At 54.3% G+C, this 69873-nt stretch overlaps 3 protein-coding genes and 1 pseudogene across 3 annotated transcripts; 2 read left to right on the top strand and 2 right to left on the bottom strand.

Annotated features, from left to right (window-relative positions):
• The first annotated feature begins 17796 nt into the window (after positions 1 to 17796).
• Positions 17797 to 19654, top strand: Ttll2 (tubulin tyrosine ligase like 2). The gene is made up of 2 exons (XM_047557949.1): positions 17797 to 17862; positions 17972 to 19654. Exons 1-2 carry the CDS (start codon positions 17797 to 17799, stop codon positions 19652 to 19654), a joined length of 1749 nt encoding a protein of 582 aa, XP_047413905.1.
• A 5907-nt stretch (positions 19655 to 25561) lies between these two features.
• LOC124988465 (centromere protein J-like) lies at positions 25562 to 48945 on the bottom strand. Its single transcript, XM_047557950.1, has 8 exons — positions 48877 to 48945; positions 41440 to 41658; positions 37056 to 37157; positions 34963 to 35103; positions 32581 to 32665; positions 27345 to 27462; positions 26160 to 26371; positions 25562 to 25627 (listed from the first exon to the last, which is right to left on the bottom strand). Coding segments are annotated over exons 1-8 (948 nt in total). The 3' UTR covers positions 25562 to 25625.
• Positions 48946 to 57906: 8961 nt separating this feature from the next.
• Positions 57907 to 59505, top strand: Gpr31 (G protein-coupled receptor 31). The gene is given in 11 exon segments (XM_053743423.1): positions 57907 to 57912; positions 58272 to 58368; positions 58371 to 58579; positions 58582 to 58648; positions 58651 to 58686; positions 58689 to 58724; positions 58727 to 58813; positions 58816 to 58870; positions 58872 to 59096; positions 59098 to 59274; positions 59451 to 59505. Coding segments are annotated over 11 exon segments (1050 nt in total).
• A 15-nt stretch (positions 59506 to 59520) lies between these two features.
• LOC124989723 (protein prenyltransferase alpha subunit repeat-containing protein 1-like) lies at positions 59521 to 60321 on the bottom strand (annotated as a pseudogene).
• Between the last annotated feature and the right edge of the window lie 9552 nt (positions 60322 to 69873).

Consider the following 69873-nt stretch of genomic DNA (forward strand, 5'->3'; position numbering starts at 1 on the left):
CTGTGTGCTCGTCCTGAGGATTTTGAAGTATTATTGCTGAGCTGTATGATGTGTATTTCTACTATCCCAAAGCTAGGGCTTTTCTCTTTCTTCTTTTGCCAGGTAGCACTGGTCAAACCATTTTCCAAGTAAGTATTTGAGCCTTCAAAAAGAAAAAAGCATGAAATGACACGGATGGAAAATTCAGCCCATTTCATTTTGTTCACTATTGTGTTAGATGTATTTTTAGGACATATCAACCTGGACAATTTCCCTAATATTCTTTTCAATTGGCCTGTTGTGTAGCAATGAATAGTCTCACTCTGATGTGACCATGATTTTAAAATTCCTTTCCAAACAAAAACCAACCTTTCAAGAACACGTGCCTAGGTTTCAGAAATGCACACACTCCCTCTCGGGCTCTTCAAAGAAATAACCCACAGCACCTTTTCCTCCACCGATCTTAAGTCTTCAGTGTTATTAGAACAGTATTCATGTTCTTGGGGATGGAGGATTTTTACGTGACACCCCAAGCCCACAGCACTCATAAAACATTTGTATGGTTTGGCAATCAGAAGCTTATTGAAAGGAAGTTCAGAGCAAGATCGTGGTTCATTCAAGAAGGTTAATAAGCCCTGGACTGGATTTAGACCTGGAGACCAGCACACATACTAGTAAAAGGATGATCTTAAAATGACGCACTTTCGCACACTGTGTGCCAGGTACTGCCCCGAGGGATTCTCTTGGGATAACTATACCCTCATCATCTCAGGGACAGGTGCTGCTGTACTGCCCATTCTGCACATAGGAGAGAATGAAGGGCAGAGAAGTTAAGCAGCTTCACTGTCCATGGACACATCAGTCACAGACAGTGGTCGCAGGCTTAGAGCCCAGGGTCTAGGGCCAGAATCAGGGTTGAAATGCAGTCATTTGCTCTGAGGTCCCGAGGTGGTGCCGGCAGAATTGGGGATCCTCCTCTTGTCCCATGTCTGTCCTCTGGCGGAAGCTTTAGAGAAGCACAGGCATCTGCTTGGACCTGTCTCTTCCTGAATCATCCGTGGGCTGCCCACTGGGGGAGTTCTCGAAGGCTCCTGATTCTGCACACGGGTGCCTTCCCCACTGCTGGAGGGTGACGTGCTGAGGGGCCCTGAGCTGTCCTATTCATCTTCAGGTGCCTGCAGAGGTGCACTTAGCTGGGCCTCAGTGGAGCTCAGGAGGGCCCACCTCCCAGTGCTTGGCCAGGCCTGTCGGGAGCACACCTGGACTTCCCTTAGGCCTCCTCCCACCCCACCTTCCCCAGTGAGTCACGGCAGAGCCAGGGCCACCTGACTGGGAACCTCTGTCTGTCCTCCAGCATCCATTGTTCAGTGCTGTCCTCCCTGAGGGGGAACAAGGCAGCGCACACAGAGCCCGTCTTTCTGGGGTTCCTGAGGCATCCTCTCCAGGTTGACCTAGTGCAAAGCCCTCTAATTGACCGGCCAGACTTACCCTCCTTCTGTTTGAATACCATCCAGGTGGAGCACAGCCTGCCTCCTGGCTGTCCGTCTTCCTCTTGTCTGACTTCAATGCAAGGAACCACTCAGCCTTTGAGAGTTTCGTCACAGGGAACGAAAGCTGTCCAGACCAGGGTAGGCACAGCAACGGGGCAGTATGCAGACCTCCCATGGCCACAGGGACGTGGGACACGCACAGAGCTGTGAGTGGTTTCACACGTGGCATTGGGGCTGTGTAGGACTTCAGCAGAGCATGGGCACTTTGCCATTTGGACCTCTTTCCCTATAAAAATACTGAAAACTAGTTTTTGACTGTTAAAGACAATATAGGCCAGGATCATATTTGTGTTTTTCTCTTTGATCTTAGAAGTTAAAGCATTTCCATGTGTCCCTTTGGAATCATGGACCCTGAGTACCGGGCTTCCTGTACCTAATGGGAAAGTCAGTCCTGTGAGGCTCAAATCAAATCTTCAGAGTGGAGCTCAGGAATCTTTACATATGAAGGTTCCTGTGCAGCCAAGACTCAGTTGAAAGTGAGTGACAGGTTCAGCATGCACACGGCCCCTCCCTCCACCCAGTCGGCCCTGCCTCCACTCACCAGGGTTGCCTATTTGAGACTTTCTTACGTGGAATCACAGTGTGTGCTGCTTCATCTGGCTTATGTTGCCCAGTGTGACATCTGAGAGCCTTTCCCACGTTGCACCCAGCACAAGCTCTGTTTGGAAAGCCTTTCTGGGCCACCTTTCATTGTGTGAACACCTCAGACTCTGTGCATCCCTTCTTCTGCCAACAGACATTTGAGTTGTTTGCAGTTTGAGTCGACTGTAACCAAGTCTGCAGTGAAGGTACTTGAATGTGAGTTTGGTGGGCAAACATGCTCACTTCTCTTGGACATATACACAGAAGTACATAAAATAGGTATTTTCAATATGTATTTTCAGAGTTGGAGTTAAGATTCTTTCCAATGCAAGGTTGAAGATTATTTAAAATCCCTTTACCTGAGATTTGAATTTTTAGGATTTGTTCTAACAGTGGTAGTAATGGTTACTGAGCCAGACTTTGTTTTATCTTAGAGAACTTCACTGTTCTCCAAGTGTGGTTCTAGGACTAGTGGTGTTATGGACAATATGGAAAAATACAGAAATTTATGGCACTGGAAAGAGACAAGTAGCATTGGAGATGTCAAAATGCAAGATTAATTCAGCACTGGTGCAGGCTCAGGGGAGTCATTTCCAAAGACAGAGCACCGCCCTCTGTTCTTAATATCTTTATACAGTACAGACTTTCTCATGCAGGTAGCTGTGATTAATGTCTCCCCCTTTCCCAAGGCAACTCTGGTTCCTGCCAGAGCTGCTTGGCAAGCTTGATCACAGAAGCAGAAATAAGCAGAATGCAGCTGTTAACAGAGATAGAAAGAAGCATCTTAGGAAGGAGTTGCTGCCTTATTTTCCCCTCCTGGTGCTCAGCGTGCATCTGCAGCAGGTGGAGAGCATGGTTTTTACCGCTGCTGGTGTCCTCTCATGAGTCATAGATGAGAGGCCATCTCTTCTGTGACAACCTTTTAAAACCTTCTTGTAATGTTGATTGGGAGGTGCAGGGTGAGTAGGCACCTGGCAGCACAGCCTCAGTCACCACAATTGATCTTAATTCCTCTCACCCAGAGAACCACCCTCCAGAAGGTCGTTGGTGTCCCATGCTTTCCAAGTCCACACAGGCACGTGGGCAACGTTCACCACACGACCTCTGACCGTTTCCATAGCTCTCCCTGGGTCACTTACCAGGAAGCAGTAGTTACTCAAGCTCCATGTAGTTTCCTGCTCTGATCCAGTTGCCTGCCTCATGGGTCACTGAGGAGGTGGCGTCTGGTCGGGCTGTGGGGCCGAGATCAATAGCAGCAACAGTGAGCACAAGTGCCAAGGAAAGGAAGAGTGTGGAACAGGAAGGCAACGTCTGCAGGGAGCAGAACCACTTTGCTTCACCGGGCGCTCAGATCCTCAGGATTCAGCCGTGCGCTGGTGGACCAGCTCCCGGAGTGGCCAGAGCAGGGCTGTGAGACTGTAGTCTCCTGCTTGGATCACCAGGCACAGGGCTGTCTCTGGACGAAGGACCGTCCTCCATCCCCCGATCCTCAGTTGGGCCACAGGTTTGGCTCCGGAATGGTGGATCCAGGCTTTTCTGTTGCTTAGGAGCAGGAGGGGTCCTGAAGGTTGCAGTGTGGGCCCTTCCACACTGTTTTTTTTAAATTATTTTATTTAATTTGTTCTAATTGTTGTACATGACAGTAGAATGCATTTATACATTTTGATAGGTCATACATAGATTGAATGTAATCTCTCATTTTTCTGATTATACATATTGTATGTTCACATCAGTCATGTTTTAAGGGCTCCTGTCTTAGTCTTTCTATCCAACTGTGGCTTCCTGAGCTGCCGTCCTGTTAGGAGAGATGGGTAAGAGTAAGCAGGGTTGTGCTGATACCTCATCTTGATGGAGTCATATGAAGTCATGGGTCACAAGTTGAGAGGCTCCAGTCCACAAAAGGGAGCAGATCAACACAAGCAAGAGTAAAGACATCTTGTCCCAGAGGAAAAGACTGCTGATGGGAGCTGTTGAGCCCAATGCCAACTGCTGGAGCAGCTGCTGTGAATCCTGCAGCGAAAACTCAGGCCGACACTGTGGCAGTCGAGAGGGGTCAAGGAGGCAGGGCCAAAGCGTCACAGCCACGGGCCAACACAGGGGGTAAGAGCAGCCCACGTGCCCAGAAGCGGAGACCTTCAACTTCTGCCCTGCCCAGACCAGTCTGCAAGATTCCCCAGGGGACCCTCCTGGGGACTAGTCGGGAGCCTCTCAGCTGCTTTAGATTCTTCTACCATTTGTAGAGGAGGGTCAGGGTCATGATGACCACCTGTGGCTTCCCTGAAAGTGTCAGGGACATTTTTCTTTTTATTTACCAATTTATAAAAACACATATAATACTAAAGTATATATTATCTTGTGGGATTTAAGAAACACAAGTACTTGAATTATATGTAGCAATTGAAGTTTTAACTTTATAAATTAAATGTCTTTTGTAACAATCACATTTATGAAAACTAATCTCATTCATATTTAATTTACTCAATTTTGTTAACTTTAGGTTACCCATAAAAACCAAGATAACAAGTGCAGTTAACAGTACAAGCCTCTGTTCTGCCAAAGAAAATTCTAGAAGTAGTGGATATTACACTTCAAACATTTTATAGAAACCAACACTCAGATTGTTTGACCACCTAGAAAAATGTGTGGGTTAGTAATTCTAAAGACATTTTTATTCTCCTCTGTTTTTAACCAATTTAATTTGAACCTTGTTAAAAAAAAAAAAAGTTTAAGTTATGTGGACCAAATGGCATTTGGATCAACATATTAAATTTATGAGTACTCATTTATATATAAGCCAATTTTGGTACTATGTACCTGATACATAATACAACATAAAATATACAGATGCACACAAATATATAAAAACCATCAGGAAACAGATTCACAGCTTTTTCTTGAGTAACTGACCTCTGAACAAAGACAGCAGGAAAAGCAGAGGACTGAGAACTCCAGCTGGACAGAACCAGACTCATGGACCCAAATGTCCTGATTTGGGCTCCAGGACCAAGTGTGAACTCACCACGGAAACCCTAAGCTTCCTCAAGACAGCTTTCGAATGAGAAATGACAAGGCCACAGTTATTCCCATGCTGTTATCGCTGTCTTTCAAATCATTCCTTGTTCTTCCCCCAAAATGGAACTGAACCTTCCTCTGGCCCCGCTCTGATTCCTTCCGTGGCGTGGATGGTGAAAGATCAGGGCAGCGGGACTGGGAGCCTCTGCAGTGGCTCAGAGACTCCATCCTCTTGTTCTTGGATCAGCTGGAGGCAGAAGTCAGGGAGTTTGGCTTTAAAGAGGCATAAAGATTGAATCAGGACACCAAAGGCTTTTGGAGAGTTTCTTGAGTCCAAGTAAAACAATGGTATTTTATCATCTTTCTTATTTTCTTTTATTCTAGGACTTTTAAGAGATATTTTAAGATAAGGCACAAAAGGCAATCTGGGGGACTTTCAGTTTCTCTTCCCACACCAGCATCTTCTTTCTGCAGACTGGAGATTTTGAAGCTGAGCTGCTATTATGTGAGAGTTCCTGCCCTGAGACAGTATTGCACAGCAAGGGGGAATACATCCTCCTGGCTGCTCTCTTCACAGAGATGTAGGTACCTCATGGCACCAATGGCAGGCCACTATAAACCCATGACCTTGACCAACCCCACAGGGAGGAAATTTTGATCCCTAGGGTTGGGGCTGCCTGAAGCCCCCTGAGGTCACCATGGAACCACAGGTGAGGACTCACTCAGGCTCCAAGTCCAAAGATGGTGGATCATGGACTCCCGGTCACTCCAGTCAAAATCATACGCACAACAGAATTAAGACAGACCTCCCAAGAAAGCAGTCCCAGACTGAGTGACACTCTGGTCACTGGGAAGTGATTGCTTTCCACTTCCACCTTAGGGGGGGACCTGACTTGTGCAGATGTCCCTGGGGCACTTACCAGTTTGATGTTCTGTCCTGAAACCTGCTTCATTCTTCTCTGAGTCCATCGAGGAAGTAGTGAGAGCTGGAGCCAGGACAGCTCCAGTGAGAGTCAGTGACCTCCAGTGAGAGCCAACTGTCTGCCACCAGGCTGGCGGCTGTGGCTTTCTCCAGTTCCCTGATGACAGAGGCACAAAAGACCAGCTCAGTTGTTGGGTTTCCACCAATGCACCAAAATATGTTATGAAAAAATACCAAAATATATGGCACTGGAGGAAACAGCGGCATGTGGAGATGCAGAAGAGCAGGTCTATTCAGTGCTGGTGGGGGCTCCGTACAGTCCTCTCCAAGGCCGAGCACTGCCCTCTGCCTCAGTATCTCTCACACAGCATGGACTTCCGGTTGCAAGACTTTCTCATGCCATAGCCTTGATGTTGCCAGGTTTCTCCAGGCAACTCTGGTCCCTGCTGTAGCTGAGCAAGATTGGTTCCAGAAACGAGCAGGTTGCAGCTCCTAACGGAGATAAAAAGGAGTTGCTGCGTCAGTGACAAAGCATAACTGGAAACTAGTTAGAAACTGCAGAGCCTCAGTCCTTCCCCCAGATTCTCTGGGTCCACCTGTTGTCTCTCTAGAGACCCTTAATGCACAAATGTCAGTCTGTCATACCTACATCTATGTATCTGTCTATCATCAATCAGTTATCATCTCTTTAGAATGTTAGGCTTCCATAACAAAGTGTCACAAGGTGGCTTAAACAACAAAATCCTGTTCTCTCACAGTTCTGGAGGCTGGAAGCCCATGATCAAGGTGTCAGCAGTGTTGGTTTCTCCTGAGGCCTCTCCAGATGGCCAAAGGCCACTTTGCTGTGTCTCTCCTATGTCTGAACTACTCTGCTTTTGAGAATGTCTGTCAGTGGAGTTGTGCACACTGTAATGACTTCATTTTACCTTAAATAGCTCTGTAAGTGTCCTGTGTCCACATTCAGTCCTTTCCCAGGGTCTGCAGGCTCCAGGGCAGAATCACCCTTGCTTCCAGCTTCTGGTGGGACCAGCAGCCCTGGTGTTCCTGGGCAGGTAGGTGCCTCTCTCAGGCTCCTGCCCATCTTCACATGCACCTTCCTGCACTTCTATCCTCACAGGTCACCTCCTCTCTGGGTCTGTGTGTCCACTCTTGTAAGGACAGCAGCCTGTGGACCAAGGGCTTGCTGCTCCAGCGTGAGCTCCTGTGAACTCACTGTGAGGACGCAGCACTATTCCCAAAGCAGCCACGTTTCCAGGCTTGGAAAGGACACGCCCACCCTGTGCAGAGCCCCTGGAGGCCTCTCTTCAGAGGTGCCAGGAGCAGGCGTCTTTCCAGAAGGACCTCCCAGGCTGTGGGTGTTCATTCTGATCTGTCATGAGACATGCAGTCCTGGCCGTTCTCAAGGATAACTTGGGTAACCTGAGCGGGGACAGTCTTCATTCCCCTCCCTTTCTGACCCTGGACATTGCCTCTGCAGTCTCCCTTGAACTGCAGCAGGCTCCAGCCGCTGGGTGGTGCTCACTCCACTCCCAGCGGTCCAGAGTGTCCACGTAACTCACCAACGTCCCCCTCGTGTATGTGCCCTGCTCCCAGCTGTGCCAGCCTGGTGTCTCCGGGACACTGACCACAAAAGCCAAGGCTCCGTCACCTGGTCGGAGCAAGAGGACATTCCAGTTCTGGCGAGTCATGTTCCAAGCCCTTCTCCCCTGGGCCTGGTGGGTGGCAGTGACTCTTTGCTCTCGAGGGCCCGGGTGCGAGTCTGTGATCACCTGGGGGCAGGATGGAGGCTCAGGAAGCGGGGAGGATTCCAGTCACTGGCCCAGCGTTTCCTTGGACTTCGCCCAACTTCTGGAGCTCAAGCGCCACAATGCGTGGACCTTCTGACCCGTCAGGAGGCCAGTGAAGTGAGTGTCCTGAGCAGACCGGGAGCCGGGCCGGACTCAGGCCATCGTGGTGGCTGCTCGTTAGGTCCACACACCTGAACGTGGAGAGCCCTGGGGTGTGTCACGTGCTTCAGAGTGAAGCAGAGGCTCAGGTGACCCTGGGCCACGGGGTCACCAGTGCTTCTCGGGGCCAGCCCATCAGCCACCAACCCCAGGCTCCATGTGGTCCCTCACTAGAAGCTTCAGCCACCCTCTGCCTTTCACGGTTGAGACACGGGGAGCTGAGCCAGCAGAACCAGGGTGTGTGGAGAGGAGGCGGAGCAGGGGCAAGGGTCCTGGGCTGTGTGCTCTCACCTGGGGAAGCACACGCATGGCCACGTGCCTCAGCCAGGGCTGCAGGCTGGACGGCTCGCTTCCCCTCTCAGCCCAGACTCCCAGCCACAGGGCGAGCGTGGACCCAAATGATGGAAGAATTACAAACTGCTGAGTAAATTCAGGATGGATTAAGCCACTTAACTGGGCAGTCTGGGCCCAGGCAGTGCTTGAGCCTGGTCACCTTCCCTGGCTTAGAATAACTGCCAGACCCACCCTTGGTTTATGCTTTTCAGACTTGACTTTTTAAAAACGTGAACGGCACCCGGGCTGGAAGATGGCCGTGAACTACTCAGAGGAGGGAGGTGTCAGCTGAAGGAGGACCCTGCCTGGAGCCACACGTCTGTCGCTTCGCTCCGGCCATGTCAATTAAGAATCCACAGAGCTGCCCTTTGCCGAGGGACTCGGCCAACTGTGTCCTGCTGTCTTCACGGTTCCGTGAGCCTGCAAAGGTTGTCAGCTCCTGGGAGGTGGCAAAGCAGCCCGTGGTCACAGGGACCGTAAGGGAGCCTCAACAAGCTGCGTGGAGGGTTCTCGGGTCCAGGAGTGACAGAGGAGCACTAGTTGGCCGGAGCTGGATCATTCCCCTTGGGGCAGTCCCCCGGCACTGATCATGAACGAGGACAACCCACCTTAGCAGAGGGAGAGGAGTCACTGGTGTCTGCGCAGCAAACTTTCCTTAAACACATGGCGATTATTTATTGTTGAAACTCAACTGCTCTCGTGTGGGAATGACTATTTTAAGATTCCACTAAGGCAACGCAAAAGGAGAACACAGGGAGAACAGGCCCTGGTTCCCGGGGAGCCCACAGGGGTCCCTGCCCATGGCCTGAGGCCTTTGCTGGGGCCGTCAGGCTGTGCAGAGGGGAGAGGCAGCCGCCCTGTGGCCTGCCTGCAGGCACTGCGGTCAGCCTCTCTGAGGCGGTGCCCTCCCTTTGTGAGGAAGTGGCCTGCTGGCTTTGTGAGGACAGTGAGCAGGCTTGTGCGTCCTGCACACTTCAGCCTGGCTGCCCGGCAGGTGCACAGAGACCCTCGACACAGCCCCTGGAGTCAGTGCCTGGGGGTCCTTCCTGTACCTCCACACCAGGTGGGCGCAGCCTGAACCAGGCACGGCGGAGCGCACCTCCAGCCCAGCCCAGATCACACAGCCAGGAATGGTGAGTGGGCCCCACAGCGCCTCCTGCAGGCAGAGGCAGCGTGTTCCTACGTCAGCTGCCTGGGGAGCGAGGCAGATGGCCAGGCCAGCCTCCTGCTTGGGGCCACCCTTCTCCACAGCTGGCTCCCGGCCTGGAGTAGTCACCCGCAGCTACCGCTCATTCCTATTTATCGAAGATGGAAGATTGCGGGTGCTTGGAGAACTCACGGATAGGTTGAGAACTGATCGTGCTGTGCAGTGTAAACGCAGAGTCTTGTGGACGGGGCTACATTCACAGCAAGGTGGCCTGTGGCCTTTTCCAGATCTGTGTCCTGACTGGCATGGAGGCTATTCATAGAAAGAAAGCAAGGAACCCTGGGTCCTCAGAGACATGGAGACGTACGCTGTGGCCAGCAAATCCAGGAATTACAAATGAAGGCCGGGGAGGTTGGGGACTCCTCTTGAAACCCTGGAGGTGGGAGTCTGTAGGGATCACTTGTTTTCACTTTGGCGCATGCTGGGTGTAAGCCCGGCATTGCTCGGATTTGTTCCTGAGGTTCTCCTAGGGAAATTGGTTCTCCACCTTGGTGAGCACAGCTCTTACAGCAGCTGACTCCAGGGTTACCTAGAAGGCTTCTCTCCCTGTCCCCAGAGCATCTCCTGTGTCAGCACATAGCTTTTAATTGCACAGCTTTTAATGTTTAATATAAACAAAATGAGGGGCCTCCCAGCATCCCTGGAGGGGAGAGTGTGGGAACCAGAGGCTGCTTGGTCACTGAGGGCCCAGCCCTTCCCCGTGGCCTACGTTCCCACACATTTCCAGGAAAACCCATGAGCCGGTTGGCGTGTCCTGGGATCAGGACTCCCCAGGTGAGGGAACCCCTTGCTTTCCCAAAAAGAAGGGCCCTTCCCCTTCCTCACCAAGGAGGGTTCGGGCCAGGCCAAACCAGACTCAAAGAGTTGGTGAGACCCACAGTCACAAAATGACCTAACCATACATTTGACGGTGGCTCCTGAAGAGCCAGGGGCTGCCACTTGCTGGGCACACCCATGCCCTCAGTAAATCCACCGGGGAAAGCCGGGGAGGACTCAGTCAGCAGTGGCCTGGTGGGGCACCCCGAGGGCGGCAGGCTGCCACGCGCTCTGGTCTGTCTGTGCTGGACGAAACGGCCGTCTATACCTAAGTGGGGGTTGCTACTTTCCTTGAGATGAGCATCTGGCCTGACTGATTTCCCTGGGTGACCTTTGGAGTAGAGTCCCACGCGCACAGCAGGGCACGCCACAGTGTCTGCCACCAGGAGTCGCAGGCCACTGCTCTGCCAGGTCCCCAGGGTCTGACTGACATCTTGGTGCTTGGTGCTGCGACCTCGCAGGCTGAATGAGGGTCCTGGGGCCTTCCCTGGGGGAGCACTGTGCGTGCCCATCCCCCTCTGGCGCTGGTTTGGGGATGGTTTCCTTGGTGATCATAAGAGGAAGTGATGCCACCCCTCAGCAAGAAATGCCCCCCAGGGCCCGGCACACTGGCCGTCACCCTGGTAGCTCTCCCTCTGGTGCAGCCCACCCAGGCACAGTGAGGCAGGGCCAGGCACTCTGCCAACAGGGTCAGAAGACGGCGAATCTCTTCTCAAGACCTCCCGTAAGATGTACCTGAAGTCTCCCTGCTGCCTGCCAAGGGCAGGCCGCTCAGTCAAGACAGCCCAAGATAAAACACTGCCCATGGCGGCTCCAGTCAGGCCCTCAGTGTCCTCCCCCTGAGACCAGGGAAGAAAGTTGTGAGGAGAGTCTCCATGGATAGCAGTGCTCACACCACAGCTCACACCAGGCTCACACCAGGGCGCCCCACGCTCACACCACGCTCACACCAGAGCTCACACCATGCCCACACCAGGGCTCCCTACGCTCACACCACACTCACACAAGAGCTCACACCATGCCCACACCAGGGCCTCCCAAAAAAACACCACACTCACACAAGAGCTCACACCATGTCCACACCAGGGTCCCCATGCTCACACCACACTCACACAAGAGCTCACACCATGCCCACACCAGGGCCTCCCACATTCACACCAACTCACACAAGAGCTCACACCATGCCCACACCAGGGCCTCCCAAAAAAACACCACACTCACACCACAGCTCACACCATGCCCACACCAGGGCCCCCATGCTCACACCACACTCACACAAGAGCTCACACCAGGCCCACACCAGTGTCGCCCACGCTCATACCAAGCTCACACCAGAGCTGACACCATGCCCACATCAGGGCCCCCCATGCTCACACCATGCTCACACCAGAGCTCACACCATGCCCACACCAGGGCCCCCCATCTCACACCACACTCACACCAGAGTTCACACCATGCCCAAACCAGGCCCCCCTGGCTCACACCAAGCTCACACCAGAGCTCACACCATGCCCACACCAGGGTCCCCCATGTTCACACCACACTCATACCAGAGCTCACACCATGCCCACACCAGGGCTCCCCAGGCTCACACCATGCTCACACCAGAACTCACACCATGCCCCCACCAGGGCTCCCCATGCTCACACCACACTCACTAGAGCTCACACCATGCCCACACCAGGGCCCCCCCATGCTCATACCTTGCCCACACCATGGTGGCCCACACAGTGGTTCACCCCATGCCCCCACAATACCCCACCATGTTCACACCACAGTTCACACCAACTCCTCATGCTCACACCATGCTCACATCATGGCGGCCCACACTGTGATTCACCCCATGCCCCCACCGTTCCCCCAACATGCTCACACCACAGCTTACACTGCGGTTCACACCAGGACCCCCCACGCTCACACCATGCTCACACCATGCCCACACTGTTGCCCACACTGTGGTTCACCCCATGCCCCCACCATGCCTACACTATGCTCACACCACAGCTCACACCATGGTTTACACCAGGGCCCTCCCATGCCCACACCATGCTGACAGCACAGTTCAAGCTGCAGTTCACACCAGGGGCCCCCCCATGCTCAACCACAGCTCACATCATGGTGACCCACACTGTGGTTCATCCCATACCCCACACCATGACCTACACCATGCTCACATCACAGCTCACACCAGGGCCCACACCATACCACACCATATCTACACCATATCCGCACCATGCCTGCACCATTCCCATATCATGCGCACACCATTCCCATACCACATCCACACCATGCCCACACCATTCCCATACCATGCGCACACCATGCTCACACCACAGCTCATGCCAGGGCTCACATCATGCCCACACCATGCCCACACCATACCCACACCATGCCCACACCATGGCCACACCATACCCACATCATGCCCACACCATACCCACATCATGCCCACACCATGCCCACACCATACCCACACCATGCCCACACCATACCCACACCATGCCCACACCATGGCCACACCATACCCACACCATACCCACACCATACCCACACCATGCCCACACCATACCCACACCATGCCCACACCATGGCCACACCATACCCACACCATGCCCACACCATACCCACACCATGCCCACACCATATCCACACCATGCCCACGCCATTCCCATACCTTGCCCACACCATGCTCACAGCTCACATCATGGCAACCCACACTGTGGTTCACCCCACATCCTGCACCATGGCCCACCCTATCACTCACACTTCAGGGTCAACCATGCCCATACCAAGTTCACATCACAGCTCACACCAGGGCCCACACCATGCCCATGCAATGCCCACACCATGGTCCTCTTCACAACAAAAGACAAAGCCCCTGCTCTCTCCCTTCATGGCAGAGGCTTCATAGTGTGATCGTCTACCTTTAATCACTACACATACTGTCACCCATCTTGCACGTAATTTTCTTAGGCACATTTTTCTGTGATTGGCATCTTTAAGTCTGAGGGAGGCAGAATGAAAGAGTCTTGAGGTAGCTCCAGAAGAACTTTGACCAAAAGAAAAGAATTCTGATTTGGTGTTTGGTTTCTCAATTGCATGGATGGGAAAACGGATACTCAGTTGAAACAGAATCCAAGGCCAGCCCTTGTAAATACTTAGTCTTGCTGTACTGTACACTTTTCCCCTAATGGGAAGCACCAGTTGACTTCCCTGGTTTTATGGAAAGGGGAAGCTTGGGTTTTCAGACTTTCACAGACTGGGAAGGCCATACTGTCACCAAGAGCTCAGAGTGGAATATGGTGACTGATGCTGCAGGACACTACTCTTTTTGAGCCTCTGATATGTTCATTCTCAAATACTGGACAATATTTAGTTGGTTTTCCTGACTTGTCAAAGCTCATTTGTGAGGCAGGAATTTTCAGAGGGGAACTGATGGTTTATGAGAACTGTAACATAATTAGTGGATTAATCCACTGGATGGAGGGTGTAGTAAGTCACTGGGAGCATGCCTTTGGATATACTTTGTCCCTGGTGAGTGGACTTCTCTCTGCTTCCTGGATGTCATGTCCTGATCTACCTTCCTTTGTCACACGCTTCCACTATGATGTTCTGCTTCACCTCAGATCCTGACTGTGACCTCTAAAACTGTGGGCCCCAAATAAGCTTTTGCTCTTCTATGTTGTTCTTATCAGGTATTGTGGTCACAGTGATGAAAATCTGACTAAAACAGAAATTGGTACCACAAGTGGGGCTGTTGCTCCAACTAACCTGACCATGTGGTTCAGAAGCATTGGAAACCAGTTTGAGAGAGGATCTGGGAAAAGTTTGGAGATTCAGGCTGGAGAAGACTTAGAATGTTGTGAGCAGAGGTTAATGGGAAGTCCTGGTGGGGGCTCAGAACACCAGAATGCCATTAGGACTGAGGACTAAGGAAAGACTGGTCTCCTGAGGTTGGAAATTGGACTAGAGCCCATTCATGTTGCATTAGGGCAAAGAAGTTGTCTAATTTTTTCCATTTTTTGAGACTTTCTGTGAGGCTGAATTCAAAGGCGATGGACTAATTCATCTGGCAGAGAACATTTCAAGACAGCACAGCATTCAGGCAGTAGTATGGATTTTGCTGGCAGCTTTTAGCCAATCAAGAGCAGAAAGATTTGAAAACTTCTATTTTGACCAGAAAAATGGGTATAAGACTGGGGCCAAGGAAAGTGTGGTTGTTGACAAGATTATAGCCACAAAAGAGATCTAGTGCTTTACAGAGTGACAACAGGAAGAATGGCTCAGAAATTGGCAAGACTACACCTGTCTCAGGCTCAAGGGTACATACTGCCATTGGTCGACTGAGACCTCTGAGTTAAAAATGCCTTTGAGAAGGCACCATGGGGGTGCCTTGCTTACACAAGGGAACCCAGGAAGTTGTTTCATTATGCTCAGTCACCCAGATACTCGAAGGCTGCTGCAACCATGGTCCCTGGAGGCTTTACTACTGCTAAAGGTGGCAGCAGACCTTGGTGTTTCAACCACACGGAGTTGGTTCTGCACGAATGCAGGGTGCTGGATTAGGGGATCATGGAGACTTCCCTGAGATTTTGAAGGATTGCCTGGTAGACTAGGTAAGGTGTAGCAAGGTCAGAGTCTTTGTGGGCTGCCAGAGAAGGTGATGCATGAAGCCATCCAAAGGAAGCAGGGAATACCGAGATTAACCAATGCTGGCAACGTGGAATGTCTGCCAAGGAAAGCTGCAAAAATCAAGTAGAAACAAATCAAGAGAGGCCATGTGGGCTGCAACCAGCAAGGCGTAGGAACAGAACTACACCAGCCCTTTGGAGAGAACATCACAGTGCCATATGCCCCAGGTGCTGGATGTAGAGTTACAGGACGTGTTTGCCCAGCTGGATTTTGGTCTTGTTTTGGTACCATTCCTTATTTCCTTGTCCCTATTTTCCCCTGTGAAATGGAAATGTTTGTTCTGTGCCTTTACGTATTAGCTATATGTAACTTGCTTTCAATCTCTACAGGGGAAACATCCATGAGTTTGCCTTGAGTCTCCGACTTTGGATTTAGATTTCTGGGCAATGCTGGAGTAGTTGAGACTAGGGGGACTCTGGGAAATGGACAAATACATTTTGCATTTTGAGATGGGCATGAGTTTTTGGGGCCAGGGACAAAGAGTTATGGTTTGGATATGAGGTGTTCCTCAAAAGCCTAAGTGTGAGACAATGCAGTAATGTTCAGAGGTGAAATGAGTAGATGATGACAGCTGTCACCTAATCGGGGGGTTGGCCCACTTCAGTAGATTAAGTAGGTGGTAACTGTAGGCAGGTAAGGTTGGCTGAAGGAAGTAGGTCACCAGGCCATGAATCTGGGGTTTGTATTTTGCCAGGATGAGAGGAACTCTCTCTGCTTCCTGACTGAACTGCTTTTCTCAACCACATCTTTCTGCCACGATGTTTGCCTCATCTCAGGCCCAGAGCTATGGAGTTGGCCAACAGTGGACTGAACCTCTGAACCTCTTTGTTTTTCTTGTCAGGGATTTTGGTCACAATGATGGAAAGCTGACTAAAACAACTTGCCCTATTTCCTGAAAGCAGAAAAAAAAGCATGGTGGTCGTCTCTGGGAATGGAACCCAGGACCTGTGCATGATTAGCTAGTGCTTTACCATGCGCTACACCCCAGCTGAGAGAGCATTTTTAATGTGCTCAATCCAGTAGTGATAAACATCTGACTCCGGGGCTGCCCTGTATATTCACATACTGCACACACATACGACATACACCACGTACACCACAGGCACATACCACATACATACCACACTCTCTCTCTCTCTCTCTCACACACACACACACACACACTTTGCTTAAGACACTTGCTAACACCACTGAACACTACTTGGAAACATCAGTATAAACTGTGAAGACTGAATTTTTTAATGAGCACAACAGAGTTGTCAATTCTGTATGTCCCTCATCGAAGAACTAGCGCTCTGACGGGGCCCTTCATTCTGTGGGTGCTGCTTTGTTCACAGCTCTGGAGCCAGCAGCCCAGGCCGCGACCCTCAGCACTGTGTCGGTAGCATAGCGCACGGAGCAGCTGGCCTTGATCTCGAGAGCCGTCCTCTCATCCCTCCCCGCCGAGGTCTCGGGATTTCAAAGCTGGAGAAAAAGGTGCGTGTGTGGCCAGATTCTCCCTCCCGCCTCCCTCCGTCATAACCTGCTTCACTGAAATACAACTTCCACCAAACTCGCTCAGACACTCGTGTGCCCCGAGCAAGTCATCTGGCCACCATGTGCAAACGTGCGTGAAGGAGGCTGACGCCATCAGAGAAGCCGAGTAAGCGGCCGGATGGAGTTCTGAGGCGCACGCTCGTGCCGACTCAGGCCGCCGCTCTTCCCAGCGCCGCCCGCAGCCCCTCCCGCCTCTCCAGGCCCTGGCGAAGCGTCACGCTCCGCTGTCACTCATGATTCCCTCAGACATGACCCTGCTTTCCGTCTCTGCACTTCAGAACGACCGTCAAATCTGCATTTTCTGTTTATCTTTCAAAATGGGAGGCATGATCTGCACATTAACGTTTGTGCCAAGTGAGTTTTTAACTCGAGTTTTTCCATTCAACTACTTTTCTCATAATTGACCACGTTCATGACTGGCCCAGCCTCTGCCTCTGAAGTGTGTCCAGTGGGCCCAGGGTGCTCAGGTGCTGGTCTGGGGAAGCCCTGCTGCAGTGTGGCTGGTCGCTCCAGAGCTTCTCAGGCCAGGCAACGTCGTCACATCCAGCTTATGTAACACACTCAAATCTATTTTTTTTTTTTATTTTTACAGGCTGCACTTTGATTCATTGTACACAAATGTGGTACATCTTTCTGTTTCTATTGTGCACGATGTAGATTCATGCCATTCATGTAATCATACACGCACACAGGATGATGATATCTGTCTCATTCCACCATCCTTCATACCCCCGCCCCTCTCATTTTCCTCTACATAATCTAAAGTTCCTCCATTCTTCTCTCACCCGCCACCCCCATTATATATCATCATCCACTTATCAGGGAAAACATTCGGCCTTTGGCTTTTTGGGATTGGCTTATTTCACTTAGCATGATATTCTCCAACTCCATCCATTTATCTGCAAATGCCATAATATGATTCTACTTCATGTCTTTTTAAATATAGAAACCTTGCATCTATTTTTTGTAAGTAATGACACTCACTATTTAGGGCAATAGGATTCTGCACAGGTGCGTCTACAGTGACTATTTACCCTCAAAGTTTTGAACAGGGGCTGGGGCTGTAGTCCAGGGGTGGAGTGCCTGCTCGTGAGCGTGAGACCTAAGGTTCACGAAAAATAAAGAAGGTTTTGATGACAAACCTGTGGACTGTGTAATTCTAAACATCACAGACGGAGTGTAATGTGTTGGGGAATAGAGGAAAGGCGAGCTGGGGAAGAGATGGACATGCTGTCCGAGGACACCTGGTGGAGCGGCAGGGGCAGCCAGACTGTGGTGGGAGGGGAGGTACAGAGGAGACGCTGGTGGCACCATGCACCAACCTTCCTCTGGAAGCCCCGCCTGATCGGACCTCCAGGCCCGCTCCTCTAACCCTCTTCTGGTGATCAATTTTTAGGACAGAAACCCTTCTTTCAAGACTGAAGATGAGCCTCCCGGGGCCACTCTGAAGCCGCTGGTGTTCCGTGTGGACAAGACCACTCCGAAAGTCGTGCAGAGTGTCCTGCTGGAGCGCGGGTGGGACAAGTTCGACGAGCAGGAGCGGAATGTGGAAGACTGGAACCTGTACTGGAGGACTTCCTCTTTCCGGATGATCGAGCACATCAATATCAAGCCATGGCAGAGACTCAACCACCACCCGGGCACAACCACGCTCACCAGGAAGGACCGGCTGGCCAGACACCTGCAGCGCATGCGGAGGATGTATGGCGCCGCCCTCTACGAGTTCGTGCCCGAGACGTTCATCATGCCCAGTGACTACACCAAGTTCATAGCCGAGTACTTCAGGGAGAAGCAGACGCGGGGCGCTAAGCACGGCTACTGGATCTGCAAGCCAGCAGAGCTCTCACGTGGCAGGGGCATAATGATCTTCAGTGACATTAAAGATCTGATCTTCAGCGATGCGTATATAGTGCAGAAATATATCTGCAACCCTTTGCTTGTCGGTAGGTATAAATGTGACCTCCGCCTCTATGTCTGTGTCACTGGCTTTAAGCCTTTGACCATTTATGTGTATAAGGAGGGGCTAGTACGGTTTGCTACAGAAAAGTTTGACCTCCATGATTTGAAAAACTGTTATGCACATCTGACCAACAGCAGCATCAATAAGTCTGGGGTCTCCTACGAGAAGATCAAAGAAGTAGTTGGTCGTGGTTGCAAGTGGACCCTCAGCAGGTTTTTCTCGTACCTTCGCAATGGGGACGTGGATGACCTGCTTTTGTGGCAGAAGATCAACCACATGGTCATCCTCACAGTCCTCGCGATGGCTCCCTCCGTCCCCTTTGCTGCCAACTGCTTTGAGCTCTTCGGGTTTGACATCTTGATTGATGACAACTTGAAGCCGTGGCTCTTGGAAGTGAACCACAGCCCTGCCTTGTCCTTGGACTGTTCCACAGACGTGTCCGTGAAGAGGAAACTTATCCACGACATCATTGAGCTGATCTGCTTAAACGGTCTAAGAAGCGAGGAGAAAGAGAGCCGCAAGGCAGCGAGCGGGAACCCCGACCCCCTCTTCTCTAGGGGCGCCAGGCGCGGGCGCGGCGGCCCTCACACTCATCTTCCATACGGGTCTCTCCTGCGATTCACAGGGAGGACGCACAGTAGGACCAGCCCCGCCACGGAGAAGGCTGTGAGCACCTGCCCTACCCGCCCGCGCACCACTCAGCTGAGAGAAACGGCAAACGGGCAGGACCTGCTGCTGTCGACCAGGGAGGCGCCCAAAATCAAGGCCAGCCTCAGGGGCAGGCGCACGCCAGGCCCGACGCTCATCCCCTACGTGACCCTCACCCAGCCACACCCCTGCAGGACCAAGAGCCCCCCGAGCGTCCCCGACACGGGCCCAGAGCCAGACCCCCAGGCAGGCAGCTTCACGCTCATTTTTCCTTTCAATGAAGCCACCTCGGGAGCGTCCAGGAATGGGCTGGACGTCAGGAGGATCATCCAAGAGCTGCAGAAGCTGGTGAGCAAGCGGCATCCCCACGCGCCGGGAAGTGGAGCCAAGCGGAGGCGACGCGCACTCCGGACCCAAGGGGAGCGGCAGGTCCAGCACCTCCTGCCTGCAGCACAGCAGCACATGGTCTGACCTGGGGCCAGAACCCTGGCCCCAGGTAGAAGCTGACCTGTCCTCTTGGTGATCCGTTTACCGTGGCGCGTTCACCAGCTCAGGCCGCTTAGAGGCTCAGCCCCTTCCTTGTTTGTGGATATACTTTTATTGCAATTGTGTGGTGTATTAAACAGGAGAAAAAGATTATTAAATCTTTAAACCCAGGAATTCACTTTCTATTTTTTAATCAACCATTTTTTGTCAAAACTATTTTGTCAACTTAGTGGTAAAATAGTTACTCAAAATGAAATGAATGACTGCAAGTTCAAATGACGTCTATAGATGCCGGGCCCTAAATCAGACCTAGCGGCAGCATCCCCCTCTGGCAGCAGCCAGCAGGTCAAAGTGCCCCTCTGAACTGGCCTTGTCACTGGTCACCACCCAGCATATGATGACAGGACCTTCCAGGCCCAGACATGTTACCTTTCATGACAGATGAAGAGCACCTCAACAGTCCCAAGACAGAAGGTTCCGGGAGGTTCCCTTGAAAACACTGTGTGGGTGAAGGCAGCCGGGGTCAAGACCATATGCTACGTGATTCCTCTGGAACAATATCCAGAGTTGGTAAGGTCACAGAAAGCAGGCTGGAGGGTTCCAGGGACTGAGGTAGGGGGACCAGGAATGACTGCTGAGGTAGGAGGTGGGGACTGAGGTAGGGGGACCAGGAATGACTGCTGAGGTAGGAGGTGGGAGGCTTCCTTAGGGTGACAGAATGTTCTGGAATCAGGTTTGACTGCACAACACTTGAGTGAGCTAAATGTCACTAATGGTAAATTTTACACCGTGTGCTTTTTCACAATAGAAAGAGCTGAAAAAGGTCTCAAGGTGGCAAAACAGGAAGTTCCCACAGACCTTTGCAGCCAGACACTACAGACACATGTGCCTTTGTGGTGGCCTCAGGGCTCAGCTGGGAGTCCATGAGGCTCTGAGGAGCCGAGACCCAAAAGGGTCATTCTGAGATGCAGAGCCACCCTTGGGCAGACCTGTTTGCTGCTGTCCCCGCTCCAGACCAGAAAGTGCCCTGTTCCCAGAGGGTGCAGCTCTGTGTGCCTTGGGCCTGCTGCCAAAGCCTTCCCCAAGGTAAGCTGTCGGCTTAAATGACCACGTCTTATGGTAAGATATTTCTGTCAGTCCCATAGTGACCATGAAGATGCAGGGAAGATAAAGGGACGGGAACCACAGCATACTATTTCAAAAGCAGAACAAATCACAAAGGGATGCAGCCGTACCAACAGGTAGAAACTAACATGGTCAGTGAGAAAGAAAATGGCAATCACAAGTGCCCTGTCAACAGTTGCCTCAAATGTAAATGCATTGTGATTTCCAATCGAAAGATAGAGTGGCTAAAAGAATAAACAACAACAACAACAAAACAGATCCAAAGATCCAACGATGTGCTGTCTATGACAGGCATCAGCCTCGGCCTACGCAGAGTGAGAGAGGTGAGACAGAGAACAGTGTTCCAGGAAATGGCGCCACGGGTGCAGGACTGGCATCTTAACTTGTTTTCTGTTGCCATGACAGAATACCCGAGACTGAGTAATTTACAAAGAAAAAAGGCTTATTCAGGCTCAAGGTCTGGAGGTTGGAAAGCCCAAGAGCTTAGAACTAGCACCTTCTCAACTTTCTGGTAAGGGTCCTGTGCCACTTCCAACCACAGAAGAAAGTGGAGGGTAAGGAAAGAGCCCCCTTGCCATGGGAAAGGCACTTGCTCGGGGACACGATGCTTCCATGGGCCACTCCCAATGCGGAAGTCGCAGTGCTCCTGAACAACCAATGGGCCGAGCAAATCTGAATGTGTAAGAATGTCTCAAGAAGTGAAAACAGAGACACACCACGCCACAGCGTACAGGATGCAGCAGAGGAGGTCCCGAGGAAGGCGCTTAGAGCAAGACTGCGCATCCGAAGGAAAGGCTCAGGACCTGCACGGCACCTCCAGGGAGCGTGTGCAACCCAAGCCTAGGGTCAGAGGAGGCAAGTGCGTGTCCCGGAGACCAACGCCCCTCTCTCTGGCGCAGCTGCCACAGACTTCCGCCCGCTCTGCAGGTGCGCTCTCCTCGTCTCCCCTGTGTGAAGGAGACTCGTGGGTTGACACCATCCCTTCCATGGATTCTTGATTTTACTTCTAGTGCCTGGGGAGTCCTGCTGATGTCAGTTCCTAAGCTGACGCGATGGGAGTCGGCCTCCTTTTTCTCCCAGTGGTGCAGGTCTCTGGTCTAATGCCTCGGTCCTCGATCCACTTTGAGTTCTGTGCAGGGTGAGAGCGAGGGGTTGGGTTTCATTCTGCTACCTATGGATTCCAGTCTTCCCAGCACCACTTGTTGAAGAGGCTCTCTTCGAACCTGGGCATGGTCTCGGCCTCTCCCAGGCCAAGCCCGGCCCAGTATCCTCACGTGCTGGGCAGGGCATGAGCCGCCGTTCCCCTCTCGCACTTGGTCCTGGGGACGCGCTCAGGGGGTGGGTGTGCAGATGTGCTTCCTGCCGAGGTGTTTTCAGTGCACAGAGGCGTTTCAGGACTGACCCCATCAGAGGAGGAGCTTCCCTGATAGAGCCTGCAGCTGTCTCCAGTTCCTACCCGACTGGTTCCCAGCGTGTGTCTCTCTCCTCACCTCTGGAAGGGAGTCATTAAAACTAAACTCGTCTAAACATTATCTAAACTTCTAGATAAGTGGCCAACCATACACCTGTTTTAAGAGTGCTCAGTGACCAGTGAAACTCGGATGAGCATGACTGTCAGCCAGGAATGATCAGGGTCCTCGGGCTGCAGCACAAATCATGAGTCTGTCCTCCAAGACTTCAAAAAGTGATGGTGGGTTATAAAAAACTGTCTTTCACGTTTGCAGAGAACTTCCCCTAATCCTAATGATTTTAAAATATATTTGCTAGAATCCTACTTTTCCTTCTATTTTGAAGGGTTAAAAATTTCAGAGTTCTCATAATTGAGACAAATATGCATAGGAAGAAAAGGAACGACAGAACCATGACAATTCCACGTCGAGCTCCCATGTGTCGGTCTCAGATCTGTGCTCCTAAAGGTCAGTCCCAGACCCTGTACCTGTAAGAAAGGGTACATGCCATAGGGCAGTGAGAGTTTGAGAAAATGGTGGGAACGGAGAAAAGGAAACATGAGGGGAAAAGTGACAAGTGGTTCGGAGGTGCTGAGTGACATTACGATCCAGGCAGGGAGATCCAGCGATATTAAGAGGCAAACAAACGGGAAGATGCACCAGAAGAGATCAGGAAGCGGGTCCTAGTCTGAACTGTCCTCCTTCAGGCAGGCCTGTTGGTCAGCTGTCGCTGTAGAGAATGCCTGGGAACATTTTAAGAAGAGGGCAGTTTTGTCTGAGTCCTGGGGTCAGAGGTTTCAGTCCGTGCTCACTGGTTCCCGGGGCTTTGGGCGGAGGCGGAGCATCATGGTGGGAAATCTGCACAAATGCAGTGAAGGGCCTAGGGGGCACCCGACCCAGACTGCAAAATGCTGAACCCTTTGTGAATGGCCTTGCTGCAAAAAAAGGCTAATGTGGCGTGTCCAGTGTGACCACAGAGGCCAGGTACCGGTCCAGTGATGTGAGTTTAGGTCAGGGGGCAGGCGTGGCCGAGCAGCCAGTCTAACTGAATGGTTCTGGATGTTTTCTTTTAAGCAGGACAAGCAGATTACAAAAGTTAGCTAGGAAATATCTCAATAATTGCAGTAGTAGTTCTGTGGAGGTATGAGGTTGGTTTAAGGATTTTTTTGGTTTTGTTTTCAAAGAATCAGCCGTGCTGAAGCCACGATTGCATTTTTAATTACTTAAGGAAATTTAATCTGATTAGAATCAATCTACAAATGCTCAAGAAAAGGTCCCTCCAATGGTACGTTTAGTAACTGGAGCATTAAGCGCAGTGCTCGTTTCTGAGTGAGGCCCCACGTCCTGAGCTCCTGCAGAGCTGACGGTGGCTGGGGTTTGTGACGACCTCTGCACTTCACTTATCTGCTCTGAACCAGTGACGCTCTGTCCCAGGAGTTGGGGAGCAGAGAGGAGTGGGCTGCTGGGCACTGGCCAAGCCACAGGTCTGGGGATAGAGGTGGGGGCCAGAGGTGGTTGGGGAAGCCCACCAAGCCACCCAGGCAAGCTTTCTGGAAGGTGTGCCCGCAGCACTGGCTCTGGGAACAAAGGTGGTGACCTGGATGTGATGAGGGCCCTGGGGGCCATCTGTGTGGTGTGGAGGGACCGGGTAGGCTATAGGAGGGCCGCCCTTCCAGGTGATCAGGAAGCCTGGCTGTGCTCCACAGAGGTCCCCAGGAAACCCAGGGAGGGAGGAACCTGGGCCCACGCCCTTCCGCAGCCACTCTGGGCTGAGAAGGGTGGAGGGCCAGGGCTGCCTCTGCTGGTCTCACCCACGCACAGGGTAGAGGGCCACAGGCTCAGGGAATGGAGCAGAGGAGGTGGAGGGGCTGTACAAGCTCGCCAGGGGAGTGGCACAGATGGGCCCAGCGAGGGCTCTGGTTCCTCACTGCCTGCCCTCTCTACAGTGGCCCTGACTCCCTCCCTCCCTCCTCAGCCCTTTCTGTTCTCAGTGACCTCGATTTCCTTAATGCTCCCCCCTGACCCTTGGGAGGTACCGTCTGCTAGTATGTGGGTGTGCACCCGCCTCAAGGATGGTTTTCTACAGACGTCAGCCCTCAGCTTCTGTGGGTCCTGCAGTGGAGGTTGAACCAACTGTAGATTGAAAGTAATTTTAGAAATCGCACCTGTACTGACCAGTATAGACATTTTTCTTGCTGTTATTCCCTGAGTAATATCACAACTATTTCTGTAGCACCTACATTGTATTCCATATTATAAACAATCCAGAGATGATCTAAAGCACACAGGCGGGTGTGTGTAGGGTATATGAAACACCAGGCCATTTTATTTGAGGGACTTGAGCGTCTGTTGTTTGGTGGGTACTGACTGCTCCTCGGGTTCTCATCACCATGACGAAGACCTGAGGCGATTAACCTAAAAGAGGAGAGGTCTGCTGGCTCAGGGTTCGGAGGTGCCGGCCTACGGTCTGTCGGCCCCACAGCTTTTGGGCCTGTGGTGAGGCAGCAGCAGCATGCAGCAGCACTTGGCAAAGCAGGTGAGAGAGGAAGAGGAAGCACACCCCAGAGACCAGGACCTCCCGAGGCCCACCTCCAGGGCTCCACCACCTGCCCGCGGCGCCTCCGCGTCTTCAACATGTGCACTGAAGACACAACCGAAAAATCAGATTGTGCATCCAGTGTACGTAGGCAAGTGCTAGAACTCAAAGGTGAATCTGTTTTTTTTGCAAATCAGTACAAGATGTTGTTTTAATAAGCTGATTTCTAAGATGCCAGCATGCCTATCCCACACAGGACTCCCAGGAGAAGGCTCACACTGGAATCATCTTGATTTCAGATTTTACACACCTCACAGACAACTAGAAGAAGGTTTGTTCTGTAGAACAATGTTTTGTCTTGATTACTTTAATGACAATTCTTAGTATAAGCTGATTCAAAAAGAAAAGTCCATTTTTTCAGCCAAACTTAAAAGTGGGTTTCCAACCATGGATCTGTTGGCCAGTTATGTGACAAATGTCCTGGTCTTGGTTTGACACTCATTTGAAAAGAACAAGCCTCTATCCAGGGAAACTGCAGTAGAATTATTTTTGTTCCCTGAAAGCCAAGATAGCACATTATTCTGGAGTAACTTTAAATAGCATTGCCAAAATACTGAGGACTATACTTATGTATGCACCATATATTTTAGGGTTAGAATAATTGCTGGCATCAAAACATTATATTTCATGTCCTTCACATAAAAACACGTGTGCGTACGGAAAAAATTGAATAAGCGTACATCTTATGATGAGAGTTTCAAGAAATTACTCCTTTCTTGTTTTGGGGGATTCTACATTTTGGGGTAAAGATTAGTTGAATAGCAATTGCTTTTGTGTCTTCTAGGCATCCTGCAAAACAACAAAAGAAGTGACTGAACTTTGTTCTCACACTAGGACTAAAGGTCGAGTGTCTCAGTGACCCGCTTCCCGGCAGCCTGGGGCCAAGGTGACAGCAGGGCTCCAGCCCTGAGCAGTCCCCCAGGGGCCCCTGGCTGTGGCCATGTGGCCTGACAAGGGTGTGGACCTAGGAACAGTGAGACTGAGTGTGGGTGACCCTGGGGCCCAAGCAAGGCTGGAGTTGGTGGCAGAGATGGAGGGACTCAGCACTGTCATCGGCTGGTGCCCAGAAAGCCACCCACCCACCAGCTGTGCCTGCTACCCCAGGCCCAGCACATGGTGGAATGGCTTCCTGAGGGCAGAGGATGCCGTCTGGTCAGGGCCCTGGAAGTGCTTGGTGAGCCGTTCTGACCACTCTCCTAAGCAGGACTAGAATGTCTTTCCCTTTACAAGTTCTAGGGTCCTCCTAAAGTCCTGGGAGCTCTCCAAGGTGCCATTAGCTCCTGTCTCTGTTTTGGCAAGAACTAACCGGGGTTTCACGCACATGGGCGAGTCTGTGGGATGCTCCCCTTCTGGTCCAGGATGATGCTCCCGGTCTCATCCTTGACCTTGAGCCTCCCGGAGGCATACTTGGTTTCCTGGCAGCCATTGCAATACACAGTCTTGATGGTCCCATCGGGGAATTCCCTCCTCTTGAACTGGGCCGTGTGGATCTCTTTCTGCCCATTGCTGAACAGGATGGTTTTGTCACCGTTCCTGGTAGAGGAATGAGAAACACCCAGGTAAGATGGGCTGTGCCCTAGCAAGGCTGCAAGTGCGGAGCCAGTGGGAGACTGACACCCAGCCGGGAGGCAAGGGCGCAGAGGCGCGTGGAGGGGGCGTAGGTACCAACAGAGAGGAGGGCAGCGGCAGGATGGGCCACAGCACAGGGCAGCGGGTCTGTGAGCAGAGAGCCCGAGACCTCTGCAGACAGCTCCAGCTGGAGGTGAGAGGGCACTGGCACAGGGCGTGCCCCAAGCGTCCCCAGGTGATGGGGAACGTTCTGACGGCCACCAGGGAAACCAGAGCACCACCACAGCAGACCCAGAGAACCCTGCAGACACCGGCAGCAGGACTGTGGGAGGAGACCTTCAGGACTCCCGCGGCCACATGGACGCCAGGTGGAGGACAGGGAGGAGCCAGGGCACTGGGAGGGTGGCTTGTTTGCTCTCTGCAGGTGTCAGCACCCACACGCCCATCCCAGAGCACAGCCTGGTGCTCCCTAACTGCTGCTTCCATGTGCTCCACCCGGGACCTGGGCTGGCCACGCAGTCTGCAGGAAGCTTGCACCTGGGGTCAGAAATGCCCTTGTGGCAGTCATTCAAGCAGGCACCTTCAGTGCATCAAATACAGTCCTGCATCACTAGCAACAGGGACACATTCTGAGCAGAGCGTCGCTAGGAGATTCAGACACCACCACACACAGCTAGGACATCCTGGGTGGTACAGGTAGACAGCATCATTACGTGGCACATGACCGTCCCTGAAAATCCATGTTCAAACATTATTCTCTATAAAGGGATTTAATCAAGGTCACAAGACAACTTCTATGGTCAAGGACATGATTTTCTATTGTTACATTCAAGTAAACACATTTTGCAAACACCTAAACTAACATGAAGACCTTATTGAATACTCAAATAAAAAATTGGGGATGTTTTGGATTCACATGGTCTGACGTGACCCTGACCTTTTCACGATGACCACTGTCCCATCTGGAAACACCGTCTCCTCACGCCCACCCTTGAGCTGCATCACTGTCCCGTCGGGAAACACAGTTTCTTTGGAGCCATCAGGGTGGAATTTTTCTGCAGAACACAGTTTTTAAAAATGCAGGTTATATTGAATGTGTTTAGAAACCATGTTCTATCTAAACGATCTTTATATAAGATGTTGTTGAGATTCTTAGAAAAGATGCTAATTCCTAATCTCAGGAGTTGATAACTAGGGTTGGCAGATATGCTACAAAATGCCCAGTTAAGTTTGAATTTTAGATGAATGAATAACTTTTAGCCTAAGTTTGCTGGCTTATTTTTTTTGATCTGATGATTATGTGAAAGTGATTTTCCTTCAAGTACAAGCGGCATGTAAATTCTGATCTCCCTCTTTCTACAGGCCAGCCACGCGGCACGGCCCTACCCCTGTGCTGGGCAAAGGCAGGGGCTCCAGGCCCCTGGCCAGGCCCCTGGGGCAAGCAGCGGTGGAAGCAGGCCGGGCTGCGGAGCTGGGCGTTCCACGGGTCAGGTGCCTTTGTGCATTTCCAGCTTAAGGACATTTTCAACTTCCAAGGGGCTTTCTGGGATAGAACCTCATCAGGAGTCAGGAAACATCCACAAGTCCCAAATCTTTTATGGAACATTAAACCAAAAATTATTTATTGTTTATCTGATAATCAAATTTGAACGAGAGTCCTAAGACTTTATTTGCTACATCTGGCAAGCCTACCTATGAAAGAAGTTCAAAGACTTAAAGAGCATATGAAAATAATCAAGGAACTCCCCATGTGACAGGAGCAGGCTGGCCAGGACCTGAGTGAAGTGCACACCCATCCTGACACTTCAGAAAATGTGTCTTCCTAAACTAGGACCTTCCTGGGCCACCTAGCTGCTCAAATATATTTTACAGCAGCTCATTTGCTGTGGTCTGGATGTCTGTGTCTCTACAAAATTCATACATTGAAGCCCTCCCCCACAGTGACGGTACAGGAGGTGGGGCCTTTGGGACGGATCTGATCTTGAGAGAGGAGTCCTCACGGAGGGTTAATGCCCTTAGGAGAGTTACCAGGGAACTGCCTTCCCTCCACAGGGAGAAGGGACTGCCCATGGACCAGGAGCCTCCTGCACCAGACCCTGACATGCAGGCTGTGGGCCACACACTTGCAGCCTCCGGAATGGGGAGGAATACATTCCTGTGGCTGGTCAGTCACCTGGGTTAGGGTTGCAACAGCCCGAAGGCACCAAGACACAGGCCATGCAGGACTTGCTTCCAGACCAACTCTGAATACCGCGGCTGGAGCTCAAACACACGATGCAGCTCCTCCGCTGTGCTCGGAGAAGCCCATTCACACACACATGCACACATGAGGAAAGAAAGACCCAGGGAACGTGGCAGAAGGTTAGAACTGGTGTCTCTCGGCACCGGGCAGACAGGGGCTCTGGGAGCTTCCTTGGAATCGTCCTATAACTTTGAAATCACATAAAAATGAACACATAAAAAAGTTCTTTTAAAAAAAATCTAAAACAAGCCTAAAGCAAAGGAATCTCTAACCATAGAATTGGATCTAGAGCGCTTGGTGTCAGAGGGCCACACCCCTCTCAGCACGCCCTGCACTGGAAACAATGCGATCCAGGAGAAATGGGTGTCGCAGGACAGATCTCAGAATACAGCGCATGCAACAAGTATCAATAGGAAAAAATTAAGTCAGCAAAGTTAAAGCGTGGGGGGAGCAGGTCTCATAAAGACTCACTTCCAGTATCACAAAGGTGGCATGGACATTTCTCCTTTCCTGCATTCCAACCCACACTCTGAAATGCTCAGCCCAGAGGTTTCTGACCATCCACTCAGTATTTCTACAAAACACCAATGGGGCTCTGCAGACCCATGGTTATCCACGTTTCCTAGGGAGGAGAAAGCAACCCTGCAGTTGTGAGAAGACTGAGCGAGAGAGGAGCCAGGGCTCAGCGCAGGTTATTTGTTTAACCAAATGCAAAGACACTTGTGGTTTTTAGCTATGCAACCAAAGCAATGGGTCTTCTTAAATTAAACAAACAAATCATGACTTCGGGATGATGGAAGAGCTGGTCCCCACGTGCACTACTGCCTGGTGGCTACCCTGGCCCCGCCCCGGTGCGTTGCTGCTGAGGACCCGACTCACAACACCTTCTCCGAGGACTAGAAAACGCTCTGCAGGGCCTGGAGATGCTCAGCGGGAATAGGTAGGCAGGAGCAGGCACCCGCCCATCAGCACAGTGCAGGACCAACTTTCAAACCGACCGTGAAGCAGGAAGGTATGCTTTTCCTGAGCCCAGAGGCCTGTTCAGTCATTTCTGTTGCTGCAAATCAGGCAGGAAAATACACGCAAACAGAACTCAGGGTGTCGGAACATCTGACACAAAGAATGCTGACAGCTGGGCAGAGAAAGTCAGAAGGGAGGCTGCAGAGAGTGGCCTTCACCCTAGGTCATTGCAAAGTTCATAAGAAATTAGCTGCAAAGAATGTTCACACAGATGCTGGGGCTGCGAGCTTCCTGCGCTTCCTTGGCATTACAAGTGGTCAGACTCATTGAAAATGCAAACCTCAGCCAGTGAAGAATGTGGGAAAGGAGGTGACACTCAGAGGGAGGGCCTGCCTGCCATCGGGAAGCTGGACTTGCATGCTGGGCCTGTGACAGCTCGGGACCCCTGCTCAGGAGCAGCTGGGACATGGACAGTAAAAAGAGGACCCACAGCACCCACCCCAGTGCCACCTGCTCCCTAGGAGGACACCTAGAAAGTCACATCAGACTTGATCCATGGGGAGTTTTGTACATGGGTAATGAGATGCAGATTTGCTGGGCCTCCAGCGACCTTCCTTGGACTTTCAAAGGCCCATTTAGAAGTCAACAACAAAGCTTCCTGGTTATTGAGCTCTATGGATTTTTCCAGACCCAGCACCAAGGCCCAGGTTAACGCACAGTCCCTGAGAAGAGGCACTCCGTGATGTTCTGCATGCATGGGACAATGAGACAGTGTCTTTTATCCCTTTCCAAGAGGTCCTGACACCCACAGAAGATTAAAAACCCCAAGAACTTCAGGAAGACTGGCCTCGCATAATCCATCACCTCCCAGATAAACTTGTTAGGCCACAGAACACAAGTGCTATTGCTGTCCACAGACTCTGAAAATGGTTTAGGGAAATATGGACACAGATTACCCATCGCTGTCAGTCACAATCTGGGGGTCTGAGACACCCGCTCATAGAGACCGGCTCAATCGGTCACCAACAACAACACCTTTTGTGGAGCCAGGCAGTGTGTCAGGCACTCCTGAGCACCCGCAGAACCACCAGGAGCCCTGGGGTGCCCCATGAGAACCCAGCAGGAGCCCTGGGTGCCCCATGAGAACCCACCATGGAGCCCTGGGTGCCCCATGAGAACCCAGCAGGAACCCTGGGGTGCCCCATGATAACCCACCATGGAGCCCTGGGTGCCCCATGAGAACCCAGCAGGAGCCCTGGGGTGCCTCATGAGAACCCAGCAGGAACCCTGGGGTGCCCCATGATAACCCACCATGGAGCCCTGGGTGCCCCATGAGAACCCAGCAGGAGCCCTGGGGTGCCTCATGAGAACCCAGCAGGAACCCTAGGGTGCCCCATGATAACCCACCATGGAGCCCTGGGTGCCCCATGATAACCCACCATGGAGCCCTGAGTACCCCGAGTGAACTGACTCATGGAACCCCTAGCAATGGCCCACTGACTGGTCCTCTAACTCATTCTCTCCAGGATGGAACTGAGACGAAGACGGCAACCTTCCCTGGGTCACCCAGAGAGGCTCCGTGGTCTGACAGCAGAGCGCCAGGGTCAGCTCTTCTCTGAGTTTATCACCCGCCCAGTACTGTGCCCAGCACTGTCCCGTTGGATCAACAGTCCCCACCAAAGCTGTTACATGTAATCTTGTGGGCAAAGTCTGATGCTAGGTGTTTGGGGTTTTGTCTTTATTTTGCCTTATGACTGTGTGCTAGACTTCTTAAAATAGATTAAGAAAATTTAGGAAGGAAATCCAGATCAAAATATTTATTTGCTAGACACGGTGCAACCTAGTCTATTGATGAGACTTCACCGGAGCTGTGAGCGCTACGGAAGCAGCATAAGGGGCTCCACATACAGACCAGATGTGTCTGCCTTGTAAGTGACAGATCCAAGCCCTGCTGGCCGCCCCCGAGGACTCGCTACACAGGCCTGTGGATTTCCCACAGCAGGGCCTGATTTCTGCGTTAAGAGGTGCCCAGCAGCGGCCTCTCGAGGAAATGTCTAGTGGAGGGCCTGACCTACCTACCTACTCGAGCCTCCGTTGCAGGGTCTGGGCACTGCTGACTGCCTCTGCTTGCTGGCTCTGGGCTGGCAGAGGTCAGTTTGGGGGAGAACCGCTGGCTGGGCCCTTCCACAGCCCTGGCGGCTCAGTGCACGCCTGACCCACGGGCACCACCTCCGAGCACACAGCACGCAGTGCAGCGGGTGCTCTAATTTCGACGCAGAGGGGCCGGAGATGCCTCGGACCCTCAGGCGGTGCTGACAACCACAGGCATGGTGGAGGTGTCAGGAAGCAACCCATCTTTATTAAGGCCCCCAGAGTGCGCTGACCCCCAGCCAAGGTCCCGGAGGGCGGCAGCGTGTGATGGCAACTCTAGCCCTGACTGTCCTCTCCGTGGGAGACTGTCAGCTCGCACCCCCAGAGAGCCGAGTCCCGTGAGAGGATGTCCATGTCACTATTTCAAAAATAGAGACGCAAGGTCGTGAGAGGTGAGAGTAAGCTGCCACGAGCAAAGCAAACTCACGAGGCCCGAAGACAGTGGACCGAGAGGGCGCCCGCGTCCAGGGGCTTCAGCGGACAACTCGCTGCTCCTGTACATGGGGGCCGGCCCGGCCGAAGGTGGATGGTGCGGCTTACCTGGCGTCTCGGCCCCTCAGGCTGAAGGCCCTCGCAGGTGGCTCTGGTGAGGCCACCCAGGAGGGGACCAGTGCAGCTGTGGACCTGCACGGAAGCAGCCGCCCAGAGCCCTTTGATCAGATTCGGGGAAATGCGCGCTGGGTTTTCATCAAGCAGCTTGAACTTCAAGTCCTCTGCACAAGGGTCGCCGTGAGGGCCTGTGGGGCCTAGTGCTTGTGCTCCGCCACCCCCAGCGCACCCCCAAGGCACTTAGCACGCAGGGGCGGAGCAGCGCACTCACCGGTCTGCTTGTTGGGGAACTGCACGACTTCTATACCACCGGGGTAGGTCGTGTGTGTCGTCCGAGCCTCCGCATAGTAATAGACCTGAAAGCACCAGAGAGACCCAGGTTGGCGCAGTGTGCCCACTGTGCCCCTGGACTGCAGCTGGAGGTTGACCACGGGCACCTCCCCACAGGGGCCAGAGGCCAAGCCCAATGCACAGGTGTACATGGCCGCAAGACTAGGAAGGGGAGCTGTCACCAAAGATCCAGAAGTGGCAACAGTGTCACGGATTATGGGACGCAGGGTAGCCCTGGCTCCTACCCTGGAGAAGCTAGAACCTGCAGCTTTTTGGACTCAGCACCGTGGGGCCTGCAGCAGGCTGCTCTGGGCCAGGTGGGCGAGAGCCACGAGCCCCGCACAGTCAGCCCCCTGGCTCAGACCAGGGCCTGGAGCAGCACAAGGTGGCAGATTTGCCTCTGTGCACTGGATGTCCCTACCCTGTGCCCCCGAAGGGCCACTGACGGCGAAGTTTCAATGGTCCCGATGCCCTGTGGTCTCCAGAGGAGGAGAGCAGGAAGGGCGGTAACCAGAGCTGGGTGGAGCTGCCGCCAAGGCTGAGGCCCCGCTGGTGACAGGGAGCGCCAGAGGCCAACAGCAGGGGAAGAGGGGCACTGGCTTTCACAGCCAGGAGGCAGGAGAGCCCAGCAGCCACCTCACCCCACTGCCTGGAGCTTTGCCATCCCTGGAAATCTGCAGTGCTCAGACCCTGGAGTGCCTTCATTCGAGGGCGGCTGATTGACTGTCTCCTCATGTGGGTGACGAGTCCAAACACCAGACAGGGTCAGGGAATGCTCATCTCTCCACCGCTACCATGAGTCTCCCGCGTTCCCTCAGAGAGCGGCTGGGGACTCGCGGTCTGGAGGTTCCCCGGTAGTGGAAGCCCCGCAGCTTCCTTCCCAGCCTCCACTGGGGTCCTGCTCTCTCTTGCAGCCTCATCCTCATCTTAGGGATCTCAGATTGGATGCCTCTGCATCCCTCCACCCCAAGTCTGGCTAAGAAGCGGCTACGAGGTACTCTAGGGCGAGGGGAACCCAGGGCTGAGGTATGGCACCAGGAGAGGGATGCACCTCTCGCTGCTCTGGGCTGGGACGAGGTAGCCCCCACCCCTGTGCGTCTCCAGGCCCTCGCTGCTCACACTTCCCAGCACAAACAGGGGACAGAAGGGGCAATAGGGGGTGCACATCTGAAGCCAGTCCACACCAGGAGCTGACATGCACCCTAGGGAGAGCCAGAAGCCTTCTGTAGGGGCAAAATTACCAAGGCACAAGCAACTTGCTTCTCATTAAAATAAGTAAAATGGCAACAGAGGCAGAGAGGACCAGCAATCACTCGCCCACAGCCTGGTGGAGCAGGAGCTGGCCCCACGGAGACCAGTTTGGTGAATTGGCAGACTGTTCTCGTCCCACAAACCCTTTCTCATCTCTAGGCCTGATTCACCGGGACGCATGGCCAGCTGCCCAGGTTTGCTCGGCCTGGAGATCCCGCTTCAAGATCTCACACTGGGGCCTGCCTTCCCGCCAGGCTCTGCTGGCACTGCTGACATGGGGTTTCAAGGCCCCCCGCCCCAGGCAGGGCCCAGCTCGACGCCTGCCCTTACCACTCCGAGCCACAGTGCCCATGGACGTCAGTGAGGGGCACTTGAGAAGCCCTGGGAAGCAGTGTGGGCCCAGTTGTTAAAGACCTACCGTGGGCCCCAACCTCGCCTCTGCTGACCAGGCCTGGGGCCCTCTCCTGGCTTTGGGGAGGTTCGGCAGCCTCCCTGGCTCCCACCTGCTGGATGCCAGTGACCTCCCTGCTCCCAGTAATAACAGCCAAAAGGGTCCCCAGACATGGCACTGTGGGGAGATCACCCTACTTGAGGAGCAGATGCAGAAACGGAGCCTACTGAGAGGGCACAGCTGGTCTGACGGGGCTTTCCGCTCCCCTGGCGGGGTGGCCGCAGGGCCCTGGCACCTCCTCCCCAGCCGTGTGAGGGTCAGGCAAGGGAAGGACAGTGCCAGCCCTCAGGCCACCTGCCCTCCAGCCTGCGGTGGCCCTGCACCTGCCCACCTGTGCTGGGTGCTGATGGTGACTCCAGTTTCTTACTCAGTGCCTGCCCCGCGCCTCCAGACAGTACTGTGGGGGGTGCAGGTGCGGGACCTGCAAGTGTGCGTCGGAGGTCCTGGGGAACCTCACGGCTCAGCTGCCCGCAGCCACAGAACCGCCGTCCACAGGAGAGCAGTCTGACCGCAGAGCCTGGGTCCCGCATCCCCCTACACCCAGGGAACAGGAGGGAGCCCATGTGCAAAACCCTTGCTGGTAACTGGGCTGATTTGAGTTAAAGAAGAAGAGACACACACCACTGTTTGATCTGGCTTCACCCTCTTCACGTCACCGTTAAAAAACCTGATGACGGTCGTCTTCCCGTCCGCGCTGATCTCCTTCCTGGTGCCGTTGGGGAAGGAGATGATTTTGCGGCCGTCGCTGAGTGTCTGTTCCACCTTCATGGAAACACAACGGTTCCCAGATGAAAAACTGCCTTAGCCATTACTGTGGCTTCATTATTTCTCCTTCCACTCAAAGCCATTTGGTGTCCGCTGCCCAGGGCATTTCCATGAAAACACACCCCATCCCTCCGCTCCCACCCCTCCGTGAACTTGTCTGTGAATAACAGACCAACGGCTTGCTCTGTGGTGTGTTCATGAGCTCAGGACGCCTGGCCCTGGCCCTGCCCTGGTGGTCCTGTCACCACCGTGCTTGGTGGGGCTCGGGCCTGCCGGCTGCAGGGTGGCCGTGGAAAACCACCTCTCCGGACACTGGAGCTTCCTTCCCATCTCATCCTTCCGATCGGTTCACTACTTTACCCTGTTGCAAAGATTCACTGACGCAAGTAGGTAGTTCCACATACCTAATAACAGGCTAGAGTTTAGGAAAGAGTATCTTTGTCCTCAGATGGAAACTTCAAAGATCAGCATGAGGGAAAAAACCCACCAACAGTTAACACCTGTGTCTTCTAATCATGCCACATTGTTACCCTTGATACAGATCAGAGGTGCAGGGCAGTTCAAAGGTCTCTGAAAGGCCTCCTGGGATGCCCTGTGAACCTACCACGGGGCACCACCTGCTGGCCAATGCGGCCACTGCCCCTGGGAGGTCCGAACCAGGACCCTGGATGCCCAGGCCAGCCCCCCAGTGAGTTGGGCCCACAGTTCAGAACTAAGAGAGGAAACTGCAACAAGGCTCAGAGAACCAACACCTCCCGGCAGGAGGAAGCACACTGGTCCCACGCTCCTCTGCACAGGGACGGCACACCTTCAGCCGGTTACACCAGCCTACCACCCCACAGGGGAGGTCAGGGGACTGCAACGGAGCTGAGGAGGTCCGTGCCCTCGTGGTGTGGTGGACAGTGGCAACGACTATGGCGCTGGCTTGTGTGGCCCCTCATGTTCTGGAAGGGTCTCCTTGTCCTTAGAGAAAAGCCCACTGCCACAAGCAGCCTCACACACCTGCTGTCCCCAGGTCCTGGTGACACCAGGCGCTGGGTCACCAGCAGGTATGTGTGTTCTGCCCTGTGCGCACAGTGAGGATGTTGCCTAACAAAGAGTCCAGAGAACATGTCACTGTCACCAAGCGATGCGTGACTGTGTAGCTTTTGAGTTTGCATCATCAAAAAACAAATACACAAGAATTCCAGCACTTCCAGTGCAGGATGCACAAGAGGCAAATGGAAGAAATCAGATGTAGCAAACACCGGGCAGCGAGGAGCCGGGGCAAGGGCAGGGTACCCAGTGCCAGGAACAGTGGTGTGGGCTAGACAGGGTGGGTGGCCCTGCCTCTTGCATGCTGCCTCTGAGGTTTCCTAGGGTTGATTCATGCACATCAGCAACGTCACCCTCTCTCATGAACCTGGATACCCAGATGGGAGGACACTTGGGTCCTGAGGACCCCCAGCAACCACCGCACAAGAGAAGGGCTTCTCAGTGACTCAAGTTCATGGCACCCGCACTCCCTGACCAGCCCTCTAAACGTTTTGTCTGCTTGCAAGAACCAAAGTCCCCCTTTATTTATTTAGGCCAGAAAACATTCAAAGAAGTCGAGTGAGGAAGACTCAGGCTCCTAACTGGCCCAGGAGGGGTTCCCACTGAATGGCACCGGCTCGAGGAAGGAGTCAGCAGGCACGGCTCCAAGGCTCTCTACAGAGTCTACAAACCGCCAAGACAGGATCAAGAACAATGGCCCTGGGGATGGATCCTTCTGGAACACAGGCTCCCCGCAAGGTGAGGATGTGGAGGCAGGAAAGAGCCTCATCTCAAAAGCGTGTGACTCTGCCAACTAGAAATGCACTGGCTGCCAGCGGCCTCGACTCTGCCTGGTGGCCTCTGGGTCGGCCCCAGGCCATGGGGATGATCGGGTGCAGAACGGGGGAGTGTGGGGCCTGCTGTCCGGAACCCACCTTGCCCTCCGGGAGCCGCTCCTCCCCCACTTCCTCCTCTCCTGTCCTGGCGTCTGAGGGGTGTGCTGCTTCTCCAAAAGGTGCTGGCTTTTCCGGAAGATCCTGCAGAGAGAGCATAGCAGTGTCTCCCGAGCTGCCTGACAACTGCAGGGCTTCCACAGGGGCTGTGCACCCCTTGGCCTCGGCACTGCTGTCTCCTGGGCTCGCTGGCTGAGGGCCAGGCCATCAGGCGGCGGCTGCCTCATCCAGCAGCCGCCCTGGAATGCAGCCTCTGAGGGGGTCGGAGCAGAGGGTTTCCAGGCCCCCTCCAACCTTCCTCTCTAGGTTCCTACTTCCACCTCACAGCCTCACGGTCCAGATTTGCTCCCTTGGAGAAAATCTCTCAATTCTTTGGTGTTTCTTATTAAATAAGGCAGCCAGTGGACCACTAGCTACAGCTGGCAGGTAACTTTGCTCTGTGTGCCTCTGATTCCATGCATTTCCACGGAGAACAGTGGACAAAAACGTAGTCAGATTCCGACTTGGGGACAGTTATGTCATAGGAGCACCACTCGGGGGGACTGTGCTCCCTTCTCCTGGGGGCACTTGTTGGCAAGGCAGGGCCAGCCGGGTTGGCCTATAGAGGCCGTGGGTACCGTGGGTCTCCTGTGTTCCTGGGGAAGCTGGGACCGTGCAGCAGCCCCTTGCCACAACCTCCAAATCCCTGAGACAGGCAGCTCCCTGCCGAGGGCGACTTGACCTACCCACCTGTGGCCTCTGGATGAGAGGCCAAGGACGAGGGAGGCCTCCAGCTTGGACCAGGCTGAGGAGTCTGCCTTCCCGAGTCTCTGGAACCAGCATGGGCACCTCTGAAAGAGCAGCAGAGGCCAGTTTCAAGGGACAGTGCCTCGTGCTGGAGCATCGCTGTCCCACCTGACTTCCTGTCCTGTTTGAGCTGTGGACACTCTCTTCCCATCAGGAGCTTCGTGCCCAGGTGTTGGGGGTGACCAGTGGTGCAAGGAGTGCAGCTGTGTGGGGGGTGACCCGTGGTGGGCACGCTGCGTGGGGGGTGACCCGTGGTGGGCATGCTACCTGGGGGTCTCCTCAGAGCTTGTCCTCTCAATGCAGCTCCTTTTCAGAGGTCAACCCAAGAGAAGCAGCGTCGGCCAGGAGAACTGGCCCACTGGACACACTGGACACGTGGAAAGGGACCAGGCAATGGGAAGGAGCCCCCGGGTGTCCAGGAGAGCAGGGGCACTGGCCAGGAAGGCCCGGTGACGGAGGCCGTCCTGCAGGTGGAAGGCAGCTGGCACGAGGTGGAGGGGCACCACACAGGGGGATGGACAACAGAAAGTGCCAAGGCACAAAGAGGTGAGCCAAGGGGAAGGAGGGACCCCAGGAGAGCCAGGTGGCCAGGCCTGCACAGACCAGAGGGCGGGAGTTTGCGCTGCCAAGTGAGGGGCGAAGGCGCCAGCCTGGTTCCTGGAGGGTGCCTGAGGTGGCTGGGAATGCCGAGGGGACCAGCAGTGGGCCGTGTAGGGGAGACGGGGAGGGGACGGGCCACCCACAAAGGATCCTGCGCAGGAGTCAGATGAGGAGTGCCCAGAGTCGGGAGCCCTGGGGGCTGCTCCTGGGAGGAAGCTCCGCCACGCACCTGCACGCCGCAAAGACCTGCCCCCCAGACACGGGGCTCACCCTGGTCCTTGCCGGCCACCGCCTCGCAGCCCTGGAGCCCGACGCCAGAGGGCCCTGGCGACCTTCTGTCCCTGGATTTTTGCAGAGCGTGGCAAGACTGGCACATAACCTGGGCACAGAGACACGAAGCCTGCACGTCAGCACTAGTGCTGCTGGAGCCTGCTAGAAAGGTGAATTAAGTCAATAGAGTTTTTAAAACAGTTGTTTTCTCTACCATGCTCTATAGCTGGTATTTTCTTCCTACATTGAAAAAAATAAGAAACAACAACAAAAAGGCCCCGGTCTCGTAGTCCCCGCCTGGTGCCCAGTGGTGTCAGGCTGTGGTTGAGAGCCCTGGCCTTTCTAGCATGGAAGACATGGTTGGAGAAATTCAAGTTTTTTTCTATGAGAAACATAATTATTTTAAATACAGTCCCAGGTCTGCGAGCAGCCGGTGGAGTGCTCCCCTCAGGCCTGCTCGGAAGTCCATCTACGTCTGAACTGTGAGCAGGCCCTACAAGGCAGTGCCGGCTCCCAGGCCACCGTGCCCACCTCCAGCTGTCCCTCTTCCAAGGGACCTGCTGCGTTCCCCTCTCGCAGGCTTCCAGGAAGGGCTCTGGGTCTGTCCTCCTGTGTTGCTGCTGTCTCTGGGCTGGTTCTTCCTGTCTTTATGCTTATTGGCTAAAAATAAACGTGGGGACGTTTCTGTGTTAGTAGCAGTCATCGTCTGAGACTCCGAGGCAGTTCATCGTGCTGGCTCTCAGTTCACACGATGGCAACCCTGCTTTCGTGCCTGCACCAGAGTCCATCCCCCTCCTCACCTTACAGTCGCCATGCACCCCTGAGACGCGGGGCCCTGGTGATCCACGGGTAGGGAAGGTTTGTGCTACGGCAAGACAAAGTGCCTAGAACCCAGCTCGGCCAAGGAGAACAGAAGCTGTGTTTCCACCCGTGAGCAATTCACGCAGAGGCCGTGAGGCGTGCCGGCCCCTGGCTCGGGGGTGCACATCCCTCATCCCCACATTTGTGAGCCACCAACCAGGGGCCTCCATCCTACTTCTCTTACTTCCATTCAGCGTGGAAGCAAGAGAATCTGCACCCTAGGGAGCTGGAGACCCACGCGGCCCATCCTGTGTCCTCAGAGAACAGGGCCCTTTCCTGCTTTGACAGTGCTTAGAGCCAGAGATTTCAGGCCTCCTTCGAGGAGTCCAGCGATTTCTGTCCCACGCTCACCCTGGGGGCATCATAGGCAGGCAGGGTCCTGGCCATCCCATCCACCTGTAGTCAGGGCTGGATGGGGACACACAGATTTGCCTCCCAAGGGTGAGGGCCACGCTGGGATAGGGGAGCGCTGGGTTGGCTGCAGACTGTTGTGGGAGGAGCTTGTGTGTGTCACCAAGCCGTAACGCCCTGCACTGCCGCCTGCAAACCAACAGCATCGCCACAGTACCAAGGAGCCTGTGCACAAGAGCAGACACTGCAAGCCACAGCAGTGCGGGGACACCTGTGGGGGTGTCCCAGCCACGGGAGGCACCAGCCTAAGGACCTGGTGGGGTGCAGCCGCCTGAAACGATGCCTTAGGCTGCACTCGCAGGAGTGAGGCCTGGGCCACCTCCCTGCTGCCCTGGTCCCCTCCGTGGACCTTCTGAAGGGAACATGCTCTGAAGAACATAGAGAGGGGGGGACACAGCTCTTTAGCATGTCTGCTGAAGGTTATGACCTTGCTTGGGCCATGCACAGTCATATCCTTAGAGGACATATGTGTCCATCCCAAGAAGTAGGCTTCCCAGGTGGAACTGGGGTGAGTGTGGGTGCAGAAGCTCCGCTCCCTTCACAGAGCACTAAGGCAAAGGGTCACCTCTGGAGAGGTGGCTGGTGTAGATGGTAGTCTTCCTTGCAGGACAAGGGCGCTGGGCGCCACGGGAGCAGACGGCAGTCGTTGCTGTAGGTGAGCACTGTGACTCTCGAGGCCAACGTGCTGGGGCCTTATTTCTTCACCAGCTAACAGAGGTGGAATGTCTCCAGGCACAGGCACCGACACCTACAAGGCAATTTGTCACAGAGGAAACACACGGCAAGTGTCTATGTATTCAAAGGTGGAGTAGCTATGAGAGAGTCAGACTTCAATGCATTTGACACTAACGGGCCCAGTGGGGGCCTCGAGCTGGGTCCTCCTCCTCCTGACACACGCAGACCCAAGCCTGCCGTGCTCCCTAGTGATGGCTGCAGGGTCCCCAAGACTGCAGAATGGAAACAGGAACAAGTCGTTCTCTGGTGCTGTGTGCAGACCGAGGGGCTCCAGGAGGCAACTGGCAACAGGGTCTGCGCAGTCTCTGCTCAGGCCCAGGAGCTCAGCTGCGGGTTCTTGGCTTCCCGATGGGAGCAAAGCCCTCTGGAGAGCAGGGCCCCCGGGGGTGTCTTAGGGCCGGCAGGGGGACGGAGTGCGGGCCCGGCTGCCACACCCGCAGCTGGGCACTCACAGGTGTGGCCACACCCGCAGTCCTGTCCTAGAGCTGCCCCTGACCTTGGGTCGGCACACAGACGCCCCTGGACGCATTCCAAAGGCAGAATCCGCATCTCAGGTTCTGGTTTCTCAAACCAGGCGAGAGAGCAGCTGCTGTCTCGCACGCAGCCCCTGGGCGGGGGGACCCACGCAGAAGGAGGCGGCCTGAGCCAGGCGACCCCTCGACACAGGGTCTCCCCCCAGGACTCCCTCCCGGAGTCCACCTACCCGCGCCTGCGGCTCCGGGCTCTCGGGGAGGGGCGCCGTGGGCCTCCGCGGGGTCCCCAGCAGCTGCAGCTCCGAAGCCCTCAGCTCCTCCCGCAGCTCCAGGTTCTGCTTGGTCAAAGCGTCCACCTGCCTCTGGAGCTCGCTGTGGGCAGCAGAGCACCGAGCCGCGTGGCTCCTGAGCGTGCCTCGGAAGGTGGAGATCTGCTGCTGCAGCCGCTGCTGTGGAGGAGAGCGCAGCCAGGGCCTGAGGGCGGCCGGTGCCTCCGCAGGACACCAGCCCCACCGCCAGGCCCGCGCCAGCACAGGTGCGGGGACAGGGCCCCTGGGCTGGCAGTTTGTCCTTGCAGAAGAGATCTCTCCCTCTCTCTCTCTCTCTCTCTCTCTCTCTGTCTCTCTGTCTCCCTCTCTCTCTCTCTCTCTCTCTCTCTCTGTCTGTCTCTCTTTTTCTCTCTCTCTGTCTCTCTCTCTGTGTATCTCTCTCTGCCTCTGTCTCTCTGTCTCTCTCTGTCTCTATCTCTCTCTTTCTCTGTCTCTCTATCTCTTTCTGTCTCTGTCTCTCTTTCTGCCTCTCTCTCTCTCTCTCTCTCTGTGTCTCTCTCTGTGTCTCTCTCTGTCTCTCTCTTTCTGTCTCTCTCTGTCTCTCTCTTTCTGTCTCTCTCTGTGTCTCTCTCTGTGTCTCTCTCTGTCTCTTTCTGTCTCTGTCTCTCTGTCTCTCTCTGTCTCTCTCTCTCTGTCTCTCTTTCTGTCTCTCTCTGTCTCTGTCCCTCTGTGTCTCTCCTGCCTCTCTGTTTCTCTCTCTGCCTCTCTCTGTCTCTCTTTCTGTCTCTTTCTTTTTCTCTCTCTCTCTCTATCTCTCTCTTTCTGTCTCTCTCTCTGTCTCTTTCTGTCTTTCTCTGTCTCTTTCTGTGTGTGTGTGTCTCTCTGTCTCTCTCTGCCTCTCTCTCTGTGTCTCTCTCTCTTTCTGTCTCCCTCTGCCTCTCTCTGTCTCTCTCTGTCTCTCTCTCTTTCTGTCTCTCTCTGCTTCCTGGGACCATGTCCTGAGCTGCTTCCCTCCACCGCCACACTCTTGCACCATGATGCTCTGCCTCATCTTGAGACCCAGGAACGGAGTCGGTCGTCTAGACCGAGACTCTGAAACTGTGAGCCCCAGAATAAGCTCTTTCTCCTCTGTTTTTGTCACAGCAAAAGCCGACTGAAGCCCTGAGCAAAGACAGCTGGCGCATTCTTGTTCCTCCTGAGAACATGCTGTGGGAGACCCTCAGGGGCAGGGGGAGCTGCCACAGGGAGTGGTGGAATGATTCAGGCCTCCAGCCCCAGCCTCCAGCCCCAGCCTCCCCACTTGCTTGCCAGCTTGGCTAAAAGCCGTCATCTGCTGTTGTTCGCCACCCCAGTGGCTGCCCAGGGGCTCCGTGCCCCTCTGTCCTGTTGCCTTCCTAAGAACCCCCTGCTCTGGGTGGAAGGCGCTTCAGGAGCCAGAGCCCCAGGCAGCTCTCAGAACCACCGCTGCCTCGAGCCTCCCAGGTGCGTGACGTGACCACGCTCTGCACTCCGTCGCCCCTGCATATCTGTCTTGTTGCAGGTTCCGTCCAGCAAAGCATTCGTGAGGTTCAAGAGAAAGCTACTTGTCTTCCCTCTCCATGTTTCCCTTTTGCAGAGATTATCTCTGAAAGTAACTAGAAGTGTGTGGCAAACCCACTGAAATTTAAAGGGAAAAAACAACTTGAGGAGAAATTACAAATAACATTATTCTAGATAATTTCAGAAAGAGTGAAAAAACAGATTGCGTTTAATTTTAAATTAAATTAATATTTTCCTCCTCTTCTGCCAAGAAAAAATTCCTATCTATATTCCATTTGTGAAGACCTTGGATGCTGGGCTTTGGGGCACAGGTTGTGATTGGAGTCGCACCAGGGACTTGGGGTGAGCTTGTGGTCAAGTCCCTGGCTCCTTTTCCCACACGGAATTGGTAACCCAGCGCTCAGGCTGGGCCGGGCGGAGGCCAGCAGCAGAGCAGGCTCCCAGAGAGGCCGGGAGCCCCACGGCCAGCCGCCAGTCAGAGACTCTAAAGCTGACATGCCAGGCTTTCCACTACCCTTCCTTTGACTGGGTGGAGGTCTCAACTTGTTCTGAGGACAAGTGACAGAGGCCCCAAACCACTGGCCACAGGGACAGTGGGCACAGCAGGTGGTGGAGGCCGAGGGGCTCAGTGGCATCAGGCACTTTCCAACAAGTTAGAGGAGGCTGGTGACCCCCAGGGCGTTTGCTGGGATTTGAGGCAGGAACGCGTCCTGCTTTGTTAAACTGCGGGTTAAAGCCGGTGCCCTCTCCTGGGCCGCGAGCAGGCTGACTCGTCCAGGCCTCTTTACCCCTCCCCCAGGGTCACCTGCCTCTTGTCCTTCAAGGCTGAAATCCCCGAGAGGGAAGGAGCACATGCCCCTCCCGAGGGGAAGAAAAACTTCGGTGTACAGGACATTCCTGAATGCCCTGCAGGGGAGCACAGCTGGCCGCCATGGGCCCACTGTGGTCCTGCTTCCGTGGCCCAGCTCACCAGCATCTCCTGTGCCCCGCCGTCCTCCCTGGGGGCTCTGGGGGTGGTGGTCCCTTTCTCTGAGCTTGCCCCAGCTCCTGGCATGTGCTCTCGGTGTGGCTTGCATCTTCTGGCTGCCTGGCCTCCAGGTGACCCATCAGTGCTCTGGTGGGGAGGGAGAAGGGTCACGGTTGCTGGGCCCACCTCTTCCACTCCTGACGTCCCATGAGGAAACTGCGCCCACCTCCCCTGCTGCGTGCCCAGTCCCAAGCCCCACGCTGCCCCAACTGAAGAGCATCCCTGTGTCTGGAGCCTCAGGACAGAAGGGGCCGAGCCATTCACAGTGGCCTGCCCTCAAGGAAGCACGGGAAACCTCTGACTCATGGAGAATCGGCATGACTCCTGCTTGGGCGTGGAGGGTCTCGGGGGACGCTGGGGAACCCTGGGGAACCCTCAGCTCTTTCATAGGGCTCACGTAAAAGGACTGACACACTCCAACTGGGAGGCCAGGCATGGAGTCCCCAGGAGATGCTGCAGAGAGGACGCAAGGGGCAGTGCCCTCCCATGGGAGGGCAGAGCCAGGCCCCGGGGCAGGCCACGGTGAGGGGAGGCCTCGGCCACTGCCCTGCCTTCCTCCTACAAGTGTGGCCTGGCCAGTGGCAAGGGAAGGCCGACTAGGAGGCCAGCACTTCACAGACCGCCCTGGGGACCCCGGGGCTCCGGAGGGGCTGCTCGCAGGACAGCTCACAGTCTGGCTCCAGCACCGGGAGAGCAGCAGGAGAGGCAGCTGGGAGCCGCTGTTAGAGGCTGCGTCCCGCCCGGGGCCAGAGGGGCCCAGCACAGCCTTGCCAGCCCCTTCCGGCCTGGGCTGGAAGGGTGACCTCTCTGGGGGACAAGAGTGCCCGCCCCTCCCCACAGCCACCCAGCAGACTGGCCACCTCACCAGTCCATGGGCACCGCCTCCCAGGACCCCATGCATCTCAGCTGTGCTCAGCAGCTGGTCCCCAGCCTGCCCAGCCCTCCATCTCCAGGCAACCAGAGACCCTGGTCCATTCTCAACGGACGCCCTGTCTTAAAGGGCCAGGGCCTCGCACAGTTGCAGGACTTGAGAAGCTTACGTGCTGATTAAATCTTAGCAGACCCGTGATCCAGATAGTGTGCTCCTTGTAGTGGGCTGTATCTAGCCACATAGAGGATGGGAGAGAGTGGAATTTCTCCTCCAAAATGACGAGAAAAGTTCTCGATATCCAGCCCTTATTCTGCAGGCTACAGTAAGAACTCATCTATCTTAGCTCACATTCCTGAAGAAATATTCCTATGCTTTTGGTGTCCAAACAAATTATTTGCTGGGAGAGATGTTCATGAGGAGAAAATAATCTACGCAGGCTTAAAAGTCATGATCCCAAACTCCATCATTCCCCACCTGCATCTGCATCTACCTATCCCTATGATTCTTGTGGAATGAGGAGGAGGGACAGGTGAGGGTCATGCTGAGTGCTAAACGCCAACCATCAGTCACTACCAACAGCACTGCAGGTGGGACTGTCCAACAGCAGGATCCTGTGCGCACGAGGGCGACTCCCACGTCAGCCAGGGGCACCCTGAGCCGGAGCCCTGGCAGAGTGGTCTAGACGCGTCAGGGACTGACGCTGCTCCTGCGGAGCCCAGACTGGGCTCTTGTTCTCTTCCGCTATCCCACGTTCCAGTTCAACCCGCCCTTGTCAGGAGAGGGCAAATGCCAGGTTCCCTGGGTCCTTCTGTCGAGTGGTCAGACGGTGCACTGGACGGCTCCAGTGGAAGGGACACTCCTCCCATAAAGAATCCCCACCAAGTGTCCAAAAAGGCAAGGCCTGCAGGACCTCCAGCCTGGCAGAGCTGGGCGAGCTAGGCGCTTCAGGGTGCGGCCAGAGTTCCCTCCGTCGGGCCCGAGCCACTCAGCTCCAGCCTCGCTGGGGAGGCCGGAAGTGTGCTGAGGGAGCACACAGAGCCCAGAGGCAGCTGTGCACACAGACCCCTGACCCTCACAAGCTTCAGACACCTGCTGGCCCTCAGAGGTGCCGCATGGCCTGGACCGGCAGGAGCCTGTGTGAGTGACACGTGACAGGCCATACACACTGACATCTGGAGTGGGTAAGTACTGACCCGATCCCAGGCTTTGTGGCCAAACGCTCTGCGGAGGAGACCACAGCACACTGCTGGGCGCCTTTGGAACCAGAGGCCAGCTCCAAAGTCGGCTGCTCAGAGGGGACACAGAGACATGTCTCAAATCAGTTCTTTTTAAGATTTCAGCGTTAAAGCGCTGACAGAGGGAAGAGCGGTTTCTCAATCCCAGGCCTTCCGTGGGGGCGTGCAAAGGGCAGCTGATTGGGGGGGAAATGACAGAAAACTGAATTTGTGATCCGTCCAACTCGAGGTGACCCTGCACATCCAAGGACGGCCGGGTGTCAGAACGCGGAGCCGCCTCTGTGGCGTGTGCCCGAGCAGCATGGGCTGATGTGCCCAGTCGCGATCCCGGCATCCTCGACTTCTGAGAACACAGAAGAGAGCGAACCCAGAGGGGTGCAGCCGCTCCTTGAGGTCCCGGAACTCCTGGGATTAGCGAGGGCTGCGAGAGCGTCTGCGCCCTGGGACAGAACTCGGAGCCGGGCTTTAAGCTGTCTCTTCCTGTTCTCACCGGAGCCCTGAATACAGCCGCCAGCTCCCTGGGGGCCCTTCCCAGACAGGAACGCTGGGCACGGGTGGGCACCACACCGCTCTCACAGCTCCGGGTCTTCTGGGTTTGGGGCTGGCTGTGACATCAAACCCTGGCTGTGACATCAAACCCTGGCTGTGACATCAAACACTGACTGTGACATCAAACCCTGGCTGTGGCATCAAACACTGGCTGTGACATCAAACACTGGCTATGACATCAAACACCGGCTGTGGCATCAAACCCTGGCTGTGACATCAAACACTGGCTGTGACATCAAACACTGACTGTGACCATCAAACACTGACTGTGACATCAAACACTGACTGTGGCATCAAACACTGGCTGTGACATCAAACCCTGGCTGTGACATCAAACACTGGCTGTGGCATCAAACACTGGTTGTGGCATCAAACACTGGCTGTGACATCAAACACTGGTTGTGACATCAAACCCTGGCTGTGACATCAAACACTGACTGTGACATCAAACCCTGGCTGTGACATCAAACACTGGCTGTGACATCAAACACTGGCTGTGACATCAAACACTGGCTGTGACATCAAACACTGGTTGTGACATCAAACATGTCCCCTTTACAGTATTTGCTGCAGCTCCAAGTAAGGAAGGACATCCTGAGAGCAAAGTAGGCAGGCGACCTAAACCCTGCCGCCCCCAGTCTAGGCCCAGGCCCAGGTCCAGGCTGTCCCTCCTTCCTGAAGATCTGCTTGCCAAATGGCTGGGGGTGCCTTGTGCCTGCCGTGGAGCCTACAGACGCCAGCCATGGCTGTAAGGAATCCCACAGAAACCATGCTGGACACGGGAAATCACGTAAGGGAGTTTATTAAGCAAACAGAGTATCTCCCTGCAGGGTAAGAGAGAAAAGAAAGGGAAAGAGAAAGGGCGCGCGCTGGAGAGAGTGGAAAGCGAGGAGGAGAAAGAAAGCAAGTGAGTAGGAGAGAGAGAAGCATGAGAAAAGATGGCGGGGTAGCCACCCTGAAGCAGTTGAATTCCACAGGCTAACGGGACCAACACCGGAGAGGGACACTTGCAAGCTGATGAACCCATAGCTAGCCAGGATGTCCACAGACTGACAGTGGTTGGGAGGCGGGAAAAGGGCTGCACTGGAAAGGTCGGCAGAGCAGCTTTAGGTTGTGATGCAAAGGGCGGGAGAGCAGCTTTGTATCACAGTGGCCACCATCCCCACAGATGGAGCCGTGGCCACCATCTCCACGGGCTGCCCACTCGAGGCCTGCAGTTCTCGCAGGAGGATCCAGTGACTCTGGAGTCGGGCCAAGCCGAGGCTGAGCACAGGCAGAAGCAACAGTGACCTGCACCTTGTGGACCTGGTCACAGGCATTTCTTTTCTGGACCAGCCAGCCAGTCATGTGGTCACCCTGGGCTTCCAGCAAGAACACTGGGGAGGCCACAGAAGACAGCCCAGGAGGGCTCTCGGCACCAACGGTCCCTGAATCGAGAGGCATGGCCATTTCTGTGCAGGAAGACGGGTGTTGGGACAGCAGGCTCAGTGGCACTGAGCGTGGAGATGGGAGCCCGGCTGCGCCTCAGCCCTGCTGCAGAGTCCCTCTGCGGACCCTTCTAGACCCGTTACCAACACACATTTCCGTGGTGCTGTGGGTGTGGGTGTGTTTGAAAAGCACACTGTCTTTTCACAAACAACCCAGTCGTTCAAACCTAAAATACAGCAAGTCACGTCACCAGAGTGCATTTCCACATGGGCTGGGACGGGGCCAGCGTCCACGGAGCAGCAATAGTCCAGAGGAAGAGCGTATCACCAGGAGAGGAGGAACGCGGGCCAGGGCCACCCTGGCTACAATGGCCAGGAGGTGGCTGAGGGGCGCCCGGTAGAAGGGCCAGCAGGAACCCCGACTGCCTTCCAGCCGGGAAACTCCAAAGACCCACAGGGTGAAGGCTCGAGTCCCGTTGAGAAAAGGCCTGCCGTGTGCTGAGCTGGGCGGACTCTGTCTCCTGTTCCTCCCGGAGGGACGCCCTGAGGACGAGTATCCAAGTGCTGCAAAACCACGGCCTCCGGCCGTTAGGGAAAGAAAGAGGTTGGTGGCTGTTTCCGTCCTGCTCCTGGCTGTTTTCCAATTCCCGGAACATAAGCCAATCAGCAGCACCAAGCACCCAGCACTGTCCGTGCAGGTCACAGCGGGAAGGCCACAGGAGAGAACAGGCCTGGCCCTGAGAGCCTAACCTGCGGCTGGCGGGGCAGCTCAGCTGGGAAGGCCAGCTCCTGGACGGTGCCAGACGGCCGCTCCTCCATGGGACAAGCCCTTCCAGGTGTGAGCAGGCCAGAGGGGACAGCGTACCAGCCGAGGGAGCCCGGGAGACCAGCACCGGAGGCCTCCCTCCAGAACCCAGGACTAAGACTGAGGCACAGGCTAGCCCTGACTGCTGTCCCTTTCCCTTTCACAGCACTGGACTTGGCAGGGTGGCCGGCAGGGTGGCTGTTCCAGGTTCATCATGAGAAATTCGGGGAGGGTGAAAGGTGACTGAGGCAGAGGAAGGGGAGCAGATGGGAAGAGGAAGACAGGAGGTCGAGGCCTGGGGTGGACAGCGTGCAGAGTGCCCATCCCCAGAGACGTCCACAACCCAGTCCCTGGGCCCTGGAGCATGTCACCTCCCCAGAGGGACTTTGCTGGTTGGGCCAAGGATCTGGAGACAGGAGTCATTCTGGAGCGCCAGTGGCCAGAATAGTTGCTGGGGTTGTGCAAGAGCGAGGAGGGCCAGCCTGGGCGTGAGGTGGAGGTGGCAGGCCCGCGTGCCCGGGCTCCAGACGCTGGGCAAGGCAAGGGCCCGGGCTCTCCAGGGTGAGGCCCGCCAGCACCTGGTCAGCATGAGACTCCCGTCCAAGCGACCTGCAGCGTGTGGAGAGGATCGGCCTGAACTCGGGTGGGTCGTCACAGCGGGGACAGGTTGAAGAGGTTCATTCCAGGCCTCACGCACACAGCTTCCAGCTCTGGGCTGAGAGGCCGGAGTTCTGCAAGTGCCCAGGTCATTCTGACCAGTCCCGGGGCAGCCTGGCCGAAGGTGAGAGCCAGAGGGACGCCCCCCGCTGCCCGGAGGACAGACAGGTCCTGAGGAGGACGCCATCGGACAGTGAGGAGCCACGGGTCCTCCCTGCTCCTGCCGGAGGGGACGGAAACCGTATCCTCCTAATGAGCGGGAGCCAGCCAGGGACAGGCGGAAGGCCAGTCTCCCCGCAGACACGCTGGCCCTGAGCGGTCAACCAGGTGCCCACAGGAAGGGGTGTCGGGAGCTGTGGGCTCGAAGCTGTGCCTGGAGAGGGTGGGGTGGACGCGGGAGAGTCACAGCAGGACCAACGGCAGCAGGGAAGGAGCAGGCCAGGCCAGGAGCGCCCCGCAGGCCTCACAGGGTGCTGTTCACCAGGGCCAGAGGACAGAGGGGCCGGGCAGGGACACAGCCAGAGGCCAGGGAGTCCAGCATGCATCTCAGGAGCCCAGGGCACGGGCACTGTGTGAAGGATCCGTCACTGTTACTGGCTGCAGCTGACCGTTCAAGGAAGATCCAGGAGAAAAGAGACATCGACCAGGGAAACCTGATCAAGGTCAAAGCAGTAAATCTCACCTGTAAATTGAGAGATCTGGGTGAATTTACAAGATACCATTGAGCTCCGAAAAGCTACGACTGCGACTTAGTAGAAAGGTCCTTGGTGGTCACTGAGGGTCACTGAGGAAACACTTTGAAGGTAACACTTTGAGCAGTTCCCGTGGGCAGGGTGGGCACAGCCCTCCGGCTGGATGCAGGTTGTCGCGGCCTCAGAAGCCACCTGATCCCTTCCTCAACAAAAGCTTCTCGAGCACGATTTTCCTTTCTTCGATTTCTGGCTTAATAAGTCTAGAAAGAAGACAAAAAAAGAATGCAAAATTATCTGTCGATTTTATATCTAATTATTTTTTTAAAAAATTAAAGTCAAACACAACACATGCAAAACCCTGCCAGACCTTGAGGAGCCGCAGTCCTCAGAAACTCAATCTTAGCAAGCAGTCATGTCTGGACAGAGGACTGCAAATGACTGCTTCGCTCATACGTTGTGAGACTGTAAATTAGTACAAGCACTCTGCAGAGTCTCCTCCAAACACTGGGACGGGAACCCCCACATGACCCAGGTGTCCCACTCTGCAGTATATATCCAAAATGTCTACAACCAGCAAACTACAGAGATCCAACCACATCAGTGTTCACAGCAGCACCATTCACAGAGCCAAGCTATGAAACCAACCCAGGTACCTTTCAACAGACAAATGAATAAAGAAAATGTGGTACATACACACAATGGAGTATTACTCAGCCACGAAGAAGAATGAGATTATCACATTTGCCAGTAAATGGATGGAACCAGAGACTCACGCTAAGTGAAATGAGACAGACCCAGAAAGTCAAAGGTTGAATGCTTTCTCTGTTAGGCAGAAACTAGTCTACAAAAAGGGAAAGTAGGATGAAGAGGAGAGATTCCATCCAAATAGAAGAACGATCAGTGGAGCAGAGGAAGGGAGCTGAGGGGGCGTGGGGAGGGACGGGATGGGGAGGAACAGGCCTCCTAGGCACACGTATGAGCACACCACAGTGAATCTCACCATCGCGTAAATCCACCAGGCACTAATTAGAAAACAAAGCTAAGAGTAAGCAGCAGAGAGGCAAGTGAAATCCATGGAGGGAGGAAGCCGGGAGGGAGGCAGGAGAGAGAGGGAGCACTGAGAACAGACTCAGAGCGAGGTGTGTCCCCCGCCTCTACGATCATGTCACAGTGGGCCCCGCTGCTACCCATACTAAAGAGCCACTAGAACATGCACGTGGCTTTTGTCTACTCTGCCAGCTCCTGGACCTTCCATCACGTTCAACATGAAGAGTATATTCATAATCAGAAAGTGACCATATTCTAAAGCTGAATCTCAGGCTGCGAGTGTAAGCAGGAGCGGGGGCCATTCTGCTGTGACAGTCGACGCGGTCTGCTCTGTCCCAGTAGGCGACACTCCACTGGGAAAGATGAGCTAGAGCCACTGGCGGCTTGGAGGGGCCCTTGCTCTCTGCCCATTTGCAGATGCCTGTGGGGCCGCAAGGAACAGCCCCCCAGATGGCCAGGCCCTGAGCCTCCCTGGTCCTTTGAGAGGGCCTCATCCCACAGTCCCTGGTGGGCATGGAGGAGGGCACGGAGGACACAGACTCCAGAGTGAGGGTGCTCGGCCTTCCACTTCCACATCAGACGAGGAGGTGAATTTTCGTAACTGCATTCTTACTCATTTTGAAAACTCCGGATACTTTCACTGATCTTTCTAAAACAAATGACAGAAACTGCCAAGACCTGAGCCATGCCCGTCTCTCCGCTCCAGCGCTGCCCTCCGAGTCCCCGTCCTGCGAGTCCTTGCAGAGTCTGCTGGAGAGTCCCTGTCGAGCCTCCCCCACCTGCCTCCTCCCGTCACCTCCCCATGGCGGGTCCACCCCACAGACTGCCCCCTGGGCAGAGGGACTTCCCTGGCCCCCCAGGGAGGGTGGCCTGAACGAGGAGCCACTCCACACGTTTGGATGAGTGAGTGCAGCTTTTAAAAGTCTCCCTCTCTGCACAAAACTATCAGGAATGCAGCTCTTGGTGTGCGATTTCTCCAGCAGCCAGGGGACCCCAGGAACTCACTGGAAACCGTCCACCTTCGCCTGCCAAAGGCGTGACCCCTTCCCTTCAGCTGATCCTTTCTCTCAGTGTCCACATGGCAACCGCTACTCAGGGGGTTCTAGGGTTGAAACTATGTTTATTTTAACTCTGTCAAATAAAATTGGAAAAGATGAAAAAAAGTGAACTTTTCCCCTAAGAAGCACATTTGAACACTTTGTGCTCAAACACAAAGTCCCGGCACGATGGTTCAGATTTCATTTAAATCTTATTTTTCAGGATTAAAACACTCTCCATTTTTTTCAGATTTTGGATCTTTATTCTTAAATAGATGGGAGATTTTTAGTATTAATGAACTAGTGTCTATGAAATATTTTAAGTTCGCCCACTCTTCTAGGAGCAGTTTCATTGATGAATCAATATAGACTAGATTATAGATTAATAGATTGATATAGACTAATCTATATCAATGAGTCTATTGATAATTTGATGTCAATCTATATATTGAGGAATATGTATTGATGGATCTATATGAATGAGAATATATTGATGAATCAATATATTGTACATTCTACATTGATCAATTGATATTGATGAATCTAAATAGATGAATCTATATCAATGACTCTTACATTGATGACACTATATCAATGAATATATATTGATGAATTGACATCAATAAATCAATATTGATAAATCCATATCAATGAATCTGTATTGATGAATCTTTATATTGGTGAATACATATATTGATGGATTCATGTATTGATGAACCTATATATGATGAATCAACATCAAAAAAACAATATCAACAAATGTACATTCATGAATGTATATATGGATGAATCCATATATAGATGAATGTATATCAATCTATAATGATTAAACTATATCAGTTAATCCATACTGATTTATCAATATGGAAGAAACTCTATATCAATTAATCTTACATTGATGAATCAACCAAGGAAGCATTATCAAAAAATATATATAGTGATGAATCTATATCAGTGAACCTATATGTTAAAGAAACTGCATTAATGAATTATATATCAATGAACCTATATCAATGAGTCAACATTGAAGAATCTATATAGATGTATCTGTATCAATAAATCTATACATCAATGAATCTGTATCGATGAATAGATATTGATGAGTCTACATTGAAATATTTCTATGGATGAAACTATATTGATGAATTGATAGATGAATCAATAGTGATGAATGAACATGATGAATATATATTGATGAATTAGTATCAATGAATTTATGTAGATGAATCTATATTGATTATATATTGATTAATCTATATATCAATGAACCTATATTGATGAGTGGATATCAATGAATCTATATCAATGTATCAATATATCGAAGATCTATATAGACAAATCAATATGGATGAAACTATATCAATAAATCTACATTGATGAATCTGTATCAATGAATCTTGTATCTAATACATATTGATGAATATTTATTGATGAATATATATTGATGAATTGCTACCAATGGATCTACAACAATGAATCCATATTGATGAATGCATACAATGATGAATTGATATCAATGAATCTATCTAGAGATCTGTATCAATGAATGTATAGTGATGAATGTTCACTTAAAATCTACATAATGATGAATTGATACTGATGAATTGATATCAATTAAAATGCCTTTCAATCACAATAAAATCATGTTCAAAAGGAAACGAAATGTTGAAGTGATTGCAGTTCTTCCCTGAGTGCATCCCTGCCCTGGGATGTTCTGGGCTGCTCAGATTCCAAGCCACCAGGGCAAGCTGCCTGGCCATCCAGGCCCCACGCGCTGGACTCCCACCTGAGGCAGAAGCAGCCCTGTACCTCCAGCTTCTCCCTGGGATGATCCTGTGTTTGTTGGAAACACCACGGCTTCTTCTCCTGAGGCTCAGCTTCCCCCTGGACAGGAGGGAGGGGCCCACAGGACAGCTCGGGAGAGCCACGGGGGTCAGGCGCCGGCCCTGAGGCACAAGGAGGGGCGGGAGCCAAGGAGGCAGCGTCCATCCGCTGCCTGGCCTCCCACTGGAACAGAGGCCCCTGAGTCAGAGGTGCTCCCAGGGTTTGTGTTCTTAGCACAACATGAGCGGCACTCCATGTATTGTAAACTTGTCAGATAAATAACCAGGAGACAAGGGCGTAACTGTGGCTGGTCTCCGCCCTCAGCCGCTGGGAGGCGATCTCCAGGCCCTCAGAGGCCATGCTGCTAGGAAGTAATGGTGTGCTGAGGAGCGGGGCTTCCAGGCCACAGTGATGCAGGCGGGACCTCGGCTCCGCAGTGTCAACCTCCGCCGAAGCTGCAGACTGAGGTCAGGCACTGGGTGGACAGCCACGCCTTGGGAAGGACCCCAGAAAAGACTCTGGGCCCTGAGGCTTGGGCCAGCTTCCCCGGCTGGCAATATGTAGGCATCGTGTTCTGGGGAAGCTGTCCTGGCTCCACAGGAGAGGACAGTGCGACCCACGTCACTGTTGCTGTTTTCGGGGACTCTGTCCCACATGCCACTTCCTTTGGCTGGTTTTACTTGTCGTTCACCATAATAAACCATAGCTATGCAAGTAACAGCTCTCTGTGGTTCTGTGGGTCCCTCTGTGTTTCTGTGGACGCTGAGGACATGTGGTCAGTGTTGGGTGGGGCCGTCTTGCGGGAGCCACACTTTCCAAGCTCCCAGGTAGGTGCCTTCAGGGAGCAACAGGGAAATCCAAGTCAGAGGTGCAACACCCACCCTGCTGGTCAGTGTCAGCAGCACCCAACAAATGGGAGGAAAAGTGGAAAACAGGTGAAGGGGAGACCCTCACCTTGTCTGCAGAGGCAGGGAAGATAAATCAGTGTCCCGAGGGAAGAATGTGTTAAAAAATATGTCATTACAAACGTGTATGCTACAAGACCAGGAATGCCTGTGATTAGAAAGTTACCATTACAAACTAAGATCTGCAGCGGAGGCACTTTTGAGTCTACAGGGCTGTCCAGGAGAGAAACCCCTTCTTTCTTACTTCTGTTCCACTTCCCTCCCTGAAGCGCTGAACTAGGCCAGCTCTGCTGGGGCTGCTCATGTGCATGACAACATCCACAGAGACAAGGGGCACCGTCACCAGCCGCTCCACTCGTGGCTCTGGGGTGCCTTCCAGCCTCCCCTCCCAGGGCAGCATGCCTTGGGGGCCCTGGTCTGCAGAGGATGACCTCGTAGTGGTACAGTTGAGACATTTGCACCATTCTGGATGCTTGGAAGACTCAGGAGATGCACTCCTTAGGAAAGGAAAAGGCAGGAGAGCACACACCCCACCAGGGTGGCTGGTCTCTGGACCAAGAGTCCAGTGGGAAAGGAAAGCCCCACAGGTCACACTCAATCAGGTGTCGTGCAAGCCAAGAGCCCTAGTGGCCTCCTACAGACAAGATTTTCCATGAACGCAGGAGAGAATCTGATCCATCATGCTAGCCACAAGGAAGCTGTGGAACAGCCTGGTCAATATCCAGACGCTGGTGGGAAACTGAGCTGGGAAGGTCCTGGTCCTGCCTCTTACCAGCAGTCACGTTGAGCAAAGTCCCTCCCCTCTCCATGTCTCCATTTCTCCTTCCACAAAATGGACTTTAAAATTGTACCTGCTACCTGCTGCCTCTCACTGCTGATCATGCGGAGACAGGACACAAGGTGGCATATGACAGGGCTTGGCATGCACCTGACATTACTAGTAATTATTCCTCAGGTCTTCTTACAGCCCCAGCATTAGATCTAAGAAGTGAAGATACTACACCTCACAGAACTGATATAGTAACATGAATTACCATATTAGGAGAAAAAGAAGAATTATTTTTAAAGTCTAAGCATTAGAGAGAGGCTAATTAATACCATAGTAAATGTGTCAAGCACTCACAGTGTTCAAAACTGGGTGCTAAGTGCTTTCCTGCAACAGTATCTCAATGGTAATGTCAGCTCCACAGGTCATTGTTAATAACGTCACCACCCTGCGGAAGAAGCTGAAGAGGAGCTTCACAAACGGCCATCGTGCCACACAGAGAAATGAGAATAAAAATGAATTCCATATGACTCCACAACCAACCCGGAAAGACCAGAACTAGGAGGACCTAGGTCAACAGACGGAAGGACCATAGTGACCTAGAGTTGACCACGGGTAAGGACCAGAGTGAGTTAGGTCAACAGAGGGAAGGCCAGGTGACCTAGAGTTGACCACGGGTAAGGACCAGGGGGAGTTAGGTCAACAGAGGGAAGGAGCAGGTGACCTAGAGTTGACCACGGGTAAGGACCAGGGGTGTTAGGTCAACAGAGGGAAGGAGCAGGTGACCTAGAGTTGACCACGGGTAAGGACCAGGGGTGTTAGGTCAACAGAGGGAAGGAGCAGGTGACCTAAAGTTGACCATGGGTAAGGACCAGGGGGAGTTAAGTCAACAGAGGGAAGGAGCAGGTGACCTAGAGTTGACCACGGGTAAGGACCAGAGCGAGTTAGGTCAACAGAGGGAAGGCCAGGCGACCTAGAGTTGACTATGGGTAAGGACCAGGGGGAGTTAGGTCAACAGAGGGAAGGAGCAGGTGACCTAGAGTTGACCACAGGTAAGGACCAGGGGGAGTTAGGTCAACAGAGGGAAGGAGCAGGTGACCTAGAGTTGACCACAGGTAAGGACCAGGGGTAGTTAGGTCAACAGAGGGAAGGCCAGGCGACCTAGAGTTGACTATGGGTAAGGACAAGGGGGAGTTAGGTCAACAGAGGGAAGGAGCAGGTGACCTAGAGTTGACCACGGGTAAGGACCAGGGGGTGTTAGGTCAACAGAGGGAAGGAGCAAGTGACCTAGAGTTGACTATGGGTAAGGACCAGGGGGAGTTAGGTCAATAGAGGGAAGGAGCAGGGTGACCTAGAGTTGACCATGGGGACTTAGGTCAACAGAGGGAAGGAGCAGGGTGACCTAGAATTGACCATGGTAAGTACCAGGAAGAGTTAGGTCAACAGAGGGAAGGAGCAGGTTACCTAGAGTTGACCACGGGTAAGGTTGAGGAGGAGTTAGGTGGCGAGGATTAAGATCTACATGAGTTAGGTCCACAGTGGGTAAGAGCCAAGGGTGACTAGGGAAGACGTGGGTCAGAATGACATTGGTGTCCGAGGCGGTTACCAACACTCTGGTCCCGTGTATCTTATCTTCCCTGTGGTGTCCCTGAGCTCAGAGACCTGGCCTCAGGGAGCTCGTGTGTCTTGAGCAACCGCTGATTTGGCGTTGTGTGCAGGTCGCAGTCCAGGCCTGATGGTCTGGATCCTGATCCAGGTCGTGTAGCAGGCGGGAAAACTCCTCAGCAGAAGAACATAAAACAGAACTTTCTTTGACTTTCAACAGGACATGTGAGAAAGGTCAGTTGCAAAGTGACCAGGACAACCCAGGTTCTCTTTCACAGCAATGTGGGAACAAGACTGGACCTAGTGTTGCAAAGGAGCCTGGGCAGGTCACCAGAGGTTGCTTAACCACGAGGAGTAGTAGGACTCTCCTCCAGGAAGCATACTCAGGAGAGAACAAGGTTCTGTTGGTCCTATTTTAAGAGTGTGCAGACACAGAGTCTTCATGACGGTGAGCGTCCCGGTTCCTTCTTTGGTGGCTGGAGCACACAGCTCCGTTCACAGGACTTTCTCAGGACATCGTGGCCTCGGCTTTGGTATCCAATGATGCAAAGTGAAACACGATTTCCTGCTTTTAGGGTGAAACCAAACAGCCCAGCAGCCAGGGGCTTCCCCGGCCCCGCTGAGCCTTCTCAGGTGCATTGTGGGTCACTCTGGGCTCTGTCCCACTGCTGGTTCAGCATTTTTCTTGCTGGGGAAATGCAGAACTTGCCTGCTCTGTGGCAGGAAAAAGCCCTTTCTCTTCTCTTGGGGGAGAGTGTGGAGCAAGCTCTCCCTGGGTTTGGCCCCTGCGGCCATCCTCCAGCACAGTGTGGCCTGGGTCATGGCGGGCCCCAGCTGATCAACCTCCAGTGCGCAGTGGAGACGGCAGTGGCCGTGCTGCTGGCCCTGGAGTGTGTGCTGGGCCTGCTGGCAACGCTGCTGCCCTGTGGACGTTCTTCCGCCTCAAGGTGTGGAAGCCTTACGCCGTGTACCTGTTCAACCAGGTGGGGACAGACCTGCTGCCGGCCGTCTGCCTGCCCTCCCACGCGGCCTCCCACCTGAAACACAGGGCCCGGGGCCTCTGCCCCACGGCCTGTCAGGCTCTGCTCTTCCTGCTGCTCTTCAGCCATGGAGTGGGGTGGCCTTCCTGGCTGGGCTGGCCTTCCTGGCTGCAGGAGCCTTGGACCGATGCCTGCGTGTGCTGCACCTCAGCTCAAGGTCAACCTTCTGTCCCCTAGGGCAGCCGGGGCATGTCCAGCCTCGTGTGGCTTCTGCTGGCTCCCCCACCCACCAAAGCGTGCCGGTCTCCAGGGCTCCCCAGAACGCCGCCGAGCGCCCCAGCTTCTGCTCGGTGGGGGGCCGCGGCGCCCCTGGCAGGAGGTGCTCTTCTTCCTTCAGCTCCTCCTTCCCTTCGGCCTCATCTTGTTCTGAACACCAGCACATCAGGACCCTGCAGAGAAGGATCCGCACGCCAGACAAGCAGCCCAGGCTTCGCCGGGCCAAGGTGCTGGCCACTGCTCTGCTGCTGCTCTTGGGACTGTGCTTTCTGTCCAGTGTCCTGGCCAGGGTGCTCATGCACATCTTCCGAGGGTCACAAAGTGATGTCCTGCAAGCCATGGCGCACGTGGCCGAGGTCGCTGCAGCCTCACCCACCCCACAGCGTGCTGAACCCTGCTGTCCACTGCTTCTCCAACCCGGCCTTCACCCGCTCCTACCAGAGGGTGTTCAACAGCCTCAGAGGCAGGAGGCAGGGAGCAGAGCCTCCCAGCTCCGACCTCAAGGACCCCGGATCCCTCCATCCGGGTTATATGCAAACCGCGTGGCACCTGTGGTTCAGACTGTGGAGAAGAGGACTGCCATGCGAGGGCCCGTGCAAGCCTCAGCACGGCTGCGGGGGTGCCACCTGCTTCCTTGACCAGCTGCTCACCTGCTCTTTTTTTTTTTTTTTTTTTTTTTGTTCCGGCAAGTGGACAATACTTGATCAATGAACCTGTGCTCCATTTCTAGGCCCAAAGAATCTGGAGCTGGGGTCCGTTTCAAGCGTTTGGTTTCCAGGGAATAGCCTTGCTTGCTTGAGTCATTCAGTCCATCTATTTCCATTGCCTGAGACAGCCGAGGATCTGCTGCGATGAGGTGCAAGTCACTCAAAGTCTCGCCAGGGCTGTCTGCAGGTGACAGCTGGGTCATGCTGTGAGGAAACCTACCGTTGAAGTGATGTTGAAGGTAGAAAATGACTCCTTGACATCTAGCTTGGCCAAGTGTTGTAAAACCCAGATGTGATGAGACCAGGCATTATAATTGCTTGGATATCTCCCTGCTGCGTCACCACAGACTGCCATCTCTTCTTGTATTCGTCGCTGTGTCCTCTCTGCAGGAATTGTTCCCAAGTTTCCTTTGGTCACAAAGGAAGGCAAGGAAGTTTCCTGAATTAGGTGCTGTAGCACCCATCACCTGTGAATCCATGTTTCTGGACTCTTTGGAAACTTAGTTAAGGCCAGTTTTCCTAGATGTAAGTCCTTAATTGGACTTAAAGTGCCAGAGAGGATTAGCTCTTTCCTCACATTCTAGGCCGTGGTAAAGTCTGGGTTTAAAAGCAGCAGAGTACACGTGACATCTATCACTCCATCTTTGTTCAGCCACTGCTTTCTCGTTCTGTACCAAAGAAGCTTATCGTGGACGTATGGTGAAAGGAACTGGACGCACCGGCTCTCCACACCAAGTTTGTTTTCAACAGGGCTGTGGGACTCCGGTTATTCCTTGCTTCAGGGCACGGGATCAGGCCGATTTCACCTATATGCGGGTTCCTCCTGAGGGCGTTGGTCATGTCCTTCACCACCCGCTGCACCAGCCACACCACCTCCTCGCTCGGCTCGGCCATGTTGGCTGCGGCCGCGGAGGCTCGAGCGCGCCTCCGGGAGAGCAAAGCCACCTGCGAGAGTTCCACGGGCTGCGCGCAGTCACACGCGCCAGTTTGGACCAGCTCACCTGCTCTTTTACAACGTCCTGACAAATGAAAACCTAACCGCCCGGCTGAGAAGAAGAGCTGGGGTTTGCTGGATGCTCAGGGAAGCAGGGAGCCTGACAGCTGGAGTTGCAACCTGCGTGGTCGTGGCAAGTCACCTGTCCCTTCCGTGCCTGTGCTCACAGATGCAAGAGGTGCTGTCTCCTCAGGGACAGCGAGGACGTGCGGCGGCAGCCGTCATGCTCAGGTTTGAAGAGGTCGGGCAGCGGGGTGGCTGTCATGTGTGCTTAGCTCCCGTTCAGCACCTAACGCTTCTGTGTTTATAAAATCTTACTTCTTGATAGATGATACATTATGTCCAAGAAGAGTAGTTCGTTCCCTAGTTTATTCTGAGAAGCACTTTCCTTCTAAATTTCTCAAAATTGCCTCTGGAACATTTTTAGTTTCAAAGTACAGATGCTTTGGGGTCTATTTTGAGATCTAGATTCTTTACTTGCCCAGCTCTGAAGAAAAAGGCCACAGCACTTTGATGTTCTGGGAGAAACACAATGCAAGACGTCAAATTGCATTTGAAAGGGCCTTTCCAGCCTGACGCTGGGCGCAGCTTGGAGAAGGACACGGAGCAATTGCTGAGGCTGGACGGACGGCCGGGGTGGTGGGGCGGCAGGGTGTCCGGCCTTGCAAGCCTGGCTCTGTGCACCCGTCCCTGGTTGACTGTGCCCTGAACTTGAAGCTCCAGTGCCTTTTCCTCCCACCCCTCTCGCTCTGTTCAGGCCTAGAGCGGGTAGGCCACCGAGGGCTCCCCCGCCTGCCCAGCCTGGCAGGAGGCTCCCCGAAGCTCCACCCGCCAGCCCAGCTGGGTGCACCTGCTGCGTCCCCTGCTTTCCCCACAGAGGTCGCCCCTTGCTGTGCCACATGTGAGGTCAACACTGAGGGTGTCGGCAATAGAGAATGGCAAGGCCCCCTGAGCCACGGGCTGCTTGCCCGCCAGGTGGGTCCCCCCTCAGCCCGGTTATGAGCTGCAGGAGCACGTCCCTTAGCTAAGAAGTACAGGCAAGAGGTGCCGGCTCCCACGGCAGTGCCGGGCTGTCTGCCCAGGTTACTCTCCTCCTGGGCCAGCGCACGGCAGGGCTGGAGGCAGCTGTGACCAGGTGGGGGCGTGACTAGGAGTCTCCCCTGCAGGGGCCTCTACCTTCTCAGCCGCTAAGCAGCGCCCCACATCCGAATGCATGGGCAGTTTTAAGTGCCACTTTGAGAAACTCAAGGCCCAATGTAGATGCTTTCTCTGTGGTGACGAATCCCCCATACTTGATTGCATGACTTTCAGAAGGTGTTTCCCAACCTCCCTCCTGCTGTTGGGCGTTTGATCCAGGACTCTGCAAGGTGAAGCTCACATGGAAGTAACACTGTCCTGTGGCACCTGACCCCTGGGATGCAGACCACGGGTGGGATAAAACGAGCCCACCACAACTCCTCCCAAAGGCTTTGCAGGCTGGCACCCGTGCAGGGAGGAGGGAGGGCCACATGCCCCCTCCCAGGCCCGTGTCCTCCAGGTTTCTTGCGGGGGACTGGGCTGCCACTGTGGGAGCCTGTGGCTGCCCACATTGCCTCCCACCCCCTTCACAGTTCAGCCTGGCAAACCTGGTCATACTGGGGAATCTCAGCTCAGCCTTCCTGCCCCGCGGGCCTGTTCCCTGGATGGAGACTCCTCTCTGCTCCTGGCTTGTTCCTGATACACCCAGCAGCCTCAGGGGACTCAGGGGCTTCGAGAAGCCCTGAGGTTGAGGCCAGCCCCAAACCTGCCTCCGTTGGTCCAGCAGGGGAGGCCTGGGCCCTGGCATTTTGAGTCATTGATTCTGTTCATGTGCGCAGGCCGAGGCCGCTGGGCTAGTGGCGGAGGGCCCTGGGGGAGCACTCTGCTCCCTCACATCTTAGCTCTGCGACCTGCCACCCACCACCTAACTACTCTGTCCCTCTCTATAGCATGGGACAATAGATTCCACCATGGGACCATTACCAGGTTGAAATGATGCAAAGCTTACACTACTCGACAGAGGGCCTGGCTCGTCGGAGCAGCTGCACCTGTCGAGCTGCTGCACCTGTCGAGCTGCTGCTTTTGAGTGACAGTTCTGTCCTCACTGCTCGTTCCTCAGTCAGACGGGGACCCTCGGGGCCAGAGCCGATGCCTGGAGGTCTCGACACAGAACGCGCACGGCGGGTGCTCACTGACCGAGATGTCCGGGAGGTCAGTTCTGTCGAAGGGTTGTCACTGTCTAGTGAACCCTCCTGGGACACTGATGGTCTGTGTCTCGCGTCTGTGAAGCAGGATTTTTGTTTAGGATCACGCGGACAGCCGTCGCTGGGACATGTCTCAGCCCCAGCCCCGTCCTGTGCACGGAGCCCTGCAAGACTGCACTCAGAGGGCCGGGGAGTCCCTGGTTCTCCAAATGATCCCTCTGAATGAGGAAATGACTCAAAGGGCAAGTGCAGAGAGCCAGTCGGGGTGGTGGCCGCGGCACCGCGGCAGGTTTTGGTTTCTTTCCGTGGGACTGGCAGTCCTGGTAAGGAGACGGCCCACGCCTCACCTGTGAGACGGCAGGCCTCAGCCCTGTCTGCATCCGCCGAGTCCCTGCCGGCCAGGAGCCCCAGGCTCACCGTGAGCCACGTGCTTCTCGTCCCCACTGAGGAACACTATCACTTTCTTTTTCTCCTTTTTTTTTATTTCAACAAGGTGTTTTATTAGCTTCGAGTCGTGAATCACTTCAAAGGCAGAGGAAAGATGACCCAATACACACAATTTTGTGTGGGACGTTGCTCTTTGCATTGAAGATGGCGTCTCCTTGATCAGGACGTGAGAACAACCTGATCTCATACATATTAGAGCAAGCAGCCCACGCACCTAACCAGCTGAAGTCCTGCTCTCACCTTCAAAGTTCTGCTCACCTTATGTGTCTCTTTCCAAACCCACCGGGCGGCCGTTCCTCCTGAGCCAGGCACGTGGACGTCCCCCACCTGAGGGACCCCCAGCCTCCCTGGTCCCAGGGTTCCTCCCTCGTGTGCAGCCCCAAGATGGCGCAGGGCACCCGCATTCCCACACGCAGCAACTCGACCCAGCACCCTGTTCTCCCTGCGCCCCGTCTGTGCCCCCACCAGCCCTCGAAGCTCCAAGTGAGGCCACTCACCTGAGTCCCCGCGCTGCGCTCAGAGCCCAGCTCACGGCAGCACATGCTAGGCGCTTAACAGACCAGTGGGAGCAATGAGGGAAGGGACGGACCCGCCCAACTCGCAGTCAGCCAGCTTTATTAATAAGAAGCTTGGTTTTTAAAATAACTTCGAAGGTCTGGATCCAGCGACAAACAGGGTCTCTCTAAAAGCCTTCTAGGAAAATACTAATAAAAATACAATATAAGGCAGTTACTGGAGAAAGTGTCTCCTCTAAAATCAATCATTTCTCAAGAAATTAATCAATTCTTTTGACTTACTTCAAGGTCCAGATAGTGAGTGGACACCTCATTTGCCTTTGGGCTTCTCTGGGGACTGTGAAGTATATAAGGTGACTTCAGAGGCTTTCAGAGCATATGCCATGAGTTCATGGGCTCCTCAACAGCGGTCATCTTCAAAACGCCTGTGATCCCTGCTATGGGGAGTCTGAGGCAGGGGGACAGCAGCTTCAAGGCCAGCCTGGGCAGTTAGTGAGGCCCTGTCTCAAAATCAAAACTAAAAAGGGCTGGGGATGCGGCTCAGTGTAGAGCACCCCTGGGCTCGCGCCCAGCACCACAGAAACACACAAAAGGACACCTTCACGTGTTGGGTAAAACATCATAATAGGACATCCGCCACGCCAGCCGCCGTCCCCTGCAGGTTGAGGGCCGCCTGTGTCAGCCGGATGGCAGTCCCACCACGCCCCACGTCCAGAACGCCGTCTTGTGAAATTGAAACTCTGTCCCCATTAACACTGACTCGCCCGCACCTGGCACCCTCACTTTCCATTTCTGTGGCCGTGACCCCTCCCTGCAGGGTCCCTCTGCGACCAGAATCCTGCACCGGCATGATATCTTCAGGCTGTCGGCTGCAGCAGGAGCATTTCTGTCCTTTGAAGAACCAGGTGTCTCTTGCCCCACCAGACCTGCATCCTTCACCCACTCGTCCATCTCCCAAAGGCCTCTCCAGGGCACCTCTGCCCCCGCCACTCCCTGCTGGAGCCACCAAATGGACGAGAACTCAGGGACAGCCCTGGAGCAGAACAAAGGTTCCCTGCAGAGCCTTACGGGAAAATGTCACAAAGGGTCGGCAAGGACAGACTCAGGGCAGAACCCAGGACAGTGCTAGTGGCCCGTGATCCCCTGGGCAGCGCTGCCTGTTGCTCCATGGGAAGGTCTTTTGAAAAGATCCTGCCGGGAAAGCTTTTCTTAAAAGTCACCGAAGGCCAGTCACATCCGGCCACCCAGGAGAGACGTGAGATGCTTTGAAGAGAGAACCGCTCGTTCGCTTGGTTTCTGAAGAGCCTCGTGGAGGTGACGTGCCACCGTGGCTCGTGTGAGGCCAGACATTCTTGGGCTGAAGTCCCGGCTCCTCCAGCTACGGGGGGCTGATGACCTTAAGCCCATTAAGGCCACAGCCACTCTGTCTCCGTGTCTGTGGCTCTCGTGCCTGGTGCTCCTGCGGCCAGGAGGGTCCTGGAAAGATGGCGTTGGGAACGCAGCCTTCTTCCCTTGGGCCAACGGTGGTCCTGGAGAGGCCGTGAGGTCCTAGCACGGGCGTGTGTGGGAAGCACTAGCTTCTGTCCCTCAGTTATCAGACTCACTTCGCCTCTTTGTAAGGAGTGGGAAACACTAACCTGTCTGCAAATAGGGGAATTGAGATTCTTTGGGAAGAATTTTCTAGATGAAAAGAAAATTCATAAATGCAAGAAATGCTAACCAAACACCACTGGGCCTCTCCCTGGTGTACACGGGTCACACCCCGCCCTGGCTTTGTGCCTACAGCAATCCCTGCAGTGTGTGGCACTTGGCTTCTGCTCTGAAGCAAACCAAACCAGCTCCAAGCAAGGCTGCACCCATTCCACGCTGGTATATTGCCCTCAAAGCAGAATTTAGCAAGAGAAAGCAGGTTTGCTCTTCAGCCCCAGACAGGGTCTGCTTTAATACCTGGATATTCATATTATACTTTCTTCATTTCACAGGAAACAGCAGCTCTTGCCACAGCCTGCGCCCACGCAGCCCATGTGTGAAACGTGTTGGGTTCTGTGGGTGCTTTTGTGGGTGCTAAAGCACCGTGAAGATCTGCAGAGACTGTGCTCGAATGTCCTCAACGCTGGCAGGGGAGACCTCTTCAGGCCTGTCCGGAGCTGGGTGGGAGCACAGCCGACTGTTCTGGGGCAGCGTCCTCAGGCTGGCGGACAGACCTCGGCTTCCAAAGTGACATCTGTGTGGAAGCTTCCTCAGGTGCAGGAAACCCCAGCCTTCAGCGGTTCCCTTTTCTCACTGTCACTAAAACTCTGAGCTGCTCCGACGTTCTTCTGTGAAGACAGGGCATGACTCTATTATTCTACCCGACTTAAAGCAATCAGGGTGTTTATTTCATTCCAAAGAATCTCGTGTCTTTGATGTCAAATGTCAGAATCCTACAATGTAAAGAGTGGCCGCTGTGGAGGTGCTCTGGCTATTTCTTCAGCCTACACACAGCCAGGGCTGGGAGCCTACTAAAAATGGCGGAAACGAGAGTAAAGAGGATGAGGCAGAATTTCCTGGAAACCCTGGTGACTCCGCAGTCAAACCACCAGGCAGCTGGTTCACTAGCACCCAGGTGGACACAGGGCATGGCAGTCCTTCACGGGGAGTGAGCAGGGAACACAGACTGCACCGTCCCACCCTGTGGGAAGCCACCTCCCAGGGCACTGATGGCCACCATCACCAAATCCCCGGGAGGGTTGGCCTTTGGTGGCCCAGGTTGCCCCTGTCACCAAGGTGACCCTAAACAGTAGGAAGGAGCCCAGGTGCCAGCTGGGGCTGCCATGCTCCTTCCCAAGGGTTAAAAGGTCATGGGCCTGCCCTTCTCCAGCGGAGGTGCAGGATGCCACACCTGCCGTCTGAAAGGCGGGATCTAGGCCACACCTACGGCGCCAAGGCAGCCTGTCTGGCAAGCACTGCACTGGCAGCAAATGTCAGCCCAAGACCTCTGTTCCTCACACTCGGCGTCTCAGGACAAACGCTGGCTTCAGAGTCACCACTCACCACCCACCAGGACAGAGGGGACAGCGATGTCACTCAGGAGGGACTCAACGTCCCTGGAGAGGTAAGAAGACAGTGAACCAAGCTCATGTGTGGGGCGGGTCTCCAGGAGCTGGGGACGCAGTGCTGAGAGCCCCCACCACAGAGCTGGACTTCAGGAGCTGCACGTAGGAGGTCCAGGGAACCCTGGGCACAGCCCAAGCCAGGAGCCAAGGCCGCAGAGCAGGGCCAGGCTCCAGTGGAGGGTGGGCCCTGAGGTGGCCTTGCTAAACCACTAGGACAAGCAGGTAGGACCCATGCCGCAGGGCATGGAGCATCCAGGCAGAGGACAGCGGTCCCTGACCGGGGAGGACACACACCTTTGGGAAGAAGGGAGGCAGAGGGTGGGGTCCTGCGGTGGGCAGGGACTGAGGCCGCGGTGCTGGCCCTGGGGCAGCCTAGGAAGCACAGAGCTGCTGTGAGTGCTGCCTCTGTCTGGGTGACCCTGCTGTCCAGGCACCAGGGGCTGCTGGGGACAGCAGGCAGGGAGAGGAGAAATCCAGCATGGATCCGGAGCCGCGCTGCCATCGGGGGTCAGGAGGAGCACAGGGGCCATGGGGAGATAGAGGGGCCGCAGGAGGGAGGAGAGGAGCCCAGCAGGCCCAGGCCAGGAAACTCACCATGGGCAAGGCCCCCGCTGCAGGAGCTGCTGAGCTGTGTCCTTTGGGTCCAGTCCCACAGAGGTCATGCTGACCTTCACAGGGACAGTTAAGTGGGAAGGGGAGCCCTATCAGGTTCCAGAGGGGATGGGCACATCGACCATTTGCTGGAGAAGATTGACCAGGAGGGGGCTGGAGATGGAGAAGGAGTGGAGGAAAGAGATGGGGTTTTTGTGCTTTTCATTCTAAAGCCCAAAATAAATGGTCATTTATTAAGAGACGGTGACAAGTGCTTTTCTGCCTGAGCTCTGGAGACCACAGCAAGGGTGGGCCTGTCACTCCTGCCCTGGGAGGGCCAGACGTGAGCACGAGCACAGTGGCCTGGTCGGGGGCCGTTTCTCGGGGACTCGTGTCTGATGAGCCCATGGGACCCCAGAGTCGGTCACAGAACGTGGTGGAGCTGCCCACTCTCCTCAGTGAAATGGCAACCAGGCCTGGCAGTCAAACGGGAGTGGGGGGGAGCCAGTGCAGGGGGAGCCCCCGGGGTGCAGCAGCCAACGGAGGAGGACGCCAGGCGCTGGGCGAGGGCCCGCGCCCACCGAGAGGCTGACGGGAGCAGCGGCAGTGTGGGCGGGTGGGAGCGGCAGGATGGGAGCTCCCCGCCTGGAGGAGCCGCCGAGCGGCAGGGGTGCCATCCGGGCTGAGACCAGTTCTGCCACTTCCCCCAGCTGGCTTCCAAGGCCACCCTGCAGTCCTGGCCTTCCACCAACAGGGAAAGCCGGGACCCGACCCAGAGCCAGGAGCTGCCCTGGGACTCAGGTGTCTGTGGCCAGGCCTGGACACAAGGAGCAATGTGCTTCCAGGAGGTGGGACAGTCTCCAGGGGCCCAGGAAAGGGTCGGAGATGGGTGCCTCCAAGATCAGAGGCTCTGGCTAAAGGCGGGTGATCAATGAGAGAGGAAGAGGCTGCTCAGGCAGCTAACGGGGACGCCTGTTCCCGTGGTGGTGGCCCTGGAGTCCCTGAGTCCCAGCCACTCTCCCCTCCACCAAGCTCCCCGAGAGCACAGGAGGCAGCCAGATGCTGGCCAGGGAGGCCGGTGGGCAGTGGCTCTCAGGCAGGTGGCTGTGGCCTCTTGATGTGGACGCGTGTCATCTCAGCCCGGCTGGCGGTAGTCCTGGAGAAGGCCTTTCCTGAGGGGCCGACCCTCCAGCCTGGGCTTTGCTGGGAGCCCCTGTGTCCCACCCATGGCTCCGGGAGACCCGGAGGACAAGACGTTCCCTAGCTGGCTCACCCAAGTGCCACCCCACCCCTGCGTCGTCCCCACAACCAGAGGAAAGCAGGTCAGATGCACAGGATTCTGGAAATTTACTGAATTTTAGAATTTTATTTTCATTACCTTGTGAATAGAGATTACTTTTTTTTTTAAAATAACTTTCTCTTTGTTAGTTACAAGACCCCTAAAAATTACCCAATAATATATACCATAAAATATATAGATAACCTATTCCTAAATCTCATTATTTTATTTTTATCCTCATATATACACATATCTACATATTTCGTGGCTAAAACAAATAGATAAGCAAATACCTTAAAACCAAAACCATCACTAGCATTAAGTATATCTATATAGCAATCTACTAGTTTATGAATATTGTCAGTTATTTAAAATTAGTAATCATTCTAAAGAGTTTAGACCATTGTTCAGAGAATGTAGTATAAGATTCTATTAAGTTTATATGTCTTTTTTTCAAAATAAACTTTTAAATTTCCCCATTGAGATGGACAGGAAGATTGTTTGAACAGTGGAGCCCGCGGGCTCAGCAAGGCCAGAGGACGGCCAAGGGTGGCTCCCACCACCAGAGGGCAGCCGCGGCCCGGGCCGGGCAGGGCTGACTTGGTCAGGGGCCTCCAGACGCTGGGATGTGGGGAGCCGGCTCTGGGAAACACCTCCCAGGCTGCAGACCTGGTCCCCACCAGCCTGAAAGAGGTGCCAGCTCACTGTTGACCTGTCGGGTCAAGAAAGGACCCTAAAGGTCGTCGTGAATCCAGGAGTCCAGCTCATCTTCAACACGTGGAGGAAACACCAGGCTTGCCTCCTAAAAGTGAGCTCAGGCTGGAGCTGGCGGCCTGGGGCAGAGGGGTCTCCCGGGAACCCTGCTGAGCCGCTCCTCTAGCTCTCCGCCATGAGCGCCTTTCTAAGACCAGCTTCCCTTTCTTGGAAGGGAGCAGCAGGGCTTCCTCCCTCTGGGCCTCTTCTCAGCGTCTCCCTCACACAGGAACAGGGTTGCTGTGATCATGTGGGCACGGACCCAAGGCCACCAGCGGAGTCACTCCCCAGACTGCCCCCAACCTGGTTCAGATCACATGACTGGCTCAAGGGCACTAGGCTGGGAGCAGGATGAGTCCCACAGCTCCTGGACTTTGCCCTTTGGAAAGGAAGGGCCACCTGCTCCCCGCTTTCCTCTTTTCTGCGGGCTGGAATGGAAATGGGTCTGAGGAAGCTACAGCAGTCATTCTGGCCACAGGACAGCCTGCAGGGGAGGTAGCAGCACTTGGCTGCTCATCTTGGATTGTCTATGGGACAACCTAATGCAAGA

The sequence above is a fragment of the Sciurus carolinensis genome, chromosome 7 (assembly GCF_902686445.1).
Source record: "Sciurus carolinensis chromosome 7, mSciCar1.2, whole genome shotgun sequence".
Taxonomy (NCBI): domain Eukaryota; kingdom Metazoa; phylum Chordata; class Mammalia; order Rodentia; family Sciuridae; genus Sciurus; species Sciurus carolinensis.

What these genes read in the sequence shown, in the direction of transcription:
- Ttll2 (XM_047557949.1), top strand. Translation starts at nt 17,797, where the DNA reads ATGGACATGCTGTCCGAGGACACCTGGTGGAGCGGCAGGGGCAGCCAG. An exon ending in AGACTGTGGTGGGAGGGGAG is followed by an intron (nt 17,863 to 17,971) that starts GTACAGAGGAGA and finishes ATCAATTTTTAG; the next exon opens with GACAGAAACCCTTCTTTCAA.
- LOC124988465 (XM_047557950.1), bottom strand. Translation starts at nt 48,945, where the DNA reads ATGGAGGAGCGGCCGTCTGGCACCGTCCAGGAGCTGGCCTTCCCAGCT. An exon ending in GTTCCCCAACAAGCAGACCG is followed by an intron (nt 27,463 to 32,580) that starts GTGAGTGCGCTG and finishes TGTGTTCTGCAG; the next exon opens with AAAAATTCCACCCTGATGGC. An exon ending in ACAGTGGTCATCGTGAAAAG is followed by an intron (nt 26,372 to 27,344) that starts GTCAGGGTCACG and finishes TTCCTCTACCAG; the next exon opens with GAACGGTGACAAAACCATCC.